This window comes from Serinus canaria, chromosome 2 (genome assembly GCF_022539315.1).
Source record: "Serinus canaria isolate serCan28SL12 chromosome 2, serCan2020, whole genome shotgun sequence".
NCBI classification, from domain to species: domain Eukaryota; kingdom Metazoa; phylum Chordata; class Aves; order Passeriformes; family Fringillidae; genus Serinus; species Serinus canaria.
In genome coordinates, this window is record NC_066315.1 from 61877778 (window position 1) to 61949866 (window position 72089).

The 72089-nt window shown below is 41.3% G+C and overlaps 1 protein-coding gene across 3 annotated transcripts; it reads right to left on the reverse strand.

The window, feature by feature from the left end:
• Nucleotides 1-3788: 3788 nt before the first annotated feature.
• Nucleotides 3789-58388, reverse strand: RNF144B (ring finger protein 144B). 3 transcript variants are annotated; one of them, XM_018918294.3, is made up of 8 exons: nucleotides 58212-58388; nucleotides 40662-40851; nucleotides 26783-26887; nucleotides 18688-18748; nucleotides 13854-14058; nucleotides 12576-12720; nucleotides 10776-10865; nucleotides 3789-10579 (listed from the first exon to the last, which is right to left on the reverse strand). In XM_018918294.3, exons 2-8 carry the CDS (start codon nucleotides 40824-40826, stop codon nucleotides 10439-10441), a joined length of 912 nt encoding a protein of 303 aa, XP_018773839.1. In that variant the 5' UTR covers nucleotides 40827-40851; nucleotides 58212-58388; the 3' UTR covers nucleotides 3789-10438. The 3 variants fall into 3 exon arrangements, with proteins under 3 accessions (XP_018773839.1, XP_009092147.1, XP_050826834.1); XM_009093899.4 differs by having other exon boundaries at nucleotides 57940-58370; XM_050970877.1 differs by lacking the exon at nucleotides 58212-58388 and adding an exon at nucleotides 57815-57958.
• Nucleotides 58389-72089: the final 13701 nt, after the last annotated feature.

The following is a 72089-nucleotide window of genomic DNA, read 5'->3' on the forward strand; positions in this document are numbered from 1 at the left end:
ACCACTGGCACCACAACACTGCTCACTCCAGCTGACTTTGGTAGCAGACATGCCACAAGGCTTCTCCAGCTGAAAGATCATCAGGAGCATTGTCCCTTCCAGGCAACGTATAGGTCAGAAAAACTGAACACAGAGTAGCAGAAAACAGATTAATTCCCCTCTCCTGGAAATGCTGAGAGCAGAACAATAGAGCTTAGTCAAGCTTCAGTATCCCAGGGAGTCAGACACGAATCCATTGATCTTTCCCATGGCATATCTCACTGTATGCTCTGACTGGGAATCCCAGGGAGACCAGGAAGAAAAACCTCCAAATGGGAGCAGGTAAAGTTAAAAAAAAACCCTCAAAGCTTTCTGAAGAGACATTCTGCTGAGCAAGGCTCAAGGTCCTGAAGTACCTCCTCAGCTATCCAGAGCTCTGCTTCTGGGCACTTCCACAGGGCACTCCCTGGAATCCTCTTCCTAGGGTGTGACCCACAGGCCCCCATCCCACAAAATGGTTAGGGTTGAAAGGGTCCTTGAGATCATCTAGTTCCAACCCCTCGCCACAGGCAGGGACAACTTTTAGCAGACCAAGTTGCTCAAAGTCTTATCCAGCCCAGTCTTGAACACTGCCAAGAACAGAGCATCACAACTTCTCTGGGCAACCCAACCAAGCAATAGGATGTTCAGACACACTCACTGGGTCAATCCAACAGCTGCCAGAGGAGCTTTCCCACTAGCTGGGGTGCCTAGGATGAGCAGGAGCTGCTAGAAGCAGAAGCAGCAGTCTCCCAGTCTCTGGGAACCACACACACTAGCACAGGCATCTACACCCATCGGGGCTTAAATACAAATTTTTTAGCCAAGAGACAGGAAAGCACAATTACCTAGTAATTGGCCAGTCCTCCAGGTCTCTCAAAGTCTGAGTTCTTGACACTGGCATAGATCTCAAAAAGGTGAGACTGTGAAATTACCAACTGTGCTTGATAACAGATTATACTAAGAAAGGGTCAGCATCAGGAAGGATCTTTCATTTCTTCCCTTCATGACACTACTAAGGAAAAAGACATGGGTTGCTCTTGCTCAGAGCCTTCACCCTTTTGCAGACACTTTTTATAACCCTATTTGGAGAAATCAGATATTCTGCCATTTTCCCCTTTTGGATAAAACACAAACACATCTTCAAGCGGCTATAGACACAGAACTTGCTTAAGAGTTCTGACACAGATATTCCTGCATCCTGCTGAATTTTAAACCACACCTATTGTTGGGTGTACTGCTCTCTAGCTCAGCTAGAGCTCAGATTAGGGAAAGGAATGACAAAAAAAAGGATTTAGATTTTTTTATATTGACTATCACAGTGCTATCATCCTACTGCAAAAGCGCCTTACCTTGTTGGAGAGTTCTCATGGGCAGCTCCTCACAGCACTGACTCCATCTTCACAGCACAGCCAGCACTCTCCTCATCCACCTGACCCACTCTTTTATATCACTTATCCTTATTGGCCACAGCTGTGTCCTGTTAAGGGCAGGCCTGTTCCTAATCTTTGCTAATTAGCACAGCTGCAATCACTCAGGGGCGAGATTACCTTCTGCACTACCTTTATTTTCTTACATTCTATCCCCCCACATCACAGTACAGATTTGAAGCCTTGAGTTTGCCCACTGTACACCTGTGAGGCTCAGCATGGCAGTGGCTGCAGACATGGCTCACTACAGAGGTGTTAACAAGGGTTCTCTGGGCAGACAAGCTCAGCACGAGACGTCCCATGCAAGAAGTAACCCATGGCTCTAAGTGGAAAGTGTTTCCTCTGAGAAACATATAATTTTGTGGGTAGTATGGGATGTTGGTTTAGTTTTATTTTTGTGGTAGATTGCTTTGGGGTTTTGGATTTTTTTGGTGTTTTTTATGCATGGAAAGCTCTGTAGAAAGACAAGTCTTTTCGTTCTAATTTTCTGTGATTTCTGGTTTCCAAAAACTAAGAAGTTTTCAGACCAGAAAAGTTGTAGAATTTGAAAGAGAAAGAGCTGCCAGGTAGGTACCAGGATCAAAGGACATTGGGAAAGGTATTTGCAAGGGCAATCCTTCCAAGAGGCAGACCGTTGCTGCTTATAGAGGAGGAAGGATTCCCAGGAGTCACGGGCCCCACAGGAAAATGTGACAGAATGATGATGGGGTGGGTGGCACCACCCACAGGGTCACCCCAGAGCAAAAATGGGAGACCAGGAAGGATGTTTTAAGAGGGTGATGTGGGTTGTGTTTGTCAAAATGGAAGGATGGATCATACTGTGGGTAGTGTAGAAGTGGGTGTGGGTAAATGGATAGATGTGCACACACAGAGGTTAAGAAGGTAAATGACATCTTATGTAATCTCAAAAAACATGTAGAGTTTAAAACTGAGGGATGTGGTTACAAATAACTCTGAAATAAAAAGCTATTGAAAAAAACTAGTTTTCATGACAAGTGCAGGAGCTGGGAGGGGAAATTGCACCTTGAAGCTGGAATCAAATCAAAATTGAATCCATTGAGTTTGTTTTTATTTTCCTGGCCAGAAGATGTTTGGGTTGCTTAGACTAGTCTGATTTGGAATTTTAAATATTGGAAATTCAGAAATGTGTATCTTTTTTCTTGGAAAAGATTTGTTGGTCTTTTCTTCAAAGTTGCCAGGTGAGGAGCTGGCAGCTCACTCGTCTACCAGGTGGGAAGCCGGGCAGTTTGCCCACCACTGGCAGCTGGTAGGCTGGCAGGGTACCAGGCACACTGGCTGCCAGCAGCTGGTGTCCATCACAAGTCTGACAGAATGGACACATTCCCATCAGAAAGCTGGTTCCTCAGCAATCACCAAGATCCTCTGAAGGAAAAGTGCTGTGCTGAAAACCTTCAGTCTGCTGCCAAGTCATCACCTTTGTTAATGTGTGGACTGGTAAGTTGCTCCTGCTTTGTAGCACAAGACCAAAGCCTTGAACACACACACACATTTGGGGAAAAAAAAAATTAAAAAATTTCGCTGTGTTTAAATGGAATGTCATCTGTGCTGAATTTATTCTAAGCAAACTAGTGGGGTAAAAAAATGTACATTCATCACCAAAATTTGAGATGTAAGTGACAATGGTGATATTCTTCTCAACCTTCATGCTGAAAACATATTCTCTGAGGCAAAACTATCAAGACCTTTCAGACAGTGTATTGAGGTGAAAAGCCCCATGGATGATACATGGGGTTTTCAAGGATGTGTCAGCCAGTTGGAAAATCCTACCTTCAGATGCTGAGTAATTGTAGCTAAGCTAGAAATATTTAACAGTAAACATTGCCTTTGTGGGTGATGCTCAGAACCACAGCTGTGAATGTGTCTTGTAAGCACTGCAGGATGTGGGAGTGTGAGGAAACCTATGAGGAGCATGGATGTCTGAAAGTGCACGGCAGGATGCAGCCTTCCACCAGGTCCTTTGGAAACTCGGAGCAGGAGACCCCGTTCTGCTGCAGGGACCGGCAGGACTGAGGGAGCAAGTGAAGAGAAAGGGGGCTCTGAAGCAGCAGACTTTGCTTTGTTCAGCCTGCCACAGATCCCACATCCACTTCCTGGGGTAGCCCCAGCTCCTGGTAGCTCCCAAGTCAGAGTCTCCACCAGACTTTTCAGGGGAGCAGATCTTTAGTAATCCTGCATCCCACCTATGCAGAGCAAACACCACTGCTGTCTGCACGCCACTGCAGCAGCTCCCAGGGCTAATTCAGAGACTGCCCCACTCTCTTTAAAAGGATTTTAATGTCGATTAGTCTTGAGAAAGTAAATAACAGTCCAGACTCTTGATTCAAGCTTTTTCACCTTCTTTTATCCTCAAAATTTCCATTAAGCATCTCTGATGTATTGAAATTATTTCCATAAATTTTCTATGTTATCTTTTTAAAGGCAGTTGAAGATTACAACAAAATGAGATAATGTCTTTACACTGATTTTTTTAATGTTGCACATATTGCATTTTATAACATCAGAAGAAAAAAAAAACCAAAGTAAACCTTAAAGACAGAAAATAAATATAATTTTTATGAATATATGCAGAGAGAGTGCAAAAAATTGCATCTGTAAAACATTTAAATGCTGAATCATACCACAAAAAAAAAATTTTACAAAAGCACTTATTTCTTTATACGGCAGCTTTCTTCTTATAAACACAAAAATATTTTAACAAATCTTACAAAGATCAAACCCTTTCGCCCTTCACCAGAAGAAAAGTGGTGAAGAAAGTGTGCTACCCAGAGGAAAAGAAAAAACCCAAAAAACCTGATAAACAGAATGTAAAATCTGCGAGGGGCAGGACAGGGGTCTGTGGCCACTGCTGGTTCACACCATGCACACAAACACACCTGGTGTCACACTTTGACACCTCCATGTACACACATTTAAAACACAGGCTTTTTTCAGAATTAAGCAATGCTGAGGCAGACACAAGAGCTCTCACACAGCAACTCTTGGTGATGGCATCCTGTGACACCAATACCAGCATATGGAATAGTTCTGCTTCTCTTCATCACTAGGGAAAAGTCAATGATCAGACCAGCTGAGCTCCAAATAGCTCATGTGAACTGAAGCTTCTGTGAAACTGGACCAGGCCAGCAGTGAGAGACTTGGAAAATGAACACATTTTCTCTGGGTTCTGGGGTGTTTTGGAAGTGGGCAGGTAGCTATGGAAAAGGGCAAGCTTGAGACAGGGCCCCTGATGAAGATCTGGGATACACTCAAACAAGGTGATACAGCCCAGGATAACACATGCCATAGAGCTGGTGACACTGGAAGCCTCACCTGGCCAAGTCCCTTGTGCACGACATCCACCACATCCTGCATGGGCCCCAGGAAGCCAAAAAGCTCAGGCACCTTGTTGAAATTTAAGCAACTCACTGCACACATGCTGCAGCATCACACATTCAATCTGTCTGGGATCTCCTGGCATGTCACCACCAGAAGCTGCAGCTTCTGTCTGGACATCCAGAAGGCATAAGCAAATTACTGACATCCTTAATTTTCATCCAAGAAAAGATAAGGTTTCTTGGGAAGAAGGGAGAAGAATAAGGTTGTGTCCTCAAAAGAGCTGGTGGACCTTGTCAATCAGTATAGTCTTTTATAGCTCAGATTGTGATGGTCAATAAAATTCATTGCTAGGAAATTTACCTTTCCTAACAATAGAGATTTACTTGATTCAAAGAACTAACTTGAGGGATCATAAAAAAACCTCTGTATAACTACAAAATAGTAGGAAACATTTACTGTGGACTGAACCATATCACACAAATTTACTTAGCAGGTGCACCATGACCTCTACGGGAAGCAGAAGAGAAAAGTCTTCCAGTAGGAGTGCAATTAAAATAAATATTATATGATAAAGGCAATGATACTTCATCCTTAGTATTTTATAATTACTAATTATAAATTATATTTGCATTGGATACATTATAATAATAAATTATAAGACCACATTGGTTATGAGAAACTTGAGTGTCATGACACAAGACAGACCTTTGGGCTTCCTGTTCAGCAACATCATTCAGCTCTCACTTCATTACTTTGCTAACTAGAGTACAAATTAAAATGAGACTGAAGTTCTCCAGAGCCTTAGCAGTTAAGTTAACCTTCCAGAAGGCTTCAGAAGAACCAACTCTTGCTGTTCCAGGAAAGGTAAATTTTCACATCTTTATTTCGAGCCATGTAAATTATGATCTCATCCTACACACTCATGTGTGAGAGATGTCTGACAACTGTTTTACAACTAGCACACTGTTCAACTGCCTCAGCCTATTTATAAGATTATCTTCCTGGGTAAGTATACCCTAGAAAGCCTCCAGAGAGTTTGAATCCTTAAATTATGAATCTATACAAGAGAAGTATTTTTGATTGATACAATAAAAATATGTCTACAGGATGTAGGGGGTTTGGGTTTTTTCCCCCAGAACATTTCCAAAGAAGTCTGCTTAACAATAGAAGTATCTCTTTTGTGAAGCTCAAAAGCTGCTTGACTCCCTTATCTATGAGTTCTAACAAAGCAGCCATTATTTAGGTGTTACATGAGAACTTCTTAACTCTCAATAAGTTTTTCTAAACAAGCCAAGTCTGGAATTTCTAACTTTGGTCAGGTAATTCAGCATCAAATATCTTTTTAAAACCTGGGAGAAAATGGCTGGAAGATTTTTATCCTCATACAAAGAAATCTACTAGGTTTGCTCTAAGACTCTTTGGCCTGAAATACAGGAAGGAAAATAAGATCATAAAAGGAATTATGAGAAAGAATGACTGGGAGAAGGAGATTACAGTGCAAAACAGATTTCAAATTTTTAAAGCAGCAGACACAACCACCCATTGTGGTACCAAAAAATGGAGTGGCCAAAAGTTGTGGAAATGCAGTTGTACCTGCCCACTTGTACTTATTTCCTCATGCAAATATAGAGGCAATATCCAGTTTCTCTTAGTTCATTCAAGTAAACTTTCGGCACATTTTAAACATATCTTTGGACTTCATGCTGTGTTACTGGACAGACAACAAGACGTAGCATTTGGCATTATTAAAGCACTGAGAAACATTCATTATTGTTACCCCTTGTGCCCTTCTTTGGGGTGAGCAACCCCATGCACCAAAAATAAACCATCACTTACTGAAGGGCAGCACTGAGCACCCACTATAGCTCTGAAATAAATACTGCAGAGATGCACTTATGCTGTAGCATGACAAGTATCTTCTTTTTATTAAGAGATGGATTTGGGAGCAAGTATCATCATGCTCATTTTAACACAAGGACATGGAATTCTGAATGGGATCTTCAGCTGTATTTGACACAGATCCAGTGACTGATGGGAAATGATGTGGTATGTGTCCATGGAGATTTGTGGCCAGATGCAGTACAAATCCAGATTTCCAGCACTGGTCTCTTAAGTTTAGGAACTGACCTTTAAATACCTAGAGACATTTGTCATAAGGTCTGAATGCTCCTGGTTCAGAAGGAATGGAGTACTTTCCACTTCTGTTCTCCAAGAGACATCTGTGAATGCTCTCAATGTAACATTAAAGGCCCAAAACCCCCAAGGTGTCTCTCAGTGGTTAAAGGTCCAAGAACAAACCGGTGATGAGTCCAGGGTGGGCAATTGTTCCTGTGTAGTACCCGCACTGCCACAGCCCTGGGCTCTTCCCTGGCTGCTGCCCCCACACCAGCCACCTGCCACAAGGGCAAGAAGAGAGATGGGAGGAGCAGTGAAGCCTGGTAGCTGGTGATGTGCACCAACTACATCACACAGAGGGAGCTCAGGAGAGTGGATTTACAGATACCTTGATTAAGAAGAGTCAGATGTAGTCAGAGTCCTGTCTTTTTTCGTTCTCCCTAAATATTACTAGTACTGTTTGTCATGCTTTCAATAAATCTTTTATAAAGTGACTTTAATGTTTCTTACAAAATTAAAAAACAAACCAAAGCAACACAAAAGCAAAAGCCAACACTGTAAAAAGATTCCTGCTAAAATGTTTCCCTGGAAACTCTGTGAGCATAGCCAGTTGGTGCAAAATAGCTGCCTTCTGGAAAACAAAGCATCAGGGCTTTCCTGCTCCTAGCACTCCAGCACAGGTAATGCTTGACTTGGCCAGGCCAGGGTCTACTTAATGCACATGCTCAAGTATTCCCATGCAATTTGAAAAGCCAGGATACATGGAGCACTGGACACGGCCTTTTTAAAAAAATCATTGTTGCAAAGCTTTCATTTTAAGCTCTGAAGGTGTCTAGAGCGTCTTTCTTGGTCCATTTGTAGCATCTACACAGCCAAAGGAAGTGGCACCTATAGCTCGTGTTCTCCTTATCCAGTTTTTGTGTAAAGACCTCCAGCAAAAGCCTGGGCTACCAATCTACATCTAGATTTCTTAGATGTCTGGACTGGCACTGAGACTGCCAGGCTGTGTTAGCTCCTGCATGATTAATTTATACCAGTTTTGGTATGCCCACCAGGCACTGGTGCAAGACAGCTGCCTTCAGCTGCCTTTCTTTAGCAGAGGGAGAACCTGACAGTTTCATTAACACAACAGTATTAATGAAAAAAAGATCCTCCACCCTCATTCCAATAGGCATTTTAGCAAAAACAGGCCAGCAGAAGGAGGGAGAGGACAAGGAAAGAAACCAGACTAGCAAAGGATGCATCAGTCATGGGCAAGATCACAAAACATGAAAAACGCTCAAATTTTGACATGCAAAGGATCTTGGTACATTGCAATGCTGGTTACGGTTAAAGAGACTGTACAGCTCCTACATATTTGTCCTTGAGGCTTTGTTAAAGTAAGACTTGCAACTTCAAGTTCATAAATAAAATGGAAAATGACAGTAGTGCCATAAAAACATAGGTAGAAAAATAGTGCAAAGCCAAGGGCTGGACACTTTAATCTGTCACAAGTACCCCAAAGCACTACCATTAGTGCTCTTCAAGAAAACACATACAGAAAACATTCTTTATTTATTATAAATGGCAGTTGCCTGCATTGCACTCTGTATTTAGAATGTACTGTCTACCGTTCTGCTTCCCTTCAAAGCTGAGGATGAAGAATAAATACAGCCTTTCACACTGGCGAGCACTGCCTGCCCTCCAGCCACGACTGGTAGCAAAGTGAGACAGTATTTATAAAAGAAATCAATTAAAAAGTAAAACAGACAGTATCGTTTAAGGCCTCTGTCCTTGCTAGTCTGCTCAACAGACTACACTTTCTCAAAAGAAAAAAACTGCCACTTTTGTTACAGTAACCAGAGAGCGAAGTTAAACAGAAAAAAAGGTCACATTTACAGCTGCCAAGAAGGCGAAGTTCCTGAGGCTCGGCCAAGCAGCACACACAGCCAGCACTCACAGCACCCTCGCAGGACTCCCGGCTGACCCGCGCTCCCAGAGGGGCAGCCGGGCAGAGTGCGAGCCCGATACCGCTCTGGGGCTGAGCATCTCTTCAAACCCTGCAGCCCTTGTGGAAAGGGGTTTGGAATTACAACCAATTATACAGTGCAAACTTGAATCTGTTCCCACAGATATAGAATACACAGACGGGAGTTCAGAACAAAAGCGCCACTGGCCCCGGTTGTGAGGAGCACCATCCATTAAGGAAATAAACTCCAGGGAGTAGAGTCTGATCTCAGCTACTCCTGACTAAAGAGCTGCAGTAATTCCAGCTCTTCAGTGAGCTTTCAGCGAACTTATACAGGTGTAAATGATAACAGGGTTTGAATTGGTTTGGTGTTGAGGCACCAAATTAAAACGAAGCACTTATTAAATGACCGCCTTCCAGATTTAGAGTAACTAAAAAATATCAGTAACAGAGTTTGTTACCCTTGAGCAGGACGAAAGAAATACCCACCAATGGACGGAGGTCACATTTACACAGCATTTCTCAAGTATTCACTTCAGCAGGTCCATAAGGTTTTGAAGGAGGGCTTGGCTTAGCCTGGTTTCAGTAACTTTTTAACAGGGTTCTTGCTGCCACCCCATGTAAACTGCTGTAAAAAAATATACTGTCTGCCCGTATGTACTTGGTATATCTGCACCCATGCTGCCACTCTGCACACACACCCAACCAGGATCCCAATGCTCTGCACAAAATGGAAACTGTATCACAGTCTTTCTTACAATATTCCCTTCACTGTGAGTTTTCTGCACCCATGGTACTGACAAAAGGCATGCCCAATGGTAGGGAAATATGCATATTCCTAGTATTTCATGGTAGATATGTCATGTTTCATGTGAAAAAAAATGGCAGCTTTCTCAAGGTCCAGTCTCTCAAAAGAGAGCCCTATCTTAGAAAGAGTTTTGTTGGTTTCTTTACTTCTGTAGTTGAGATCAATGGCAAAAATAAAATAGATTTCAATGCTGAAAGAAATGCCATGGCAGCCAATTGACAAGAAACTACCAAACATATGCTGAAAGAAATGCCATGGCAGCAAATTGACAAGAAACTACCAAACATATTTGCTTAATGGTTTGTTACATTTAACTGGACACAAGCTATTAGACAGAAGAACCTAATCAGGCTTTTCCCTCTCCCTCTTTCACAAAAGACCCAAAACTTTCTGAGAAATCTGAATGACACCAAGAACCAACAGCAAGCACGACAGTAATGACTGAATCTGCAAAGACAGAGTAATGCAGCAGGATCAAGTCATGTGCAGCTGATGGAAAATGGGAATGTTCTATCAGTCTTGAATGGCATATCATATTTAGGGTATGAAGGACTGAATGGTGTCCTGTTTTCCTCTTCTGGAAGCAAAAACCTACACTGTATGTACTGCACAATAATCTGGACTTGTTAGTTATAGAGTAGCCTGTGAAGAATAGGCACTTATCCCAAGAACTGGCAAAAAAAAAAGGGGGCATTATTTGGTAGGTATGGCACCAAAACAGAACCACTGTGCTTCCTCACATACATATGCTGTACAGATGGAGACTCAAAGAGACACAGAGTTTTAGGTTGTCGGCAGGCTGGGTTTTTTCTTTTTGCTCCGGCAAGATTTGCAAATGCAACAGATGATGCATGGAGATGCCACAAGCAGCAAGGGGGAGGTCACCAACGCTATGATACCTAGTCCAACGAGGATCCCCACAACCTGGAAGACAGGGTGGTGAAAAAGACATATTTAGATAGCAAGGAAAATAAAATATGCATGTGCATGCATAAACATAGCATAGGTCACCAAAAAAAGATGAAAATATGAAAATAATCATCTTGTTTCTTCTCTGAAGGCTAAAATCTCTTTGCTTCATGCATGCATGAGAGCTCTGCCCAGCTGGCTAGGAACACACCTGTGTTCTGTTCCACATCACTGAAGCCCGTGAGTGGCCCAGCTTGTTTCTGCAAGGGCCTCTGTCGTAATGCCGTAAGAAAATATCATTCTGAAAAACAAAAGGAGAAGCTGTAAGAGCAGGTTACAGAACTGCAGGGAGAAGTTCAAGGCCAGAGTGGAAACACAACCTTTCTGGCACTGCTTTGAAATTGCCAGCTGCCAGCAGACAAGTTCACCTGTCTTCCAAATAATCACCTAGAGTAACTTCTTGCAGCTTCAGAAATTAGCATATGTTTGGCACCTGAGCTATCATACAGCATCTTTCCTCCTCCACTTTTAAAAAGTATAAGCACATGAGTTTCACCTAATTGCACAAGTACCTAGTCTATAATTTGGTGATGATAAAGGGAACTGAAAACAACAGGCATTTCTGAAACCTAGCAATGTGAGGGATCAACTTCCTGAAGTATTTTAACTTCTGTTCTCCTGCTGTACCTACTTCACAGTAATTCTCTTCTAAGACTTAACAGGAAAATATAAAATGTACAAAAATCCTGTTTAATTTCTCTTTTACCAATAATACTTATTAAACTACTCATTCTTTTCTTCAGAACTTGACTCATGCCCTGCATTACCCTCCCTAAACCACTGTGCTGTAACCTGATGCTGCTTCCCCTTTCATTTTTCAGCTCCGCTCTCTGGCTTTGCAGGAACTACCTTCATCTATGCCTGGAGCTCCTGTAACCCCCACACATTCAGAGAAACTACATTTGAACCAAACAACTACAGTTGCTTTCTCTCTTTCTCCCTTTGAACTGACAAAAACTCAATAAGGGCACATCTGTGGAGTCTGCAAGAATGTGACACTCTTCTGGTTCAGCACAGTGTTAAGCAATCACCGTGTACTCCATGTACTCTGAGGCAAGCCCTAAGACTCATGTTGAAAAAGCACATTCACCCCCACAGAAAGGGGACATAACACTAAGGGAAACCTGTTTAGCGTGCTGAGTAAAGGATGAAGACTGAGGAAGTCTCATTGTTTGCTGGCTGCAGAGTACAAAAAGACAAGAAAAGCCACACAGTACATAACATTTTATTTCAAGTGCTGTTAGAGTCCTTTCCACGCTCCCACAGCTGTTACTGATGACTGTGCCAAAAGGGCAAGCTGCCATGTATACAAGTGCATTACTTCCAGGACTCTTCATGCTGCTAGGATAATTGAAGTCCACACAAGTTGAGACTGGTTTGCAACCTTTGAGAAGTAATTAGCAACATGCACTTCACAATCTGTGTTCATGACTGAACATTTTTATCCTCAAGCCTAATAGCCAATCATTCTCTTCAGCAAGCACGACACTAGAGATGGACTAGTAAAGGAGACCTAGTCCTCCCTAGCCACCATACCATGGAACAAACCCCTTCACCCAGTACCATACATTTTTTAGACAGGCTGTGTCTTTTGCTGTTGAAACAGGTGGAAGACATCTATCTCCCTCACTCTCAACAAAACTCTTTTTAGGAAGAGGGAATCCAAGCAAAGTATTGCTGGGACGAACCTCCAGAAACCAAAAGTGTTAGTCCCATTTCCCTCAAAGAACGAACGTGGGACCCACAGACATGGCCAAAACCCTTTATGGAAGAAATAAAAAACTATATTGATATAAATAAAAAGACTGAGTGAAAGAAGAGAAAGCAGCTGAGTCAGAAGCTGAATTGAGCCAAGAAATTCGCTAGGACAGCAATGAACTAACAAAGAGGGCCTCAGACTAACCCTTATCCCCATTATTCTTTATCCTGGTGTTTTTTCTGCAGCACTTACATCCAAGTTCTGTAGACAATACCAGCAAAACGTGTGCTTGCAGTTCTTGCACATCATCTGAGCACAGCCCTCGTTTCGCTCGATATAAATTCGACAAACTGGGCACTGCTTAATTGATGCATCTGTCTCTGCTCCAATAAGGAATCTAGAAGAGTAAGGAAACATTAAAGTGAGATGTGAACATAACTGTTGGTATGCAGGTCCACGGCCTGATTTGTATTGTGCTCATTTTGCAGAGCATCTAATGTTGTTGTCCTAGGTGTCCTCAGTGTGTGAAGCCTCTTATATTCAGTACAATACATTGAAACCTACTCACTACTGGGCATAAGACTATTAATGTCACATAAAAAACCAACAGTATATAAAACCAACACTCACTACACCCACAATTAATCACCCATAGCATTAAAACTCAGCACTTTGTTAGAGAGACCTTACACAATTCATTTAACAGGACTGGATTATGCAACTCATAATCCTTGTCTGAATCCTCCTTGTCTGAATAAAATAGGCTTAAACTCCACCACAGCCAGAGATCACACCTAGAGAAGAAAAATCACAGCAAGAGCTTTTTGGCAACTCCTCTTCCATGGAGCATTTAGCAAGCAGAATGACCTAGGTTTTAAGTTTTTCATTTATTGAAAAAAGATGATAGAAAACTTTGAAAACATGACTCAACATAACCTGATTCTGAAAACAAAGACAGACAACCAAAGACATGACAATTTAAACACAAAAGCATCGCTTCTATAAATTAACGACTTTTACAACCTGATCTGCAGGTTGTTTGCAGTTAAGGAAAATGAGCATAAACAAGGCTTCTCACTCCAAGTGAAATTTACACTGTGCAGGAGTTTAAGTTTTTCTATTCAGAGATTCTGTAAATCTTAAGCTGGGGTGATTTCTTAATCATAGTATAAGCAAAATTTGGATCCTGCAATATTGGTATATTGGATTTTTTGTACGGGCACAGGTCATAATTTTAGTTCATGAACAAACTTTAGGCAGATTTAAAGTCCTGGAAGGCTTCACCTTTTAGAAGTGTCAGTTGCAACCCAAGTTTGACAAGTACACAGATAATATTAAGTATTAAAAAATAAAATGTAGCATTTAAAGTAATATTTAGACCGGAATTGTATTTAGGAAACACCAGGAGAGATGGAGAGTCTCCAAGCTGAAGCTGTGGACCTAGAAAGAAGCTGCTCCATGAACCGAATGTGAGGCCCTGTGATGAAAAGAACCAAAACATGGCATGACCATCATGGATTCCCATCTTACCCCTGCTCGGTTGGCACTGGAGTAGTTGGGTTTTCCTGGCACAGGTGCTGCCCGTGCCACGGCTCCTTGCAGGAGGAGCAGAAGGTCAGGTGGCAGGTGGGGCACTCCACTGGCACCGGCGCTCCCGACTCGCTCGGTGCGATGTGGCACACTGTTTGGCAGTCAGCTGTGGGGCACCACGTTCTCTGGGGGTCCAGGTGGACTTCTGAAATGCAACAGGGAGAGAAATAAAACTCTTTATGCAGTCCCCTTCTTGTTCCAGTGACGTGTGTCTAGGTATACAGCACCCAATTCTGCACAAGGGTGGGGAAGCCAAAGTGCTCCACACCCATGCCCGTGGGCATTTGGGGCCGCTCTTCTTTAGGCAGGTCTGCATTTGTCCTCTGCTAAGCAGTTGCACTGAAAGCATTGCAACAATAGAAATACACTACACAAAATGGGTTTCTTGCCTTTTATAGCATGGTTCAAAATAGGAACCTAGCTGCTGCTTGCAGAGAGGCACGTGTCTTTTGTAGCACTAGGCCACTCCATGTCTTTGACATGTGCAAGCCAGGCAGTAACTTCCATGTAAACAGCAGAAGGACTGTAATTACATTAATGTCAAGTCAATTTCCATGCCTTATTTACTCTCCTCTATCTACAAACTGCAGTTAATATTCACTGTATCACATCATTACTATTTGTCTGGGATCAGATTATTACAGGAGTCAAGATTCAGGGTGTAGACACTGAGTTACAGTCATCACCACAAGGCAGACAATGATAGATGTTAATCCTCTCTCTCACTTCCCAATCTTTATTCAAGGAATTTACGACAAAAACCCAGCTGAGACACATTCACTATTGGTCATTTGCTACTCAATTCCATGAGATGCAGCTGAACATTTACACCCTGCAGAGCCTCCCCAGAAAAGGGCTGTCATGCCTGCAGGAGCTACCTTGCCCCTCCTCCTTCCCTGGGAGCTCTCTGGTACGACCACTGAAAACAAATAGATGGAGAGGATGTCTCTGAAGTCAATGGAAATCCTGACTGTGAGATGGCAAAAAGGCATTACAAGGCACCTCCAGCAGATAAAATTACTTGTCCCACTTGAAACTAAAAGCTGCACAAGGCCCTCATATATATGTTCTCTGGCAAATTTTGCTGAAAGCACATATGGATGTTCATCTTCTCTGCTGGCTGCAGGACACACAGCTACACAGTGCTCTGACCTCAGGTAATTTCTGAATCTGTGTCAGAGAGCTCCAACAGTTGTAGAGAATTTCTATTTCCATGCAAAGGCTGTCACCTATAATTTAGGCAGTGACAGGAAAACACCAGTACTATCTACCTTCAGCCATTTCATGGATCTAGTTGCATTCTTTTCTCTTACTGTCTTGCACACACTTTCTTTGCCTCCCAAAACAAACCTTTTGCTTTCTACTGAATGAAAGCAAAAACAAATTAGTTCTCAGCTTCATTAGTAGGGAGAAGAGAGCCACAGCAAATCAAGTAACTTTTCATATTTGCATACTTTTAAAAGGTTATGTTCTGGCTGAGGAATTTTTACTTTGGGTGTCTCTTAAAAGAAACCCTGAATTGGGAAAGACTATGGCCTGGTACTTGCTATTGCATTTAATCCTTCACGCAATAGGTTCTGCATGTTTTCTGTTGAAATTTCAGCTTTGGAAACCTAAATTCCCCTATCCTGTGTTTGGGTGAAAGACAGAATGTCTGCTTCTGACATCACTGGGAGGAGGGGAGTTGGGTTGTAAACCTGTTTTTTACAAATTTATTGCAGCAAGATGTAATGCAAGAGATGAAAGTCCCTCCTCTCCCACTTCCTCCATCTTACAAAGAACCTACAGATGGTGTTTTGCAATCCACACTGTCTCACTGTTTGGTTTGCTATGGAGCACAAGTGAAACCAGAAAAAACTAAAAAGGCACAGCCAAAAAAGGGAAAGAGGCTATCATCCTGCTCTGGCACATTGCTCCATTCCTTGGTTAGGGCCATTTCTCTCCCAAGTTTTTCCCCTGCTACCCTGCAGCCAGTTCAGCCGCAGCTCCCTCAACTCTCAGGAGGAAAGCCTTCCCAAGCAGTGCCAGTTTTGGGCAGGGATCTGGCCAGTTTTCATAAAACTTGCAAGCAAGCAGGTGAGATGTAGGTGGCAGACAGGGGAAATGCAGCTCCCTGGAGAAAATTATTTCTAGCTCAGAAGAGGTACTCACTGAAAGGATAAGACTATGACTGTGTTTCACAGAAATCTCCATTTAAAACAGACTCCTTTTGAGTCAGGCATAAAATGGGGATTCTCTACATCTACCACTCAGCCCACTGACAAACATAATGCATGTGCCCTTACCATTTACCATTCCTCTATTTCTTTACTTCTGTTGACTACATCAACGCCATCCTAAACAGACATAGAGCAAATCCCGTTTTTCTAACAAATATGCTTCACAGAAACTCTGTGAGAAGTTACAGATATGTAAAAAAATCTTGTTTTTAAAAACACATTTGCATTCTAAGAACACCAAACCCACAAGAAAATAGCCTATTATCAGTGCATCTATTATTAAATTTAACAATTGTCTATAGATACACCATTCTATACCAATTCCTTCTCACTACGTTTCCACACAATATTATTGGCCCATTAAAAAAAGAAAGCAATGAAAATGAGAAGTAAGAACATTCTATTAACATAGCTAGCACAGACTGGGGATGAGGAAAATAGCTGTTGGATGTGTAAGTCCTTCTTGGAGTGTTCCAAATTTTCCTCAAAATTAATCTCACAATGGAAAATGTCTGGAAGGGCTCTACCAATCACTTGAAGATCAGGAAGGAGTCTCTGGACAGATTCTGGGTGAGAATTCACCCCCAGCAGATGCCACCAGTGAGGTCTATTGCTAGTTTCAGAAAAAGAGTGTCAGACCAGGGCAGGCAGGCTTTGCCAGGTAAGGCTCAGAACTGAGACTGGGGCAGAAGCTAATAAACCAAGTCCCACTGATGAGTGCAGAGAGGTCAGCCTTGGAGACAGCATTAAATCCAGGATAGGCAAAAGGTCTTGGCTAAGGCTGGGATTAGTGCTGCGTGTCCAGGTCAGAGCTTTAGCTAGCAGAAATCGTTGTTCCCAGACATTAGTAAGCTGGATTTATTGCTGGGGCCAAAAGGCAAGGCAAAAGGGCTATGCCTAAGTCTGCTGCTTGGACACCAGTTTTATCATAAAGGAGTCAGGACAGATCTTAAAATCATAATGAAGAGAGATAGCAGAGGTGGAAGAGGATTTGTCAGACTTAGGCAAGAAAGAAAAGGAAAGGAGGATTTAAAAAACAAACAAATTTCAGGCTTCTCTGCGTGGGAGGCAGTAAAAAAAAAAGTAATAGTGAGTTGGACAAAAGATCATGAGTTCAGCTTTGGCTAGTTATAGAGGAAGAGATACCAGGAAACCAATAGTTTCAGAGTCTTCAGTAAAAAAAAGTTTTACATAAAACAGATTAATGTATTGCAAGAAAGCCCCTTTTTCCTAACCCTTTAATATGGTGATTTAACAAGCTCTGATTTCCATGGTCTAGGACTGCAGACAAGCCACTGAATGGATTATGAACTGGAGAGACTTCGTAAGAAATTAAGAATAAACAAGAAGGTGGTAAAACAGGAGAAAGAAATAAAAAAAAACCCCAAGGTTTGGGATTTTTTTCTCTTTTTTTTTTTTTTTTGACCTGAGTGCCTGAATATCATATCTACAATCTGCATTGCCCATAAACTCTGGGGCATATTTGAGAATTATACAGTTTTTCTACTTTGTGGTCATTCACAAGGATTCATGTCAGATGAGATTCTGTAAAAACATATATACTCTTCTACCTGACCAATTTTTCAAGTGCATTACTTGCCTAATTTTTATAGACCTCTGCATTGTCTGACACAATCCACTGCATCTAAGCAGGCATGCAGAGCAAGAATATGAATACAGTCTTTCAAGGAAAGTTTGAGAACAGGCAGAGTGGGGCAGTGTCTTGGACCTCTCTGCACGCTACCATGCACTGAGTCCCTTGAAAAACACTGCACCTTCCAGCTGAAACTTTGAAGCTGGTGACAGTGTTTAAAACCAGGAAGGGGATCTCATCTTTCTGACTAGCAAGTTTCTTCTTCAGCCTTGTCAAGGAACCATCTCTTGATGCAGAAGAGTGACCTCTGGGCACAGGAAATCATGGCCTCAGTGAGACCCTCAGTTTTAAACTTCTTTAAAAAGTATGCCTTCCTCAGGAATGAGGGGACTACTATTCCTTGGGAAGAAAAACTCTCCTAGATGAACACACATGAGGCTTCTATGTAAACAAAGCTATTTTGCAGGGATGCTTGCAAAAATTCACATTGCATTTCAGAGTATGTGTCCCCCAGAAGCTCTGAAGATCCCTATGGATGTGTAAAAGGTCTGTGTGCCCTGGCCAGCACCAACCTCTAGCACCCTGACAAGTTCTACCAGTACAACTACCTCAAGGACCCAAGATGAACATGCCATCTGAAGAACAATGGAGCCCAAGGCACACAGTCTGAGAGTGTTGCCCACAAGCTTGAGTAGAAGTCTGGCAATTCAATAAGATGCTGCTTTTTTGAGTAGAAGTCTGGTAATTCATTAAGATGCTGCTTTTTTGATTCTGCAAAACAGGATTTTGAATTTGTCTGTGGAGCACTGTGAGACCTAGTGACTGCTCCTGAACTATTTCAAAGCAAAGACATCTTCTCTGTCTCTTCCTTAACTCACTCCACAGGCTCTGGCTCTGCCATATATAACCGTGCTGCCTCCACTGACAAAAGAGAAGATAATAGAGACAAAAAGCTTCACACCTCGTTCAAACTTCAACCTCTTGTATAACTCAAACTGGTCCACAGGAACCAAACAGGCAATCTGAAAAGAGAAATACACAAAAGAAGCATTAGAATTACAAACTTTAAAAAGTGAGTAAGTGTTGTAATAGGACACGAAATGAATGATACACACAAGCTGAAACATCTAAGGTAAAAAGAGCATAGTTTATTTTCAAATTCCAATATTTATAGACTTTCAAAAGTGACTATGGATTGGAGGATGAAATTGCCACTGCCCCAGCCACACTGGTCAAACTAACAGTTCATCAAATTTTTCTTCTTCCCGAAAGGAATGCAAAACAATCATTATTTACATGAAAAGTGTGTGAGAAACTCTATTACAAAAATAAAAACATCAGAAAGCTTAGAAGAACTTAGAAGAACAGGGAGACAAATAAGCGCTATATTCTAAACAGCTGCTTTCCTGAGCTGGGTCTCAAATTCACCTTTTTGTTCCTGCTTGCTTTCAGCACCACTCTTCCACACCCTGACTTCTTCTCCAAAACTTAAAAAAGTAGTTCTTAACCTCCCCTATTTCAGCCACACAACCCAGTAGTTCAGCCCATGTCTTTCTTTCCATGCACACGAAAACCTTCTCTATGGATTCCATATTTACTTCGGGCTTCCCAGTTTTATTTCATGTTGGTTTAGTGCAACAAAGGGTGACGTGTTGCCAGCCCTGGAGACTGCAGCATGCTGTTCATGCACAAGAATACAGCTCAAATGAATGGTTCTTCATTCACATCTCCCAGTGTTAATGGCAGGGGCCACTTAGCTCTCAGGAACTGAAAGGCAACCTGGTTTCCATTTTTTATAAATTTCATGGGGTTTGGGCCAAGACAGCTAATGCCATTGCTGTTGGAATTTGCCGTAGACACGGAGCAGCCTATTGGGAACTCGACTGAAGTTAACAAATGTAGCTGGCATAGACAAACAGGATTTGCTGATACATTTTACACATTACCCTAATTAAACTAGCAGCCTAAAAGGCTAAATGCTCTAATCTCCAATTAACAGTCTACGTAAGAAGACCAAGTGCCCTATTTAAAACTAATAAGCAAACCTGCATACAGGATATGGAGGAGTTTAAAAGGAACTTCATGGCACTTCAGGAGTCACATGTTTGTCAGATTCAGAATGTGGGACCATTACCTTTATCTGATCACTTTGAAATATTGTACCAGCACTGGAAATATTTTTCTCTTTTACTGAAAATAAACCTAGACTAATATAAGACCTGGGACCTGATCATTTGAAGCACTTGTGAGACAGTGTAGAACTGACAGCTTCAAAATGACAGGCTTTCAAATCTCACATCCAGTGTCCAACCACAGTCCTTCAGATTATTGTAAGGGCAAAATTTGCCCTCAGTGAGGTGGACACTGGCCCTTGCTGTCCTCCTCAGTTATAGGGTATAGCACCCATGAGAAGAAATATGACAAAATCCAGTATATATTCAATATCATGCTATGAATACATTTTTTCACAGACAGAAAAAAAATTGTATTATAAAATAAAAAATTGCTTTATTAATATCTCAAATCATTTGGACTTGATTGTATACAACTGTATTTTGTAGCAGATACTTGGCTCATTTATTTAACTGAAGCCAGAGGAATACAAAAATTAATCCAAATTGTGTCAAGATTTAATGATTTAAAGATTCATATGGCTGTAATTAATTAATATTTCAGATTATTATGACTGTAAGACACAGAAATTTTTCTGGGAAACTCTTCACCTGTTCATCAGAAGTCAGCTGAAACACTCTTGGAAAACACAAAAAAAAAAATCAAATGGGTAAAAAGAGTAAAGTTTAGCAATTTCAGCAATGACACATCATTTCAGTTTTGCCCACTCCTCCCCAGGGCAGCTTCACATATAAATAGTTTGGAAAATGAAAAGAGTCATCTGCATTTCTCTAGCTGGGTGAGCACTGGCAACTACTTTACATTTTCCTTCATTACAACTAAATTAAAACAGCGAGTCTCAATGCTGTAAGAGCCACTTGAGTGAATTGTTTAGTTGGCTGGGGTCCTTCTGTACTTGCTTTTACTTCTAACAAACAGTTTTTTTCAAGAGCAGTTCTATTGAGCCCAGAATTTCCCATGTATTAAAAATCAGCCTTTTTTATTACAGTGGGAGCAGAGTTATGCATCTTAACACAGATTTCAATAGGAAGCAGAGGCAGTGCTGAAAGCTTCCCATTCTCCTGGGGAAAACTTGAGCTTACCATGCCAGCTTTCCCCACTGGCTTCACTCAGCTCCACTTTTTTTCCTACATATCCTCTTCACAGCTCAGCTTCCCCCTCCCTGTGTGCAGCTCTGGGTGTTGAACACATGTAGCCCATCACCTGGGCCACTGACATGGAAGGACCAGGTCCTGATGGCACCCACCCACAGGTCAGCCTGAGAGGTGCTGAGCCAAAGCCTCTCACAGATTTAGTATCTTTAGGCATGAGGAAAACAATGCACAAATTCCTGCTGCCTGAATTCAGTGCCATGTGAAAGCTGTATGTGCAAACTTAATTGAAAAAAAAACCCAAACCAACATGGATATCAGGTCCCTATAAAAAAAACAGCAAATCCTTTCCTCAGGGAACTTTTAATCTTATTTATACCTAATCAAGAAGGACAGTAGTAAGTACAATAAGGGGATTAGGTGTTTATCTCCTTCTACTTGGCATCAGTCAAAATGTTGATTTCCAGACATGTTCTCAAGCCCCACCTGGGTGTCTGTCCATCCCAAACACCTCCTCTCCTGCACAATAATACATGTCTCTGGGCTGGTCAGGGCATGGAAATCTGGGGAGGCAGCAAACCAGCAACCCAGCAGATGGCAAAGAGACAAAAGAGGAAGACCATGAGCATACCAGAAAACAGGCTTTTCTTATCCTATGGTATGAAATTATTCCACGTTAATTATTATAATAATTATTCCCAAATTATTTTAGGAAGAAATTCTAGAGGACAGTTTGGTGAACTTGTCTTTCTCTCTTTTTTTTTTTTTTTTTTTTTTAATACTGGGGGGTTAATAAAAAAAAAAATACAGGCAAGAACACTCCTCTCCTGAAAATATCTTGACTTGAGACATATCAGGCTGTTAGGAGTCAAAGTAAGTTTTCTTATTTCCCATACCCTGTAAGCAATATCTGCAGTTCAAATCCTCTTGCTACACAGCACAAGAACGCACAAGAGATATTGCTAAGAACAGGAGCATTCACCTGAAGTAAAAATATTGATGGACAAAAGCAAAATTCTGAAAGCTTACTACCACAAAGGGCTCCAGCTGGATCCTTGTCAAGCATCCAAAAAGATCATGTCATGAAATGTGTCACAATAACCAGGGTCCCTGCTACTACATGAGACAAAAGAGCAAAGAAAGGAAATTGAAATGGTTCACAATAATTTGGTTCAGTGTACATAGCAGCAAACTTTTCCAGGCAGTGCAGTAACCAGGACCCAAGGAAGAACAACTCCCCTGTTTTTAAATACTGGCTACCACAGTGGAAAGGGAAAATCACTACTCCACCTATTCTCAGACTTTCAAGGGACATGCAAGGAGGCAATCAAGCAAATTGAATAGATCTTACTTCCTTTCACACCCATATGAATCAAACTTTGATAATGCCAAGGGAGGGAAGTTCAGCAGGAGAAAAGTTTCTCCCTTTCTCACTTTACCAGACAGGCAGCAAGGGCAGATCCTACAGTGGCAGAAGAATTTGCAAAGGGTGGCAGTGCCCACCTCTGCCAAAGCCCCACTCACAGAGGCACTGTCTTCTCTTGCAAGCAGTGTAAAATGGTTCCAACAGGGGCTCTGGTTTGCTTTTGAAAGGGGTATGGGAGCTCAGTCTCTATGCTGTTAGCAATTACACCCACAACTTTCTTTGTCAAGCTACCATGCTCACTAGAGTCATAATGAAATACTGAATTATTCATGTTCTCCATTAAAGAGCACTTCTCTTATTTAATGACAAATAAAAACAAAATTAAGGCTCTCTCACTTGCTCCCCTAGGTTTTACTTAAAAACACAAGTAAATAAGAAGAACAAAAATTTTTATTTTGACCCTGAAAAAGATAGGTCAGCCTGCAGCATTTTCTCACATTCCTTCTCATTTTACCATTTCAATCTCTTCTGCAGCAAAACATAAACCAATTTTGAAATTAAAAATAAAACTGATATTTTAGACCAAGTCCCAGGGGGATTTTGTGTTTGGCTAGGTATGGAATAGGAGGCAATTAAGAATTCTAAGATCTGGGTTACTGTCCTATTTCAGCATCACTTTACAGAGTGCTGACAGCCCTCTGTCAGGTTGGCACTGGTGTGGATCACAGATTTACACAGACAGAGGGACAATGAGCAGAACCTGTGCTGCGTGCAAAGGGATAATTCTGGACAAACTTAAGAACCCAAATCAGTGCCTTCTTTACTGACTGCTGCACAGTTTTAATCCAAATCAGATTTTGCATACATGGATCACTGCATTGATGTTCTAAACCCCAGAACAATACAGGAATCAGAAAGAAGCAAAGCACAATGCCCTAGATATTATCCAAGTGAGTATTACAGTAGAAATCCCTGTATGCAGTAGAGATTTACCCTGATTCATAGCTTACACTGGTGACTGGATTCACACCAAGCAAAATAATTTCAAACCATGATAAATTACCCCTTATTTAGATTAGGGATATTAACTGGTCCAATTAAATCAATGGAGCAAGTTCCCAAGAGAGACAGGAATATTCTAGACAGAAGTCTGCACGTTTAAAGAGAACTACATTAACATAAGATGTTCCTTCTACCTTCTGCTTCCAGGAAGGAATCCAAGTAATCTTTGTTTATTGTGCCACTGGAGCTTGAAAGGGCAAACATTTTGTTTAACAAGATTGTTTTTGAACTTCCCCTGTTCTGTGTAACCAGCTATTTAAAAGAGAGTCTGTAGCCAAAACCATTGCCTTACCACCACCACCCCTCAATTATTTCTGCTACAAGACAGCTACAAGCAGCTGCTATCTAGATGTAACAGGTCAAGGTGTGACCTAGGATTGCACTTGATTTCAAGCACTTCAGTGGAACAGCTCCTTCTGTTTAAATGCACTACTGAGAAATAAACCAGTTTCAACTAGATTTTGTTGAAGGAAAAAGAAACCCAAGCCAGAGGGGTTTCAGAAAACATATTTCAAAGTACTGAAAAGTACAATTTTCTAGTTCAAATGACTTTTCACTTTGTGCATTTCAAGAACAAAAAACCTGGAACTTTTTTTTCTGAGGTCCAGAGGGACCTGAGAAAGTAAAGCCTGAATTCCCAACATCTCCTATACTCTATGAATAAGCAGTTTATCCCCCAAGCACTGATTAAATATTCAACTGTTTTAGAGAAACACATTCCTGCTACTCACACTTGCTCATTTCTTCATGAGACATACAAGAAAAACTTCTATTCTATGTTTAAATTGTTAACCAGAGTTTTTCCTTCCCTCCATCCCCCAAAAGCAACTGAAGAAGAGCACATATCAGAAGCAAGGCAAGAGCTTTGAAAAGGCTCTAGTAATTTAGCACCAAACTAGACAAACTCTTCAGAATTTCTCAGTAAACTGAGAAAATAAACAGGACTAAATTCTGATTTGTATAAATGAAGACAGGTCACTGGACAGTGCTGAAGGAATGTTACACAGCTTGAGTAAGGACCTTGAGAGGGAGAAGAAGATGAACTTCCAAAGCTATTCTGTGTTCATAGCCCTACTGTGTTATATATGCTTATAAGCTTTGTTATTAATTGTTCAGTTTCCTTATTGAAGAAAGCTCAATCCAAAATGCACTGAAGCCAATGAAGAGGCTTTCCTTCACTTCAAATTATCCCCAAATTCACCTTTATCTCCCTTTTGCAGGCTTTGGCAAAAGGCATTTAATAAAGCAAACAAAACAACTGCTTTAGCTAACATAGTGAGATGCATTTAGCCCAAAGTATAGGACCCAATTTAGCAACACATCCGTGACAAAGACAGTTTGAACTGTTATTTTTTCTCAAAACTGTAACAGTTCCTGATGAACTGCAGTCACAGCATAGTCTGAAACTAACATGACATGAAAAATACACCTTTTCAAAACACTGATGCTATCTCAGATGAGAAAAAAAAGGACCTTTTATTTCTGTTTGTCCCCACAGTACAGGCAACGTGTCATGCCTCACACCATGTTCTGGTGAGGAACCTCGTCCTGCCAGAAGCCAGAGGAAAAAAATCCCAACCCCCCCCGGAGGTGAGAACCCTCCTACTTTTACACTAGGAGTTTGAGAGTGTAAGGAATAAACTGTAACTCCAAATAGTACTTCCATGCCAAACAAGAGCCCTAGTTAAGCACATTCTGTATCATCTGATAAGGTTCTGCTTTTTTAAGAAATAGCTTTAAAAGGCCACATTTTTACCAAGAACAGCCTTTATTTATAGAGGGGGGAAAAAAAAGGAATAGAGAGTGTTCATACATAAATCTGTAGTTTCCACACTGTTGTTTTAGATTGTGAATGGAGACAGTTTATTCTTTATTTCATTACTGGTTTTCTGGGTGGTTTTTTTTCCTTAAAGAAACAGGTATTTGGTAAAATACGTAAGCAGTGATTTTGAAGAGGCTTTCCCCAACCAGGCTGGGGATTTGTTAGCTATTCAAGCAGAAGGCTTGTGTTTCAAGCCCATTGCCAAAAGGAGTGTCAGAACATTCAGTCATCCACGGGACACTAATGCACATTCGGGCTGTTTAGTTATTTTGCTGCCAGCCCAAAAAAACACCCAAGGATTAGGCCAGTGGTCCATTATGAAATGCCCCTGGAGTCTCCTTTACTAAGGGAAAATACATACTTCTTAATTCCTATAGCATTATAACCCTGGTTGAACAGAGCAGAACTCTTCCTGTCATTCAGTAATTTTCCTTTAAAAATACATTTTTAATAAAGGCTAGATGACTCCAATCTGGTGCAATGGGTGGAAGGACATTGCTACATCCTCTCTGTATCTTTGCAGAAAGAGGAGAAAGGGAAACAGCTGGCTGCTTTTCACAATAGCTGGATTCAGCCAAAAAAAAGGCTCCACCATATGCCTGTACGCCATAACAAACAGAGCTGAATGTCCCATGACCTGATCCAACTAATCACAACATTTCTAATGTATGCTGGAGAGCAGATCCAGAATTTTTTCTGGAGAAAAAGCAATTTTTAGTATTGGGACTCACACATTCACTGATAGCATTTGAATAGGATTATATACTTCTGCCATAGTTACGGCATCTGTGTGCATAGAGCTCAAGAGAATCCAGAAGACAAACTTCTCCATTTCAAGGATGGAGATCTAATTCTCCTTGATTTTACTCCTCAAATGATGAGAGAATGTGCAAATCTAATCAAAATCCCTTAGCCATCTTATTTTTCTGGGTTGGGGTTTTTTTTGTCCTACTTGTATTGTCAGGCCCAGCAGGGACATTCCTGCCTCACAAAGCAGGCAAGCAAGCATCCCTTGGGTGTATCCCAAGAGACACCTTCCATATCTCTTAAGACCTACTTCTACCTGGTGTTGTGCAGGTACCTTTCTCTCCATATAATTATAGAGCCCTACATGATTAGACTGGACTGCAAATTGGTTGTTGCAAGATCAACATTCACAAGGAAATTCTGGCCTCACACAATCAATCTGAGTTCTTGCTCTTAAGAAAGATGCAAGAATTTCAGTGTTTGCAGTCAAATCAAATCTGACTGAACTGACAGTCTAATGGAGGCTCAGCAATTCTGGGCTACAGGGTATTCTGGTTAAGTCACCTGCATGGGTAATTCAGAGGCTGTCCAGATGCCAAGGGAATTTCTCCCCCAAGGCACAGAGGGAGGGAAAAAGGAGCAAAACCCTTGAAAAACATCTGTTTGTTTCTCTCACCTCTTGTCAGTCAGGCCTCTTGCCAAAAGCTCATTAAAAGTAAGTAGAGGGAGGAAAAATTGTATGATTATGTTTATTATTATGCAGATAAAGAAATTTGGGGGATATATGTTTAAAAAAAAAAAGGGAGAGAGAAAGAAGTATGAGAAGTATAGATACCTCTGCTTCTTGTAGGGTCCCATGGTTCAAGCATACCATGTCTGGACATGTGATAGGGGAACCACAACCTTCTTGAATTGCCAGCTCCATGTACTGTTTTAGACACTAGAAACAAGTAAAGAAAAGAAAAAAAAATGTTAGAGCCCACATGTTGGTAACAACCAGATGTCAGAGATGCTGTGCAGTTTCCACCTTCACCACTTTAATTGGCTGTCCTGAAGCTCCATCACACAGCAAACATCAATTACTATAAGCGTGAATGCTACAAGTCATTACATTGGAAAGAATGCAACAAAGAACAATTAATTATGCATGACTTCATCTGCCAAGCATTGCATTTACCTAAGTCAGCAAGTCAGACCTTTCAGCCCTAACAACCCCTATGCTCTGCTAAACTGGGATTAGAAAATTTGGCAGAGGAGAGTATCTTTTATCCTAATTGAACAGGCTTTGTGCCTTTGTTTTTCCTCCTGTGTTCTTAGTTCAGACTCTCATCCAGAGAAGAGAACTCATTTACAAGAAAGAACTCATTTACAACTGTTCTCAGCTGCACAAAAGAGGAAAGGGGTTTAGCACCTGTTTGGGAGGTTATAATGTGCCCTAGAAGATGTGCAGCTACCAGTTCTTCCTCCTCCTCAAACCCACCCCCCCCAACCCGCCCCCACCATAGAGCAAACAATTTCCATAATTTATCACAATTTATCATCAACCTCTACTCTATCCAAAGTCTATTTCCAGCAGGGAGGCCGCTTTATGAGTGTTTCCAAATTGTTCCATTACAAAAACAGCAGGCTTCCCCTCCAAGTTCAAAAAGCCCTCTATTCTCCTCATACTTTATCTGGTATGCCAGTTTCAAACACATTCAATCTGCCTTTATAAGACATATTATAGAGTCTTCAGAAAAATCATGGCACAAAACTCATGCAATGGACCAAAGAACAGTGCTGGAATTGTTCCTCCAAATTGCAAAAACAAGTAAGTAAGGTCACTTCTACATAAAAAAAAAACCCAACAAAGTCTCCTCAAAATAATGGCAAAGCATACAATAAATTTCAAGTCAGCATTAACAGAACAACAAAGCATGGACTTCTGACAGATTTTAGTATCAGCTTGCACAGTTTACTGTAAATGAAAATAAATATAGTTATGAAAAGTAGGACTAATGTAGTTTTTTCCCTACAGTTTTATATTTCATGCCCACATTACAACCTCCTCCCCAGTACTGCTGATTTCTTCATTATTGCCCCATCAATTTTCAAGAAATATATCAAAGTGAAATAGGGTTTTGAGACCTCTGTCTCTGCCAACTTTTGGAAGAGGCACTGAGTTCAAACAGACAAACTTTGCTGGGAGTGAAGGCAAAACCATTACTTTTTTTTCTCCACTATAAATAAAATAGCCACACAGAGGCAGAAGAGGCCAGAAGCCCCTTTTCTCCTCTTACCCAGAGCTGATCCCTCTGCGTGTTTTCCCCAGCAGCTCCTCAGCAAGGACCAGTACTAGCACCTATTGATGCCAACCTACTTCTGCAGCAACATCAGCACTTTTCACAGTGTCTATAGCTCACTGCCAATATTATTTCCCCATCTGCTAAGAGAAAAATTATCTTCTTCCCCTTCCAGTCACTCTTTCCCCACAAACAGTGTTTTCCTAACACCACCTATTCCTAAGGCACAAAAAGCTTGAGCCCAGCATGCAGGCAGCATCAGTGCCCCAGAGGATCTGGGAAAAGGAACCAGGGAGAAAGTGGTGGCTGTGATAAAGCAAAAGAACAAGGGAGAGAAAAGAAAAAGGGACAAGAGGGGAAGGAAATAAGGAACAGGAAGAGAAACATGTGGAAGAAGTTCTCTCTAGCAGCGATCCCTGCTAGGATATCCAGATGCCCCTCAGTAATCCTAGTCTCCCTAGGAAAGTAGAAACCTAGGAAAAGTCTCACCTAGTCTCACCTAGGAAAGTGGACAGAGGCAGATGCAAAAAAGTAAACATGAAACAAACTTACAATGCCACAGGCATTTCTTGCTTGGATAAATTTCTATCTCCTACATCTGAGGAACCTTTTTAGTATCTCTAACTTCCTCTCCAACATTGACAGTTGTGATCTTCCCTCCATCTGGCTCCTTTCTGCTTCAGATTTCATGTACGTGTGGCTAATAGGTGAGCGATGGGGAAATCACAGCCCTTCTGAGTATGGCAGCCTCAGACTCTTCAAAAACACTGTTTTATTTTTTATAGGCATGTAACATTCAAATCTGTGTTAGTCTGGACTATTCTGAGAAGGCCTTGCATATTGTGCTTGGATTAAAGAAATTTCCTCATTTGTATTTTTTATTGGAAACTGATTCCCTCTCAACCATCAGGACAATTAGGACCCTTACAAATGGAAATGAGATTTCCTTATTATTCTGTCTGACTCTCTACTGAAATCTCCACATCCATGTTTTGTTGAATTCTGATGAGCTATAGAGATTTTAGCTCAAGCAAGTAGAGTCATCTTAACTTACTGGCATTTTAAATTAACTTACTTTTGATTTGCAAATATTTGAAGTGTATTCTCTTAGAAGAACGTTGGGATATAACCTAACTGGTAAGCTTTAAATGTGTATCTCATTAAGAACTAATGTATTCAGATCCAGCATGCACCCCTATAAGAAAGCAGCAGAGCAGGTTGTAAGGAATTGATGGTGCAAGTAGTGTGTGGGAGGTGAGGGAGATACAGGTGAAAAGCAAAAAAGAAATCATGTCAGTTACTGAAGGCAGTACTAGCTCCCTAGGGATTATCAACCCAGATTTAACTAGGAGTCATTCTTTTATTATTCCCACAGCAGTCTCCATGCCCTGTCCCATCTTCTTGCCCACTGCTCCCAAAGGCATCCAGGCACAGAGCTTTTACAAAGTCAGTTTACCCACGGGATCAAAGCACCCCCCAGCACTGCAGCTCCCTTACAGAGCAGTGAGCAGTGAACAGAAGCACGCATGGAACCACAGTGGTGCCTGGGAGTGGACTCCTGGTGACACTGGAGCTGCCAGGGCTGTGCCCACATCTGCCACCGTGGGCTGGGAAGTGGCAGCAGTGACATAGGGAAAGCCCAAAAAAAGCATGCCCAGAGCCCAGGGTGGCTCCCAGAGCTGTTAGTGATGCAGATGGAGGCTGTGAGTGACCTTGTCCTGCAGCTCCATATTCATTAAGCACTGAGCATTGCCCACATGCTTCAGCACATATCACAGGAGAAATGGGGCAGCAAGTACTCACTCCCTACACAGATTTTCTCCCTGGTTTGTACCTGTACACAACCTCCTCCACAAATAATGTAAACAGAAAATTCTGCCCTCAGAGTCCCTTCCCCAAAGGCTGCACAGGCTGCAGTGTGTTGAGCGCACTTCTTAAATCCGTGGGCAGAACCTCCTTACATCTCACTTCATCTCCTCATGGGAGACCTGATTACTTTCTGGATCAAGTCTCAGGGCAGCATTTGGTGAAGGGCAAATGTTTCCTTCCCACCAAAGCATTTAGGCTGCCTTAATTCCTCACCAAGCATGAGAGAGCAACCTCTTACTTTTGCTAAGATCCTGGCTTCTGTCTCCTCTGTGGTGCCGCCTGATATTCAGTAATTTGTTTTGACAGCATGGTACAGAGGATTTGTATTCTGGGGGCAGCTCAGGTCAGGTGGTTACAGAGGGAGGACAAAGCCTGAGAAGTTACTGCAGGCCCAGCAGCAGCCCAGAGGCTTGTTCTTAATTTAGACTCTCAGGACAGAAGCTCAGAGCACTGACAATTATGTCAGAGTACAAGGATGGGCATGAAGCTCTTAAGGAGCTTCGATCCATAGTATAGATTTTGCAATCATTTTCCATATGCAGCATCTAAGTCATTAGGGGTACCAAGACAGGAGAACAGAGGTTTCTGAGGATTGCTAATGATCTGGATTCTTCTCTTCTACCCCACTGCTTGGTTGCAGGTGAACATTAGTGTCCAACCAACTTCTGTGGTTCTTTTAGAACTTGCTGTGTTTTCAGCTTGGAGAGATTATGTAATTGGGCTGTGCAGTGCCATGGATCTTCAAGTATTTCCCAGAAAATCTCCCTGTTAAATCATTTTTATAGATATGAAATCTTTGGTCATGACTTTCTGTGCTTGGAGAAAGTGCTTTGGGTGCAATACAAGAAGGGCTTAAAGTTGCTGGGAAACTTGAAGGAAGCATTTAATATTTATTGCTGAACGGATAGGCTTTTTACCAAAGTATGTACATAAATGAAGATGTGAATTTCTTGTTCCCTCTTAGCACCAAAGAAGAAACATTGGAAAATCACTAAAATTTTAAAACATGCCTTCATCTTGCAGAGAAACTGTTTTCAGAGGGGTTTTACCATTATTTACAGCTCAGTTACTAATTTAGCTGCTTACTTGAGAAGCGGCAACTAAGAGTATCTGAAAAGATGCAAGCCAAAAACGTGATGAAAAGATGTTTCCATGTCCGTATAATGAATCATGACTGACCTTCTCAGCAGCGTGTCCTCCCACACTTTAGAGAATACATTATTACAGACATAAAATGTCAATATTTTTTGGGCATTTTGTCTACAAAAATCAGCAGTGTCTCAGGAAAACTGTATACACCACATATGCTGCTTAATTACTCTTCAAAGTGAAGGGAAAATCAAGATGCTCTGCCTTCTGTGATACAAAGCATTTCCTGAAAGGGTCTTAATCTTGACATCCTAGAAATCATGAGATCTCAACACCCTGGGCAACACTCTCCCACCAGTCTCCTGCAGTATGGTGACTTGAGCACAGAGAACAGTCAGTGGCTGGAGTGGCCTCAACACAGGATCTGTGGCTTAAGGTGGCATTAATGCCATCCTCTTACTTTCCATGGCCAGAGCCAGCAAAGTTTCCATGAATGTGTCACATAGCCAAGGCAGAACTGTTGAGACAACAAACTAAAAATTGACCAAGGTCTTGCTGAACTGGTTAGAATCCTGCTGACTCCAGATCACACACTGGAGGTTTGATTCCATTATGTTCACCCCTCAAATAAAAAGCAGACACCAACACAAGTGGTTTCAATTCCCATACCTGCAAGTGTGCTCTAATCAGTTAACTCAGATTTTCCCCACTGAGCAACTATATCATGTACATATCTGTGCTCTGGGAAACATTAAAAAAATCCTGAGGCATTCAAGCAAGAGAGATCAATTCAAATGTGATAATATAATTCCACCAGTAAAACTCAGTACACCTAACAGAAAGTTTTGTTGCTGATATAGCTTGGAGAAGCATGTTTTGCTCCTGCAGGACTACTGACAACTTCAGTCAAAAGAGGACTACAAGGGTTTTTTTGTCTGCCTGAGATTCATAATGTATAATGACTTTTTTTTTCAATAATTTGCTGTCTAAGCGTTTTGGGGCAAGATTTTTTCCTCTTATGCTGGTTTTGTTTTTCAGGCCATTACCTTCCTCTATTTAATAAAATAAGATCAATATCCAGTTACCTATGTCACAAAATGTTACTCATGAAGGTTTTTTGGTGGTTTTTTGTTTTGTTTTGTTTTTTTCTTTTTTGTTTTGGGTTTTTTTGTACCTTGCAAGACTTATAGGAAAGATTATGATTTAAGCAAATTCTTACAATTCCCCAAGTACATATTCCCCTCCTGGAGCTAAAGGTCTGTTAAAAGAGTACATTGAAACATGACTGAGTCATCTTTAAAAATACACTGAAAAGCCTAATCAAGAAATGCATGAACTAGTAATGTAAAAGATTCCTTCTTCAATAATAAACAGAAGTGCTTTCTATGGTCAGCTTTGAGCCTAAGAATGAAAATTCTGTTCAGGCTATAAATGGATTTTTCATTTCAACACTTCTGCATGCTGCTCTAACTTTTTTTTTTTTTTTCCCAAAAGTATATTGTACAGAGGCTATTTTTAATGTACTTACCAAGAAAAATATGTCTGTTTGGTTATATATTTACTCTGCAAAGGGATCATAACAGTTCTGCATTTTAACATAAAAATGAGTTCAAAGTGTAACTTCAGTGTTAGGTTGCTAGGTAATGATATGACAAAGGCACTATATCCCTTTTACTGTGAAATCTTAAGTTTCTATTCAAATCCACTTTCAGATAATTTAAGTATCAAAGACAAAAGATGGATCTCAATCATTCCTACATACTGCTTTTCAAGTACCTGGACATGTTCCATTACCTTGCTCCTCTCTGACCCGCCTGCAGCTGTTCAGATCCCAAAATGCAGCCTCATTAGTTTGGATACAAAAGCATAAAAGAAACCCCATATGTAATATGACAAAGCTGAACAGGTATCTTTATTAAGAATCATGGAGGGAGGGCTAGAAAGAAAAAAAAACCAGAAAACACTGGCTTATTTTCCTGTCAAATGCCACTGATACTGCTGCCAGCCACTGTGCAGCAGTTGCTACAGGACAAGTAAGGGCATTTTTCTTTAACTCAATGTAATTCAAAAGGTAAAGAACAGATCTACAGTATTTCCCAGACAGTACTAGGCCATGATCTACATTAAATGTGAAAATGCACAACATGATTGAAGGCATCTTGCCAAAACAAGGTCTTTCTCCTAACATGTAACTTGAAGACAATTTCCATTCCAAAGAAAAAAAAGAAGAATAACTCAGGGGTCCCTCTTAAAATCCACAGGAATTATTTACAATGTCAAATCTGTCTTCCAGAGATCTTCTCCAAAACTGTTTGTTTGGGGTTTGGGCTTTGTTTAGCCTAGGCTTTTTTACAAACTCCAGGTTTGGGGGCAGAAATACTGTACATGGAGAGAATACTTCACTTTTCAGTTGACATTCCAGAGTGCCTCATGATTCAGAACAGATGAACAGATAGACATTCAGTTTTTATTTCAGTTCTGGGCCATGGTTATGTACTTTTTATTCAGTGAGACATAACATTCATTTGTTTCTTATACTTTAGAAATGTTACCTGTTCTTTAGTGAGTACTCAATCTAGTATTACTAATTTTGGTGAGACAGTTCATGTCAGAAATGTAAATTTAACCACCTTCTTCTACCCAGTATCTAATCAAACATGTACTAAGGTAAATGTACCCCCCTAGACAGTACTCATAGTGTTTATGGCAGATCTATATAATGTTTATTAATATGTTCATCATTGCTGTGACATCTGCACTTCCACATGTTCCATCACCAAAATGGATCAGTCACTTTCAATGTGTGGTACTCAAACTCCTCAAGTATCTCTCAAATGGTCTTAAAACTAGATGATACAAGTGTATTGGCCATTAGCTTGGAGCATTTGCACTTTGCTTGGAAAAAAAAGTGAGACTCTTCCAATTAAAGTTTTTAGACAAAAATAGAAATCTCTTCATTTGCTACAGATAAACTAATGATAGGCACAGTTTAAAGCGAGAAGCAAAATTCCAGTGAAATATTGCCCAATCTCTATTTTAACTGCTAAGGATCAGGTACAGTGATAAATGAACAGATAGAAGATCAAATGTATAGAAGATCAAGCCACATAAGAATCTTATCAAGAAAGATGCTTGAGAGAAAGTGCAAAAATGCCCCTGTAGCTTCAAAGAACATACAGTCAGTTCATGGCTCAGTATGAGGGAAGGAATAACATCATTAACAAGAATTTAATTTTGTCATGACCAAGTGAAAACACCAAGCAAACATGACAGTGGACCAGAACATAACTGCCTCCTCTTGGTCCACAAGCCTATTTTTTATGGGATCCTTCAAATGTACCTGAGAAATATACTGTCATCAGCTTTGTCTCAAAATATCTACCAGTGATGCCGAATTCTGCTCAGAAACACAGTATGAAACCATGAGGCCCAAGACATCCTAGCAGCCTTCCATGAAAAGCAGGAAAGGTTCCTGTTAATTGTTTCCATGAAGTGGTACCACCAAACAGAAAAGGACCAGAGAAACTCACCCTTCAAAAAATGGAACTAGCTGCAAATATAATTTCTCTTGCCAAAAATCCATGTCAGGCCAAACCTGGTCTGACCAACAGCTACAAAACAGACATGAGCATGAGGCTTATGTCACAGTCTGGCTCAGTTACTGTGGCACTTCAAGGCATTGACAAGTTACTTCACATCCATTTCTTCATTGGTTAAATGGAGATAACACCAACTGCTTCGATGCAATGCTGTCATTAAAAATTATTTCCCTCTTCCTCCCATCTTCCCTTGGCCACCATCCAAAGGCTGCCACCTCTACTGACTTCAGAAACATGCAGTCCCTCTTCCTGAATAGTAGTATCCCTCAAAAGTCAATGGGTACATCTGTACTCTTTTGATAACCCAACTCTGCCTTTGGTGTTACTCTGCAGAGAATTACATACAAGAAGTTCTTAAACGATCAAAATTACTACAGAAGTGCTCTGTGTTTCAGTGCCAATATTACCAGGTGTAGGAATTCTCTTTTTTAAAACTTGAAAAAAAAATTATTCTGAAACGTTTCAAATGTCGAGCAGGGAAAAAAAGAATCCCAAATGTCAACACTTCCAAATGGAAAACAACCTGAGATGAGCTTTATATAAAGTAAGTGGGGCATTGCAGCAAAAGGTATATTTAGGAAGAGGAGAAGGTAGTGAGTGTTCTGGTGCAGTTGTGAGAAGGTGTCTCATAGGATGGGGAGAAAAAGAGAACAAACCCCTTCTTGAAAATGAGGACAAAGAAACAGAAGTGATACTAAAACCCAGGGTTGGCTAGATGATGGCAAATCCAAATATTCCCTTACTCATAAGTTTTACTAGATATTATTTCAGTGGGTTATTGATACACAGTTGTTTCACTTAGCAGGTATGCCATTCTTTTTGCCATCTACCTCCTCCTTGTCCTTGATCTACTTGATCTCTGCTCTCTGACTCTTCTGACTGTGTTTTTTGCCAAGACCCCAAGACATTAGTTTTTCCAGTTTCCCAGTGCTCCCTTCCACAAACAATCTGACACTTCACAGCGCTAAGGGCCAAATGTCACTGTTCAGCCACCCAAAGGAGGCAGGACAATGCACAGTTGTTCTTGAACAGATTAAGGAAAGCAGAGGAGCCTTAGAGCCTCCTGTTGATGAAGTACCAACACAGAAACTCCTATTTCTCTAACAGTTTCTTCTTCTCCTCTAGTAAAAGCAGCCATCAGCAGCCTCTTTCTGAGGCTGAAGCCCCACCAGGGCCCAGGCAGGTGGCTGTCCACAGCACCACACCACCCACAGCAGCAAAGGAGTCTTTTGAGCCCATGCCCAGCCCTAGCCTTGCTGTCACACATAGCTGCAGCAGAAAATCTTGTTCTCCAATTGCCTTTGGAACACCGCCTACTTGTAGAAGCACAAGAAAGCACAGAAGCTACCTGGGCTTGCATGCTGACTCCTGCTTCTCCTAAAGCTGCATTGAAGTTTAATCTCATTTGGACTGCATTGTGTGCATGAAAATAACAAACAGGTAGATCATCATGGTATTTGTTTTGCACGTTTTGTAACCCAGTTGCCTCACACATTTCTCAGAAGTACAAGACTCAACAAAGAATTTGCTTGGGAAAAAAAAAAGGGTGAATCATGATAGCTCTGCATAAACCTGTGCCAACAACACAGAATAACATACGTGAAGGCATCTTCTGTTTTCAGTTTGTTACACAGTGTCTTTGACATCTCAAACCCTGTGCCAGTAAATAACACACAAGACAGATGGACATAAGCTGCTGCTTGACATAAATAGCAGCAATCCCATTTATTGCTCACCTGGCTCTCACTGGGGCCCTGAAATGCTTAAGAGGAGGCTAAGAAAAGAGCAAAGACAAAACCAGAAAGAATTGGTGTGCAGGGTAAAGCCAACACTGTTTATTTTTACTGATCCCTAAGACCACGTTTCTGCAACAGTAGGGCACTGGTTCCCTCCTGTCACCACTGCCACCAGGGAAATCTTAACCCACCTGCTAAAACCTGACCTCCAAGACTGCTTACAGGCTACAGACTCACACTGAGTCTTTCATAGGGCCCTTGGTACTTCCAGTGTTACTGCCAGTCCTGCACTCCTCTCTAGCCCTTCCAAAGAGTAGAGTGTGCTGTGCCAGACACCAGGGCAATTCTAGCCCAGGGGATGTGAGATGCATGTGATCCCAGCACTCACTGTCTCTCCCTGCTGCTTTCCCAGTTTCAGCCATGTTTTGAAAAGGCAGGAGTCTCCTAGATGCAGACTTTCCAGACTGTCTAATGAGCACCAAAGCTCGGGCAGCACTCAGTGCTCTGTGCAAAGGTAGAGTGGGGAGGGTGGCCCATCCATTCCTGGCACTGCCCACCAGAGCACTCCTGACTCTTACCTGAGTGAGGCACTCTCTGGGCAAAGAACGAAGGAAAAGAGCAAACATTTAGGAACTTTTATTAGAAATAAGTATAATATTCAAAGTATTATTCTGTAAGTGAATCAATCAAGAAGTAATTAATATCAAGAATTAATATTAGCTTGCTTTGGACCCAGATGCACTGAAGTGCTGTAAAATACTGTATTTTTTAACACTGTAATGGTGTGGACAGACACAGTGTATTATTATTTCCCATACATATGTGAGCAGCATGACCACCATGGGGGCAAAAACATGAGCAGCTGCACATCCAAGGAAGAGAAAATTGCAACAAAAGGTAAACCTAAGGGCCTGCTGATAAGAAGGACATCCCCCCCAAATATACAAGAATGAGTGGGAAGACAAGGAACAAGATGAGCAGTATCAGAAACAGATGAGACCCACCCCCCCCCCTTGGGAAAGGGATAAGTAAAGGTAACAAAGGAACCATAAAATCGTGGAGCTTGAGCAGTTCAGATATTGCTGAATATCAATATGTAAAAGTGTGCACCACAGCATGGCACACTGCAAAGACTTTACAGATAGAGGAAATGAACTGAATAATGTCAAGTTCAGTCCTCTAAAACTTTCACAAATATCTCACATCTCTTCCCAACCCTCTTCAGAGATCAGTCTTTCATTCAAAACTAATATATAATGAACTAATATAAAATGAACACAATGAAACCAAGTCATTAGGTACACTACACTACAGCCATTTCCAAATTCTTGGCATGTGTAAATGTGTGCTTTATCTCACACTGCAGTGGAATCTTATGCAACACATGTTGAATCCAAGGCTCATGCCTCTTCAGACCTGACTGAATTAAGATGGCAAGTATGTTCTGCAAGCCATCTGCTTTTTCTGCTGAGAACAAAGAGAGTAAAAATGTTTACAGTTATTTGAAAAACTCCTGCCCTACTAGCTACATTTCACCAAAATGCAAACATACACATTCTAAAACACAGTTTAGTTACTTTGGCTAGAACACAGCTTTTATGGGGTATTTTGTTTACTGCAAGAGTTTCTAAGCTGAAAAAAAAATAGCTGTACACAATTCTAAGTTGTTTGAATGCCTTGGTTTTACAGTCTACAAATGGAAAGGAAATATAACCTTGCCCCCACAAATATCTAAAAAGTAACAATTTCCAATTATTTCCACAGCCACAAATACTGTGAAAAATAATCATCATTGCAGCATCACCATTACAGTTACGAAGGAAAAAAAACTGTAACATGTAACAGAACAAAAAATTAACAAAAACAATGGTTTCAGCTTATTGGAGTAGAACCTATTATTTTCATGTCAAGCCCTTTTCTATTTCAAGTTCAATACAACTCCTGGATATATGAAATTACCCTGAGTGACAGAAGAATAAGCTATACAAGCTAAGAGCATTGCTAACTGAAAAACTGCAAAACTGATTGGTGCTCAACCCCAGAGCTCACAGTGGATATTCTTACCCCAAAATCTTTCTCAAGTGTAGTGTGAAGGTATCTAGATGTCCTGGAAGGGTGAGAGGAAATTTAGGGCATGGCACACCAGTAGAGTTGCTGCAGGCTGTGCCCCAAGCAATCCCCCATGCAAGTCCCGGCACTCCATGTCAAGCTGCTCCTGACACTGCTTTTTGGAGGCTGCCCAAAAGTGCAACTCATATGGCCTCCCAGAAACTGCTCTGGCTTCAAGACAGAGAGTCATGTAGCCAGGTTAAAAGTTTCCAGAGCCCTCTTTGTTACAGGATGCAAGATCTACATGTCTGGGCATGCATCAGCCCAGACACATCCATCGGGAGGACACGGGGACACAGACAACAGTCAGACAAACGCTGGACTTGGGAGCATAAACACAAGTGAGACACATTATGCCCAGTGAAATAAATAGAGCGTGTCTAAAGGCTTCTCCCAGCTGCAATCGGGCTCACCCATGGCTGGCTCTTGGTTCAAACTCAGCAAAGAGACTGCACCTTCCTTGACACTGTCACAGCACTGGAGCACCATGCTCACAGGAGACTCTTCCCGGAGCTGGCCAGGGAAGGAGTGCATGGATGCGATGGCAGCTGTGGTACCGACAGGGGACATGTGGGCACAGCAACACCCCCAGCCATCCCTGACCTCTCCCTTTGGCCAGTGTCCTGTTGGAGAGCAGAGTCCAGCTCTGCCTGGCACAGTCCTCAGCAGCCCATGCTTCCCCTAAGGGTTACTCTACCCAGCTAGCACTGAGATTCATATACCATTAACAATACTAAAGCAGAGACAATGAGTTCTTGGGATAGGAGTGGGACCACTGTAAAACCATCAACTTCTCCAATTTTCTGGGTTTGTTTTATTTAAAACAGTATTTTCATATCTACCTTTTAGGTTACGTGTTCTTCAGACTTTTGTTACAAACTAAAATACAGAAATGTTTCATAAAACTTAGTATGGAAAACAAACTTCATAAAGTTCAGGTTGAAATGCATATTAATCAATCTTATCATAGTTTCTTGAAATACAAAGCTAGATTCTCATCCTGTTTAAGCTACCCTGAATTCAGTGTAAGTGAAAATATTCTCACCCTAGCTGGCTTCACAAATATTCAATTTCTTCATTTCAAACAATCAAGGGTAAAACTTATACATACTTGCTTGATGTTTATCCACAATTTCTTTAAACATAAAACCAAGTACATTTATTCTAGAGTTAAAAAAAACCCCAAACCAATACCCATCCCCTTGCAAAAAACAAAATAAAACAAAACAAAACAAGCAAACAAACTAAAAGCAAACAACAAAAAGCAGCACACCAACATCCTCCAGTGACTTCTGACCTGTTTTCAGGTCAGGTACAGTAGTTACCATTAGTGAGGTACATCAAAGTCACTACCACCAGAGAAACAAGGTCCATTTTCCCCATGGTTACAAAGAGACCAGAAGAGTACTACTATCTGTAGGGCTTTTATCAGCTCATTCAACTTCTCCCCCTATCATTTCCACCAGCTTTATTTGATCTGAATTTGCAGGCCAAAAAGTCCTTACTGACTACTATAGGCAATGCATGACCTGAGCAAAATCTCTGCAGCACAGAGGCAGGAGGTTCAAAAGGCCATTTTTGTTTAGGTTTTCTGATTGCCCTTAAAAGTTACACGTAAGACTTTAAAGGCCCCTGAGAACTCAGAAAAGGATAGTAGGGAAACAAAAGCTCACAGCTATCCTATGATATTTCAAGGTTTTGCTTCAGAAAAAAGAAAATACTGAGATTGCATACAACTATGCATGTTCTCCAGCACTCTTAAACTGCATCTTATTTCCTTTTATTTATGCTTTTTTGCTAGTGCTTGCTATGGGAACATATATTAGTTACAAATTATCAAAAGTAAGGTGACATGAGAAATCTTTTAAATAAGGCAAGACAGGCTAACACCAAATGCTCTTTAGAAAAGCATCCTATGTCAGCATGGATGCAACATATGCTTCTTGTGCAAGACCAGCAATCCCATCTCACAGTTCTGTCCATCTTCCATTACCCTGCTTCTGTAATGTGAAGGCACTGACAGATCTTACCGCTGTACAAAAGACGCAGTTGCATTCCTGAAGAGTGGTCATCTTATTCCGGGAATATTCACAGAGACATAGCTTGCACGTGAGGAGAGGCTCCAGAGCTAACTCTCCAGCTTCTGACTCATCAGCTGTCATGGTGTCAGGACAAGGCTTCTCAGCAGAGCCCATTCAGTCATTAATGGTGCAACTCAGCCTGAAAAGAGAAATCGGCAGCTGAAACTTTGTACAAGCCATGCAGTCACTTCCACTGCTTTGAAAATTTACATCTCAAACCCATGAAAGTACCTGAACACCCAAATGTACTACTCAACATCTTAGAGCCAGCCTCAACTTCATAAATTCAAAATTTACAAAGAGAGCACACCTCCTTAATAGACCTGAACTGGCTGGGTTCTCTGAGAACATTCACCTTGCTGGCACAAAGCACCTCAGTCCAGCTGCTTAAAACAAAACACACACAGATGGAGCATTACATGTACATATATATATATATATATATATATAAAATCAATCACTCTGCCTTTTAAAATGAGTTTCAGACTCATACTCCCACCCAAGAGGGATCCTTCAGTCTTCATTGCATCACACAGTTCCAGTGTCTCCACTCCCACTTTCTATTCCAGTTGGTGGCTTGGAAACTCCCCTAGGCAGTGCAAGACAGGAACAGAGTGCCACTTTCTAGGCAAGCACTTCAAACATTTAGTCTGTAATGCTGGTGGTGGGTACCATGAACTCCACCTTCTCTGTCATTGAGACAGTGAGCTGGCACTCTATTGCAAGAGGGATGGTGAAGGCATCTAAACCCAGGAAAGGACTTCAGCTTGCATGTGCTACTTCACACAGGACTGGAGCTTAAAACCAAATGAGTAAGCACATTTCATGCGCAGTCCTCTATTTTGCATTGCCTTAATGATACAAAAAGGAGCTTTTGTGCATCCTAATTTTGTTTATTCCTGGCATCCAGCTCTTCTATTTATTTCATATTTCTGAGGCATTTAACTGATGTTTGTGAACCAAGTGCACCAGCACTTTGACAGAGAGATGATCACCAGAGCCATGTTTTCACTACACGTCACAGCAGTGCTTGGGGATGAAATTTCTCTTCTTTAATGAGCAGCAGATGGAAATGCCATGTCTGCATGTAATGCTTTCTGGCCTAAGCATTTGAAAACACTGCACCATAATCATAAAAAATCTCAAGACCCTCATTCTTACTCAGTAACACTGAAAAAGGAATTAAAGAGAATATTCTTGTGCTTAAGCTGAAACAATGCAAAGCCTATTTGCAGATTTTACTAACCTCAGCACGAACAGTGGGGTTCACCACAGTATTTAAGGCACAGAAAAATCTAGCCACACCTCTAAGAAACTTGGCCCAACTTCCACAGATCTCCTTCTGAATACACTTTGCTGATGGCAAGACAACCTTCACACATATTTTACGAGCAGAGACCTAGCGGCCAGCTGTGCACAGCTGCTTGCAGCAGCACCAAGAGTACAGCTCTACTAAATCTGAAGAGCTGCATCACAAATGAAGGCTGCATGAACATGAAACCAATCAAAACCTATTGATGTGCCTGTCAGATCTGACATCTCATGAGGGAAATCAGAGACTTGAGCCCTTTGGTCCTCTTCTGCTGGCCTCCCCTGCAGCCCTGAGCACCCTGTGGGCAGGGCTGTCAGGTCACATTTGGCAGCACGTCCCTGCTGCCATTCAGTGGCTGCCAGAATGGCCAATGCAGCTGCAGACCATCAATGCATATGTGATGCACTGACTTGCAGTGCCTGCTGAATTCCTCCCTAGAGGGAGAATGATGGGGCTCATGGAGTTTGTGGAAGCTTTCCCTGCGGCTCCTACCTCATAACCTTACTCACAGCTGAGCCCATCCCCAGGCCTGTCCCCAAAGCCTCATGCCCTGTGCTCCCACAATCTGCAGGAAGACACTTTCTCTTCAAAAGTGAGGAAACAACAATAAATCTGGGCCAAAGAACACTTAACCCTTTCTAATTTTTACATTTGGTAGTTTCCTAAACTATCCTGTCAGAGAAGCCATCAGATTTGTACCTTGGAATGCCTTTCTTGTAAGCACACAGTTTCAAAAGATATAAGTATCATGGCCAAGATTCTGGCAACCAAACTTCTGACCACAAATCCAAAGCCAGCCCTATTTTTGTGGCTTGCTATCACTAGTTCATAACATACACTACTCCCACATTATTCTTGTTGCAGTCCTGGGGCCTGCTGCACTGATGCCCCTCTCAATTTGATCCATAGAGCTGCAGAGCTGGAGCTCCAGCATGGGCAGAAGCCATAGAAGGAAGTCTCCCTCTGAGTCAGGAACTGCAACAATCTTTTGTAATTACTGCAGCAGGGTGGGGGGGAACTCTGAGTCACTGGAAATGCTATGGCAGATCAAGAACTACCTGTTGTTTCAACCCACATGCTAGACATTATCTCAGTATTTAGGAGAATTGTAACACATTTACACTCAGGCTGTTTTTCAACAGCAGCTGCATCTGTACAGGTGAGCTACTCACCCTCACTCTGCAGGGATCTGAGATTTTCTTCATTTACACAGTAAAAGGCAGCAAAGCTAAAAGGACAGATGCACAAAAGAACAGGTAGGAATATTTCAAGATGTGTGAATGGATATAAAATGGATACAGCTGTTTCAAAAGTCAGTGTTCTTCTTATAACTAAAAGGGTTATGACCCTGCATGCAGGCAGCACTAAGGTAGCTGCAGGAAGATTCAGGTATATGATTGAGTTTTAGGGCTAGAGGCTAATTTTAGATGGCCTAAATCCAGCACTCAGTGTGACAGTGAGGAGCAGGCTCCTGACACACTACTCTGTGCTAGTAGCAACCTAATGCCACAGTGTGATGGCTGTAGGGACTCATTATGATATCCCATTGTTATTGATGATAACCCTTGTCCCTGAAGACTGTAGGTTAAACTCAGTTTTGCTCCTTGTCCCTCCACATATTCATCCTCCCCTCACACCAAGATGCCAGAGCACAGCTGAGGTTCTCCCTAAAACAGGCAGAGCACCCTGTGGAAAACTCCAGCAGACAGCACCAAGCACCAAGCAAGCCTGGCACAGCAGAGGATCCACACCCAGCCAGCCCAGGCTGGCTCAGCTCACTGCAGCCTCATTAACGCCATCAGAGTTCATCAAACGAAGCGAACAGGACCAGAGAATATGGAGACAGCTCCGTGTCCTGCCTGCTCAGCCCTTGAAAGAAACACCGTGGCTACCAGGAAGAGCACTCCTCCCACAGTCCCTGAGAGGCCAGCTGCAGCTCTCTGGGTCAGGCTGGCACAGGCAAAGCCATCCTGTTAGCGCCGAACACCTGCCTGTCAAAGGGACAGCAGACAGCAGACCTTTGGTCTGTTGACCCTGCTCCTTTTCCCAGAGCAACCCAGCCCACACTGGTCCTTCCATCTGCCCATGAGAATTGGGACCTCTGCTACTGCTGCCAAGGGACACATGCTAGGAGAAGAGCTCAGGGTTATAGAGGAGGGTAGCCCCATTCAACAGCAACTAGGCTCTGAGATCAGGTCTGCAGGGGAGGTTCCTTCTCATCAACATCAGATCAGATGGTGGTAACAGTATCGTCCTTCAGTTCCCAGCCTCTACTCCTGTTCTTCTCCAACACTTCAAAATGTGCTGTCCTCTCAAGCTTTCTAACTTTCTCCTCAACTTTATGAGCCCAGCAGAACTGACTCTTCCAGGTTCAACAGGGAAGCCATGAAGTTCCACCTCAGCTGCTCTGAATTCTTATGGCTTTCACTTTGCTACAATTGTACCACAGACTGTCATTACTTAATTACACATCCATCAGTCCTCTTTACAGAGGATTAAAATTCCTATTGTAATTACAAGCGAGTTGCCAATAGGTTAGATTGAAAATTAAGCATCTTGAGTGTATGTGTTGTGCACAGGAAGAGGGAGTCACTGAAAAATTAGTTAAGAACAAAAAGCAAAACATCTTTCCATATTTAGTTTATTTTAGTTCATATTTATGAATAAAAGTGATCAGAAATTGAAGTAAATTGAAAGTTTCTGAAAAAAAAACGGACACTCATATAAATACAACACATAGTTGTTAAGCACTAAAATCTTCCCTTTCATGCTTACAAACACAAGTGACCTGTTTAGGAAAGCATCCCAAACAAAGTAAGAAATGTGTCACTGAAACTGTAGTGCAGCACCTCAACTCTGCAAAAAAAACCTCCACTGAACAGCAGCACAGGCTCCATGAGACGTCATGGAATATGGACAAAAAATTCTTGAGGGAATTCTAATACAGAGAAATATACTGGTCTGAATCCTGCACCAGCGTGAATTACAGCAAGGAAGGGTCAAACTGGCCCTGGCATGCGTAAACACTCAGGAACTCGGAAGATCCATTTTTTTGTCTACTTCTATCAGCCACGAACACACATGCAGATAATACTCCTTTCGTACTGCACAGGATTTCCAGGAAATTTGACATCTTTCCTCAAATTGTATGCTGCTCAGCTCATAAGAACACTCATACTTCCCTGGCTGTGACCCTGACGGTGCTGATGGCACAGGACAAGGCAGGACCAGAAAGTCTGAACAGATGTGAACAACCTAGGGAGGGTCAGCCCTGTGGGGTGCAAAGTGCAGAGTCACCAGGACCACAGCTTGCCAAGTGCTCAGGCTTGTCAATGTTTCCATTTCACTCATCTGCCTGCGGACACTTTCGCTTTGTCTCTGGGAGGTGACAAAGCTTTGTGCTTTCTTGTCGCACTGGAACATCTCAACACTGCCCATAAGTAAGAAAACACTGGAGTGTGCTCAAAGCAGAAAGGGCTGAGAAGGGTAAGTATGAGCAGAAACACTAACACGAAAGGATGGAGCTCCTGAGTGAAATATGAAAACCAGAAGAAAAGCACTGGAGGAAGGAATGCAAAACTGGTCTGCCTTCAGGGCCTCCTGACATTAGTGTGTCTGATGTTTAACCTTGAAAATTACTTCCTAACAGCAAATATCTGTAATACCTGCTTCTAGACAGGTACCCATTGCAAATCCTGGCATTAGCATCCCGAAGTGGAAACTACTAACTCTCTGTGATGGGGATGAGAAAGCAGATGGGTGAGTGTCTGGGAGACAGCCAAGGTCAAGACACCCCAGGCTCCATAGAGGTATCAAAAATCTACAACCTACTGCTGAAATTTTCCCTATAAGCAGGAATTTTAAGGTAACATCCTTGTTACAGTCACACAGAGGCTCGCTTGAGCCTGCCCAGCTGCCTCAAACCATGACTACTACTGAAGAACAGAAGTTACTCTGTGTATGCGATAGAGAAAACAAGCCAGGCAGTCTCCTAAGCTACAACAACTGGACATTGCGATATGCCTGCAACAAAGTCACTGTATTTAGCTACAAAAAATGTGTCTGAAGGTAAGTTTCACCACTTAGAAACATCACACAGAATTCATTAGAGCCTCCTGCACTGAAGCTGGAAGAACATGAATGGAGTATGTTTAGCACCACAAGTTATGCTTTCATTTTTCACATGCTGCATCCAATTGCAAAAAACCAGAGCTCTTAGAGAAGCTACTTCAACTCCTGTGCTTACAAGCAATTTTGCTAAAGTTAGTCAAGCTGTATGCTTTTACCTGCAGCTAGAAGGAAGCCAAGAAATGCACAGGTATGAGACACAGTGCTCCAGGAAACATTAATGGAACAAAAAGGGTCCTTACTGTGTTTTCCCCTGTGGGCTGGCATGTCCATCCTGTGGGCAGGGGGAGACCTGAGAGGCCCCTCTGCCCCAGTACACCCATAAACCAGCACCCAGGCATGTGGACTTGCCTGAGTCCACATAAACACGGTGAGATTGAAAAAAGGGTTTAGGATACATGTGGGTCTAACACCTAGCACAGCACTTCTCTCTTTTACAATTAAAGAAAAAAAATAGCATCAAACAAACTCACAGCATGTGTGCTACACTCCTATTTAGTGTACCAGGTATTTACTAAACTCTTCTGGAGACACATTTGCAAGCACTGCAAGTAATTCTTTCTCATGCCCTAGAGATTTTTCAAGTAATCCACCCATTATGAAATTACTTCAATGCCATACAAAAACCTGGTTTGACATTGTTCGCTCAGGATTCTGCTGTTTCCTGTAACTAAGGCTCCCTCCTTAAAAAATAAAATAGAAAATGAAAACTACCTGAAAAACATGAGTGCTCAAAACCAATTCTAAAAATCAGGTCCTTGGGGAAAAAGAGTAATTACAGAAAGATTTAAAATATGTAACAAAGTGGTATTAAGATAATGGGGTCAAATTACAAGATAGAAACTGAGCTATGAAATTAGGACTTGTGAAGACAGCTGTCAGAAACCCCCATTTCTATCAATTTTAGTGAAATGCCATCACGACCAATTTTGGTTACAAGTCCTTAGCTGTCCCAACTCTCTCAAGACAATGTCATTCAAAATTTATTACTAAGACAGATTTTTTAAACTCAGCATCTCTGCTCAGAGTATTAGTCTAAGTCAAATGTACTAGAGCTTTTGTGGTCTTATACACAGACCACTAACCCACGGTGCATTAATTTCTCCTTGTGATATGCACTGCCTACACAGAGCTACCTATCCAGTCCATACAGAATTACTTATCAGGCAGTGATCCAGTTAGGCTGTAAAACATATGATTAAAGCCACAATTTAAAAAAGGCTTCATCTTCAAGAATGACTTTTAATCATATGTTTAAGTGCTCCTGTGTATCAAAGCCTGAATGTTCTGCTTTATTTAAATGAGGTTATTAAGAAGTTAAACAAGTACTTGGATTTTCTGAAGTCATGTTCTCAAAAAAATCAAACAGATCCACAAATAGAAGGTCTCATTTTAAATACATTCTTAATATATTCAAAATTACTGTATTACATCTGAGCCTTAAAATAGCAAGCAGTTGATTACATGCATGTACAAGGAGAACCCATTTCTGGATTACCATAATATGCTACCAAGCTGAAGCATTATAGAGAATAAAAGCATTTCAATATCTGTTCTCTTTGAGCGAGGCTTAAGAAAAGTCAGATGTATAATATTTCATGACAGCTTTCTACACTGTAAAATTTTTATTGTCAGAAAACTTGTTTAAAAGACAAGCAGCCTAAGTAAATGTGCTGGTACATGAGAACACACCAAAGGCAATTTCTCTCACTTGTTTTCATTGGAATGCCTGGGGAAAAAAAAAAAAAAAAAACAAAAAAAAAACCTTGAGCTGCTGTTCAAGAAGCAGTATCTATATGAAGTATTTTCATATCAAGCTAGCAACCAAAAAATAAATATATCAAATACTTTTAAAGGAATACAGTGAGTGGAAAGCCTCTTGCACAAAAAAAAAAAAAAAAAAGAAAAAAAGTTAAGGGACTGACTATAGTAATTCAGATCATGATCTGGATTTCTGCCAGAAATTTTTACACGAGCACTTTAGTATATTTAAAATACACATTGAAATATCACATACATCCAATCATTCCAAAACATTCTAATAAACCACAACACCACTAGGACACATGCACATCAGTCTCCACAAGGTTTTGAGAACACAGTTTTTGGATAACTTCTCCACTGTACTGCAATACTGTGAGGTATGAATAACTTTGAAAATTTAGAACACCAGTTCTTCACAGCAACTTCTTGAAACCCTATGTCAGTATGTCCTCAGGAAGGTGGGGTTTTTTTCAAGAAGACCATGAATATTAACTGAATACAGCCGAATTTATACTTTTTCTGAAACAGATGTGACTCAGCAGTTGTGGGAATCCTTTTTAGATTTCCTTGCAATACTGCTTGAGAACAGGCAAGAGGGAAAAAAGTGGGGTATTCCCCCTTCCACTCTTAAAAGCAGGAGAGTCCAAGAACAGGGAATCTACAAGATAAGGATGAAATAATGCTACTACTCACAGCTGCAGGGAGCTAGGAAAAGCACTTCTGGATCACTTAAAGACAAAAACATGTCAACTAAAAGAGAAATAACTCAGCCTGTTATTAAACTGAAAGCCATAATCAAAACATGGTATTTGACTCTTTCCAGTACTGACAGGAGCCTCACAATGGCAATGGAGTCCATGAGGATGGGAGCAAGCCATTCTGCATGGGATGAGGTCAAACCATATTGCAGAAACCATCACGTCCACTCAGTTCTGTGCTTGAAACTAGCACATATCAAAGTGCAGGACACAGCTCTATCAGAACTGGCAGGCTGGAAAACCACAGCTTCCTGCACCAGATCTCCTGGATGTGAGTGCTGGGCAGGCCCCTGGATTTCCATCTCAGGATGACCCAGATGTGCCTAAGCAGTGGCATGGTGCTGACTCCAGATGCAGGCTTATGGAGACCTCCTGGTCCTGCAGGAGGTCAACACCAGGATTCTCCTAAGGTTTTACGTTCATCCTGGTCACAGTGCTCAGTAAAGTTTATCAGCACAAAATGCAGTGAAACAAAATGCAGTCAGAGAAGAGAACTAGAATGGTTTTGGCATCAAACATTTCCAAATATTTCCAAAACATATTCAAACAACAAAATTATACCAAGTGGAATCCCAAGTACTGGTTACCAGGTCTGAGATTAAAATCTAAAGCTTTTCTAAATAACATCCTCTGTTCTTAATGACACTATGCAACATATGCTAATGCTAAGCTACAAGGAATTCCACCCAAACTAGTTTGGTGTACTTTACTTTTAACATCCTGTTGACAAGAGGTAATATACCACTATTAAATAAAAACACATTCTTCAAAATTACAAATGACAGATCTTTCTTTCAGACCACATGAAGGCTTTTGGTAACTGTGGCATTTACTAAGTAAAAGGAATTGACCTTTTGTGAGGTCAAATGGGTTGATAACTTGGCTAGCTGTCTTTGCTAAAACAGGAATAGAAAGTCAGATGTAACAATTTGCCTTTGACACAGAAAAAAATGTTTATTTTTGTTAATCAGATAACAAAACCTTGGGATATGCTAAATCCATGAGCTGGAATGTTTACAGTTTAGATAGGGTGTGTTCAGAAGACATTTGCAACACTAGCCTGTTTTAACAAAAGGATTTTTAGGAGATACTTGTAAACACACATTGTTAAAATGAAAGCAGTGGAAAAACAGCAGAAAACAGCTTCATGTGATTGTAGTTTGCACTCTTCTTATAACAAGAAAGTAACTGGACTCTCGGGGTCCACCGGCTGGAGACTGCCAAAGCTGTGTCGGGAGCAAGCAGTGTCCCAACTGCAGAGCAAGCAGGTCAAGGCAAACAGAGATCTGATACAAAGCCAGGCCTTCAAAGGGCCAGCAAGAAACTTACTGGTGTCAAGAGGAGAATGCAGAGTTTGCCAGAAGCCAAGGAACAACTCAATAGACAGAAACAATGAACCTGATCCTTCACTGAATTCTGCAAAATGTACTGAAAGCCATCTATTGGGAAAAAAAAAATTACCGCGTGTTTGTTTTTAGAAGGTTTTTGGACCTGAGAATTTTTCTTTCAGTGCTTGCAATAAGATGATACCTTTAATATCTCTCTCATGTAGTTTCGTTAAGCCACAGAAAGTGCAAACTTGCAAGAATATGGTCCTACAGACTTTTTTCATGGCAAGCATTGAAAAGTACTTTTAGCAACTTTAGATTTACATCAACAGAAATAACAGATTAAGTTGATTTTCCTCCTATAACGATTTTTGTGTGGCTGCTCAGTGAACAAAACTAATACATATAATATTTTAATCTGCCCCTATCTAATCTTACAGCCAAATACACAGCTGATTATTATACAATAAATATGCTATTTGAGGTAACCAAAATAAAAGAATTGAAACATTGAAAACTGCCCTTGATCCAAATGTACCTCAATGACTTAGAAAGCTTACCCAGTGGTAACTTTCAACTTTTAGCTACAAGGACAGACAGTCAGTGAATCAAAGACTGGAAGCCAAATCTGAGGATTAGACCTTGGGGAAGTCACTATCTCTAACATAAGCCTTTGCCATTAAGAAAACAACATGAACAGCTATTGACTATGCTGAACAATAGTAGAGGTTTGGACCCGGACATGAGGCTGTTTTGAAACTAAACACATTTACTGAAGTAACTATTACTACTGCTTTTCATGACTGGTAGTTAAACTAGTCAGAGTGTATCCCTAAACCACCCCTCTGCCAGCTCCTCAACAAGTCCTTCCAAAGGCAACTGGAGATGAGGAAAGGACAAGTTCCAGCTCTGGCCTGATCTGCAGAGGCAAAAAAGGATAAGTGAACACCAGTAACAGTCTCCTGACTTACCATCTCTCTCCTTGTCCTCTCAGTATTCACATTTCATCTCCCTCTTTCCCAGCCCACACATGGGAAAAGGTAAGAGCCCTGCATGGTGGGAGATAGATCCTGGGAAGAATTCTGCTGCAGAATTCTTCCCATATTGCCAGCTGCTCCAGTGTGGAGGAGCCCCACGTGCCCAGGCTTTGAATTTGGGACGCCTCTAACCTCTGATAGGCCTCACATACGCGCTACTGAACAGAAGATGCAAGTTATGCTGGAACAGCAAAAATACCTTCAACTACTGTTAGTCATACACTCTTGACTAGCTTTAACAGACATGTATTTTTAAAACAACTGTATATTCCCATTTATATAAATAAACACTTTTAACACACATTATCTATTTTGCTCTGCATTTTATTAACAGTGTAAGACAAATATGACATTTGCTTAAACCTGAGTAAAAAAGCTGTTTGGCTGACGACACTATCACACAACACAACATTGTCTCATTGCTGCCCTGCCCTCTCCCACCTTATTTTCCACATCTCCCTTCTGTCTCTGTGCTTCAGGCTCCAAGCATTCACAAGAAGCTTTCTGCCCGTACTGTGCCAAGCACAGGGAACACAGTAGTTTCTCAGGGGCTTGATGCAACTACTTAGAAATCCAGATGTTAGTATATGTAATGTAATGTCATATATACATGTAATATATATGACATGTAATAAACCAGAAGTGTCCATCAAATGCAGTAAGAGGTTTGCATTCATCACTCCCTCACTTCAATTCCAAATTTCAACATTCATTGCAGAAATAATTACAAGGTAGAACAGCAACCTGCAAACATACAAGATTTCAGCCTCAAGTGCCTCAGCCTCTGCTAACAACTGGCTAGTCTCTACACGATCTTAGCCTTGCAGTCCAAATCCTGCCAAGAGGAATGTTTCCAAAGGAGTGCTTTTCAATGGACCTGTGCATTATGTGTCCAAAGATAAGCAACTGGGAGCTTATCTTTGTAAGAAGCTGCCCCACCTCCCAAACTCTCAGAAAAATGAGTAAGTAGAACTGAAAAGGACTCATAGACTTGTTACATTATAGGATTACAGTTTTACAGAAAACTTTCTAGAAACTTTCTGCTAGCTATGACATTCCACCTATGACTATGACAACTAATGCCTATAGGCATTTTGTCCTCATTGTCGTGGAATTTGGAGAAAAGACAAGAATTTCTGGCTTTTTTCTATTCTTCACAAGTGCATGTTTCCTTAATTTGTTGGTCCATCCTCCCAAAATGTGATAAGCTAAGTCAACAAGGGGGTTGAAATTGCTCAAGTCACGCACATTTGCAACAAAAACATTGACCAACACTAAAAATACATGTCCTCATAGTAGTATTGTCTAAATGATGTACATGTATGTGGCTTCTACTTCACCCTCGGCAAAGGGCACGATTGCCTTTCCCACAGATTTTCTGTGGAAACTGAGATGAAGAATCTCCACCACTGAAACCATCAGGGCAACTGTGGAGAGGTCAAGAGGGTGCAAGATTGCATCTTCTCCATTGTGCAAAATTTCAGCAAGCAAGTTATTGCTGGCCCCGTGGATGTTATCTTAGCCCTAAAATGGGCAAACCCCATGGGGAAGAGTTCCAGTATCAGTGGTTGGCAGAGCGCCCGCTGCTCTGAAAAATGTTCCAGTGACTGCAATGGTAAACAGCCCACAGGATCAGCTCCATTTCCCCAATGACTACAGCTCTGGAACCCTCTTTTTTTTTTTTTTTTGAAGGGGGGGGGGGAAGACTGGCTTGTTTTCCTTCATCATATCCCCACCTCCATGAGAATGCTTCAAAAATTAATCACAGGCAAAACATATTAACTCTCCCATCTACTGCTCAGACATAACCAGTGCCAGCCTGTGTGTCACTGCTTCTACTTAATTCTGGAATTTTCTTTGCATGCAAAGGATTAGCCTGGATGCGAGTTGTCATGAAATGTGTTTTTCCTTCTATGTACATAGGGATTTGGAGCGTGCAATTTTGAACTATTTGCAGCTATATATACACACGTGCAAAGAAATCTCCCCTACGCCACAGCAACACACAGCACGTAAGAGTGTAAGCAGAGGCAGCCTCAAGGAATCAATTTAGTCCTCAAAAACAGATACAGCTCTTCTGTGCCCATGATTTTTCCTTTTTGCAAATATATAGAACATATAAATGTTTTCAAATCTGCAAGTTTCCTTCTTGTCTATCTGAAAATTTAACAGTTTGTATAACTAAAAATGAATATCATCAAAGCCTCTGTCAGCTACCCAGACTATGTCCACTCCTTGAGTAATGACTCACATCTTACACTTTCCATCCTCTCCTCATTTTTATAACAAAGCAAAAGGCAGAAAAGCTTGCAACAGACGCAAATACTGACAGCCTCAATTAAAGGGCAGAAGCATGAGCATGACAGTAAAATGGTAATTCTTCCTTCTAATAAAAAGTGATTCTGTATTCTGTCTCCTAACCAGCATCTGGACAAACTAGAGAAGTTGGTGCATAAGAACTAAATGGTTCAGCAAGTCCAAGAGCAAAGTGCTGCACCTGGGTCAGGGCAATCCCAGATATGGGTACAGAATGTGAGAAGAACTCACTGAGAGCTGCTCTGCCAAAAAGGGCTTGGTGGTTCTCGTGGATGAAAACCTGGATATGAGTCAACAGCATCAGTGCTTGCAGGCCAAAATGCCAACCACACCCTTGGCTGGACCAAAAGCAAAGTGGGCAGGAGATCAAGGGTGGGGATTCTGCCCCTCTACTCTGCTGAGACCCCCACCTGGAATTCTGAATCCAGCCCTGTGGTCCTCGGCACAGGAAACATATGGCCCTGTTTAGAGCACATACAGAAAAGGGCAACAAAGATGATCAGAGGGCTGGAACAACTCTCCTCTAAAGACAGGCTGAGAGAGCTGGGATTGTTCCACCTGGAGAGGGGAAGGCTCCAGGAACACATCAGTGTGGCATTCTAGTAGCTAAAGGGGGTCTATAGAAAATGAAAAGTAGTTTTTACACAGGCTGATAGCGATCTAAAAGTGGAATGGTTTTAAACTAGAAGAGGGGAGATTTACTAGAAAAGGGGAGATTTACATCAGGTGTTAGGAGTAAATTCTTTCCTCAGAGGGGTAGTGAAACACCAGAACAGACTGCCTAGAGAAGCTGTGGATGTCTCATCCTTGGAAGGCCAGGTTGGATAGGACTATGAACAACCCGGTCAAGTGGAAGGCGTCCCTGCCCATGGTAGGTAGGCTGGAACAAGAGGTCCCTTTCAACCCAAGCCATTTCATGACTCAATGCTCTCTTGTCTCTCCTTGCAACAAAAAGCATGTATAACAAGTACCCCTGACGGCTGTGTCTACAACAGGCTCGGGAAATACACAGGAAGAAACTCCATGCAGGGAATCTGCTCTAGTGTGCTTGGACCCAAAAGTCAGATTCACATGTCCCAAATCACTGTGCCTGGTGCTGGCTGGCTTTGGTACTCCAAAGAGATATTGACTCCAGAGAGATATTGACTCACTCAGAAGGAGCAAGGATGCTAAGTTAGCCCAAACTCAACCAAAGCTGGAACTGTGCTTGCAGGAACCAAGGACACTCAAAGCAGAAGGTAAACTGGTGACCTTTCTAACTACATATCATGGGTTTTCTCTTGTGGGCTGAGCAGATTCCCCTAAAAATATAGGAAAAAATCACCCAGATCTTGGGCAACTTATGACATTTTTTCATTATTATAATAGAATAAAAGAAACCAAAAATGAGAAACACATATGTCATTGTGCACAAGTACCAATACATACAAAGAGATCTAGGAAACTCAAAAAAAAAAGTGGTTTTTTACATAGCTGCATTTTTTATTTGAAAGTATATTTGCAATGCAATTAACCCAGTTATGCTCTGGAGCCTAAAAGTTTCTACTTGGCACCTCTGTCCCTCCTGGAAGACTAGGAGTTGGAAAAGTTCTACTTCAGCAGGAAGGGAAGGATACGGACCTTTGTAATTTGAGATACTCTGGTTTTTTTGGTGTTTTAGTATCTCCTAGCAGTGACCTACTTTATGAATCTAAAGCCCACTCAGTTCCCACTGAGCCGAAACCATTTAGAAGAGACACAGAACGATTACTGAACACTATTTTCTTACTGATCAGCACAAAGTTATTTGGCACAAGCATCTCTGTAAATGTTTATCCAAGACTAGGTAAATTTGCAGTGTATGATGGCCCTCAGACCTGTGCTTCTGTCAAGTGAGAAGGCTCATAGTCTAGCACTGCAGCTCAGCTATGCTTCAGCAGAAATACAGAATGCTAGAGGCTGAGCTTAGTATCAATGCTGTATTTCCCTTTGGATCTCTTCTTTCTTGTTCTGTTCAATGTTTCCCTTTGCAATCCAAAAGAAGATTAGTTTTCAAATGGAATGAATGTAAGGTCAAAGAAGACAATTTGTAAAGTGCATTATACTGGGCTGTGCTTTAGCATGGAGAAACCAGAGGAAGAGGAGGGAACTGTACCCAGCTCTGGGCAAGTACCAGAGGAAAAACACAGCTCCAGAATCACTTTCAGCCTCACGAAGATGAAGGCAAAGTCTGCTTTAGGATATGCAAGGAGGTCTGATGAACTCAGCTCACAGTGACACTGGCAGCCTGCCACAGTATTTTGTTCACGTGTGCCTGAGATATCCATGGGCCCAGAGCTGTAATTATGGTCTCAGATATCACAGTAGTACTAGCCCAGGAGATATTTATGGATCTGATATGTACAATCTATAGGCACTGTGGAGTTTCAGGCACATTCAAGAAAACTCCCCACTCCAGAAGAGGGACAGCAAGTCTATAGCAGTTCTTTTGAGCTACATCAAAGCAACACACTCTACTGGGTCTCACCACTGAAAGGTCTGAACAGGGTGAACTGCAGGGACAGAGCTCAAGCTCACACTACAGATGATATCAGAGGCATACTAATGAGCTGTGAACCAGGTTAAGCATTAGCACTGCTTGTTTCCCTACAGAGTGGCTGGCTGATTCTCAAGGTTGCATTTTAAACTCACAATAATAATATGGACAAGTACACACTTTCCTACACCAAAAGGGAAAGGTCAGACAACCATTTCCATACTATTTATTTCCACAAAGCTTCTGAAGCATTTAGAGAATAGAGTGCAATCCAAAAACCTAGCTAGAGAGAAAAAACTCCAGATTGCTTGCCATTTTTATTGCTAATTTTGCCCCCAAGCATATTATCCCACAAACAGAATCGCCAAAATATCACATCTGCGGGAAAGAAGCACACAACATCCAGCGAGGTGCATGCAGAATATCCCTCAGCATGGGGAGCAGAAACCATTCCAGGTTGCCAAATGCTAGTTCCACATGAAGCCTAGGGAGGTTTCAGTGTTCTTGTGTGAGCAGACAGGACTTTGTGGGAAATAGCCCCATCAGCCAGTAAGATGCATGGGAGAAGAAGAGTCTGACTGTCATCACACTTGCTTGGCTCTGGAGTAGCTCTGATTTAGTTTGAAAGAATACCTCCACTTTACTACAGCTTTAGACACTCTGCCAACACACACTTCTCAATCCATAATCTAAAGCATTACTTTCAGCAGCATAACTGGAGCCATGCAGCCTTATCAATGTGCAGTACTTTCTCCAAAATAGCTTATGTTCATCGATGGAAGTGTTTCAGCCACTTTCATGTTAAAGCAACAACCCACTCACATTCAGGCACAGACAAGTCCTATACAGGACAAGCATCAGGACAATCTGTTTGTTTTGAAAAATATTTAAGAACAGGATTTTGAAACTTCTATTTCCGTAAATATTGGAATCCCAAACCCAGTGCCTGCCCTTAACCGAGACCGCTTGCCCTTCAGGCTGAGGGCAGCCAAACGTATCAGATTGCTCTGCCTGCTCACAGGCAGTTGGAAAGCTGCATGGGGGTATTTCAGTCACAGCCTGTATCTCTGATAAAATTTACTTCTTTAAAGCATTCAGTGTCTATTGACCAAGAGGATTCGAAGCCACCCTGCAATGCTTTCTTTACTACAGCAATTCTAAATATTTTACAACTTACAGTGCTCTCTGAAGGAAGACATTTGATATTGCTGCATGCAGTTAGGAAGCAAAGTGCTTCTGTATTACAGAAAATACAGAGCTTTAAAATAAACTAGACTGAAATATCTTCATTACAAAAGCTGCTTTGCACTGAGATGCCTTACAATGAGAAAGCAGGGCAAACATTCCAGTAAATGCAGTTGTCTATTCTCAGTGTCAAAAAAAATTTAAATGCAAACTAGAAAACTGAAGTATGGTAGATTTTGTATGTGCTTACATAAACGACATAACCCTAAACCCTGATCAGATTAGAAGTGTACATTAACACGGATTAGAAGTTAACACATGTACAATACAGATTAACGTATTTTTTCCTTCCTGATACCAGCTGCAGGGAACTGTGGCAGAAGAAATGCCTTTAAACCAGGAGGAAGTATCAGCATTTTAAACTCAGGCTTCCTCCAGCTTAATCAGGTATTTTTTCAGTATGAAAGAAGTTCTTCTACTTAAACTAAAACATATGCCATTTTAGTAATTGCCTTTCACACAGATATATCCCAATTCTGCAGCATTTTTAAACACTTCACATAGCTATTTCTCCAAAAGTTGCACTGACAAAAGTCATTTCACCCTTTTGGGAAGTACTTGACATCTATTTGTTTTCAGGCTTTTAACAGTCAGGACACCAAGGTTTCCTTCTGCCTCAGCTCTAAGCACCACATAGTTTGATTTTAGCCAAACCACAAATAATATTTATTTTAGCTATTTAATCATTCTAGTCCTTACCTTAAAAAAAAAAAATTAGAAAAATAGCCTTTTCCTCTTCCATTAGAAGCAAATGCTGGCTTTCTGTTCTTGAGGGTATCCTCTGCTCTTAAGGAAAAGCAGACAGAAAGCTGCATCCAACATACCTTGAAAGGAGAGTAGCGCTCACTGCCAGCTGTGTGACTTTTCAGCGGCTGCACTCAGACTCGGGCATTCCCAAAGAACCACGATGCCACAGAGCCGCGGAGCTCGCGGTGAGGAGCGGAGCCGATCGCTCTCGCACGCCCTTCCTCGTCCCTGGCTGTCTGACAGCTGAACACTTTTAAATGCTGCAGCAGGGCTCGTCTCCCAGCCCCCGTGTCACTCCGAGAAATCATCCCCTCCCTGCTATTAAGTGCGTGCTGCCATTATATCTTACCGGCGCGCCAGAGCCCGCATGCAGTGGCTGTGGGAAAGCTGCATTTATTTGTACAGGAAGCTTGAGCGCAGCACTTCCTACTTCCCATCCGAGACCCAATTCAGCCGCAGGTGATCGCTGACACCCGGGCAGCTCCCTGCCAAGGCACACCCTCACCCTCTGCTTTGGGTCTCTGGGCAGCTTTCAACCACGGCTCCCACCCGAGCCCCGACAAGGTAAAACTGAGAGCAGCGAGGCTTCAGATGTGACACTCATCAAAGCCCTCCCAAATTAACCTGTTTGGGGAGAGCAGTTTGCATAGCAGCTGAAACCTCTCTGGCTTCTGCTTGTGAAAAATGTCATCTAAAAAAAAAGCGATTTCTTCACGTTGGAGGGGAAGTGAGCAAAAAATCTAAACTCAAAAGTGAAGTACCCGTGTAATTTCAGATCTGAGTGTTTAATGATGATGGTGCTCGTCCTACTCTGTCAATACTAAAATTACACTCTTGAAGCTGTCCCTGTGTGCAAGAGGGGTTGGGAATCCTGCAGTTCTGTGTCCCAGACCTAAGGGTGTGATTCACAGCAGCCAAGTAGCAGGAGAATATCTAATTGTGCCACATGACACCAAACCCTCAAGAACTTTTCCTGCTGTAGGAAATGCACCACACCCACAGATAAGAAATATAGATATATCAGAGTGCAGAGGGTGCAGAAAAACAGAAGGAAGTATAAATGTTAATCTACAATTTTCTTATGATGAAATAAATTTACTTTGTACTTCATGCAATCATTGCTGGCATTTTGCCTTCAGTACTTTCCTGTGAAAAATTATATATAGGCATTTCTTCCGGGGTGTATAAAAGCTCACAGCTGAGCTTTTAGTTATTTTCAGACAATTATACTGCATTAGATCAATTTAAGGGGAGAAAAAAAAAAGCTTGTGCAACTTTAATTCAGCCTCCTTGTTGAATTATTCCATTATATTACAGCTTTGCTTGAATTACCATCATATACTCTTTTCATCTCAGAATAAGCACAAACTTACAATATATCTATTTAATACTGGTTGTTATATATAATTTTAGACATAGTTATATGATATATATATAATTTATATAATTTTATCCGTACAATTTTTATATATTTTTATATATATATTTAGGGAGGGAGAGGATAATAACCAGAAAAAAAAATAGCTGTTCTAACTTGAGGGATCTTGTTTATCTTTATGGTATTCATCAACAGGGTTACTACAGGATTAGGCAAACTAGAGCCATGTCACATTTACTGCCACTTGAGCTAGGAGAGCATTTCCCAGTAGAAGCAGACATATATATGCTCAGCAGTGGCCAGTCCTAGACAAGACTCAAGAAACACTGAAGGCTCAGAGCTATTTTTTAGGCTCTAGAGCAGTACTGAAAATGTGGAATTCTTTGGAAAACTTTATGAGTAGAAAATTATTCACCTTCTGTGGTTAGATTTTTATCCTCCATATTCTGTTCTAGTATGAAATATCTTGAGCCTCTATCACTATTCTCTTCACTACCTTCCCTCTGCTTCCAGCTCCTATATTTTCCTCCTGCAGCTGCTCCCTTTGCTACTCTGCCTCCATCACACAAGAACTTGATAGGCCACAGATGAAGCTCAGCAGGAAAACTCTCCCTGTTCTCAGCCCCTGTGCTCAGCACCACAGCACATGAACAGCAAAAGGCAATTATCTCAAGGAGGAGAGTGGTGAGAGAGGGAGGATGAAGGAAATCAAGTCATTCATGCAGGTGTAGGAAAAATAGCAGGGTAGTAAATCCAGAAACAGAGCAGGGCAGCTGCCAATAGCAGAGTAGCAAAAGTAGCGTCTGGTTTGATCCTTACTCCTTGCTGGCACACAAAACAAAAACAAGCTTCACTGAAGGAGCCTCCATCAGTGAAGAGACAGAACTACAACAAAGATTAGCCATGTTCCCTTCAGATAAATGATGAGGCCAGCTTTTATCTTGGGGGGGATGTTCTTTTAAACTATGAAAACTAGATTTAGTACATTAAAATGCACAAAAACTCTGGAAACTTCAGCTACAAACATCCCATCGTATTTCTATCCCTTTTGCTGTCCCATTCCCAAACTGTCTCCATGAAAGTTATAATGTGATTGCATAAACGTGCAAAACTGCTTACAACAAAGCAGTTGTAAGCTTTAGACATCACAAAATTGGTGAGAAAAATTTCTCAAAACATTTAATTAACTGGAAAGACAGGCTAGTTCCAAGCACTCCACTTCTTGGGTATCAAATCCTAAACTGTGGGGCCCAGATTTACATGCCGAACAATCACTAACTGATGCTCTGTGGACAGCTGGCTATGCCTCTGCTTCCATCTTCTCTTCAGTATTTGCCCCTACTTTTGTGCTTCTCCAAGATCTCCACAGCAAAGGGGAGCGGAAGGTGACATGGCACAGTGCAGGAGCTCAGGCTATAAGGACTTGAGATGATCAATACTGATGATTCTTTCAATTGCCATCACCCAAAGACGTGAGCTGGACTTTTATGAGCTCTTCTGTCAAAATGATTTCTCTTCCAGCTGTACCTCAAGCCCAGGTATTTCACAGTTTCACAGAAGCACATCTTCTTGGCAAGCTAATTTTATGAAGTGTTATGAGTCATGCTAAAATTGCTACCCAGCTCAAATCCCTGAATCTCTTAACCAAGATTGATTGGCTGCCTTTCTGAGCCAGCAAATAGAAAAGAAGTTCACATTGTCACACAATTCCAGACAAGGCACAAGCTAAGTTTTCCCCATTTGCCTTCTTCTTGGACAGCTGTGATATAAAGCACAAAATTGAAAGGGTCCAATTAATTTTTTGGACACAGTTAACTGATGCTTTTATACCTCCAGACTGGGGAAATAGCTGAGCCTTTGAGATGTCAAAATGCAGTATCACTGGAAACTTTTAGTTGAGTTACTAGCCAAAATAAGAATAAAGGCTAGCACAGTTAATTATTAACATGGCTGTGTCATCCTTGCAGTGACTTGAAATACTTCAGAAATGACTAAGCCACTCTTCATTAACTGAACATGCTAATTAATTTTTGACATAGATGGGTAAAAAAGTAATAGCGTGACCAAAGAAAAGATCACTGACATCCCACAAACAAAATACCATTAACAGCAAGTGAAAACACTGAGTTAGTGTATAACTAATGGTTTCATTGTAATTCTACATAAGGAAAACAGAACTAGTTTATGAGGGGAAAAAAATAAAATTTCACTATCCTGTTTCGCAATTTTCAACTAAAAAAAAAAATCACCTGAAAAACAATTGCTATCCATAGGTGTAATATAAAAACAGGTTTTATAACATGCTTTTTAAAATCAGAGCCTGACTAAAAAAATTAGTCCTAGTCAATTTTAGTGTACATGCAAATAATCCATTTCGCTATGGAAAAAGAAAGTATTTGTAGATGTAAGAGAGACGGTTTCACAACAAAAATAGATACTAATGAGTAACATAACCAATGCTGAAAACAAAACAGGAAGGGGTTTTGCACAGGGAACATACATATATTATCTGAAGTTGAAAGTGTGACGCCCGTGATGTCATGGACTATTAATAGTTGTCTTCAATGGGAACTATTTTAAAGGGGAATTACACCATAAAAAGTCATTTGTGATACCTTCATAAACCAAATGTTTTAAAAAGAAATCTCTACTCCATATATGTATTTATACAATCACACTTCTAGAAATCAGATGTCAGTGCAGACAAATACAGAGCTATGTAATATTTTGCATGCAGACAAGCTCTAATCAGCATAGCTACAAGAAAATCAGGACCACATCTTTTCCTGTTTAAATAACCTATTGTTCTACAATTCTGACTTGGTATGCAAGTCACTCACTGACAAACCAGGCTTGAAATCTTAATTAATCCCTTTAGCTAAAACATAAAACTTTATTATAAGGAGTTTTCTATTAGAGTGAAATAAATCAAGTTAAATTGTTTTGAAATAATAGTAGGTGCAATGTAAAGAGCTCTTAATTTTACAGCGAAAAAGGGAGTGGGATGGCACACTGTCAACTGAACATTTATGATTATGATCTCAAAATGAGTGGATTTGTCTCAGACACAAAGAAGAGTGGTAGGTGACTTACACTCATCCTGTTCCTACAAACAAAGCAAAATGCAATATCCATTAGAACTTGCTGGCATAGTGGATCATCTCCAAACAAAATCATATGGCTTCCATAAGTTCTATATTTCTTCTCCATCCTTATTTTTTCCTGTGTTTATACTTTAAAGTATCTTTTGGTATTTGATCCATATAGAACTGTGCTAGAGGGGAAAAAATAAAATAAGGCAGAAAACCATGAGAAGTCAGCCTGCTACCCCAGTGGGTGGGTTTCAGGTGCTTAGAAATTTCAGCTTAATAATCCAGGCCGATGGCTTTGACAGTGTATTACTGGAATTCCAGTGCAACTTGTCTCCTTGGGACCTGGAAGCATCAAAAGAGACAAAGTGTATTTGCCCCCATAGCAACACCTGTTGGTGGCAGAGATCTATAGGCAATATCATCAGGAGTGGGCATTTTGCCACTGGCACCAAACAGCTCTGCAAAAGTTCTACAGAATTTTTTGCTTAGGCTAAATCCATCCTGCTCACTAAGTGCATGAAGAACCAGCCTGCAAGAAGAAAACAAGCTAAGCTATGAGCCTGTCTTATAAATAAGACACTGATGAGCTGCCAGGGAACAGCAGACATCCAGCCCAGGGGCAGCCAGAGCAGCACCCTCAGCCCAGGGCACATCCTCAGCCACCTCCTTGCACTCGGGATGCAGGGAAGAGGCAGGCTACTGTCACAATCCCCCTTGACCTTCTCCTGTGACATGAGGCGTGCCAGCCACCCTCTCACAAGGCGGCTGTGTCCCTCCCCAGCCACACTGTGGCCATCAATGTGGTGACAGCACTGCTTCTGGAGACACTGCAGCAAGGGTCATGGGACACCTCTCCGGCCCAGAGGCCACCCTGTGCAAGCTGGACAGCACATGTAGCCCCCTCCCCCCCAAAACAGCACCACCTCATGAACTGATGATAAAAAATAAAATGGAACCAAACAGCTTGCTTTGGTCTTATATTCATGTGTTACACATACAGAAGTGGAGTTGCTCAGTTCTTATGGGCATCAGGTAACAGGTGAGACTCCAGCTGTGAAAAGAGTAATTTATAAAGCAGCATTGAAGGAACCATACTAAATACACATGAAAGAGGAGGCACTGAAGTTGTCCTCTTCTCCTGCCTTCTCTTAAAGTTAGCAGACATTTTCAACAAGAGTATATAAAGATTGAATGGCAATAACCTTAGACTCAGATAAATTAATTTATTTTCTATTAACAGTGCTTATAGCTAACTTCAGAGCATGCCACAGACCTTCAATCATGCACAGATTTTTTTTTTTTCCTCTTTTGATTGTGTGCCCAAATGACACATTCTGTTGACTTTTAACAAAGCATTTTGGTAATGTACCTGGAATTGCAATGATTTCAGACATCAGAATCACCATCAGTTTAAAAACTGAGAGGGGAAAACCATCCTGGCAGTCAGCACAGGAAGCTTCCTCTGTAACAGAGGAGGTCATCAACCTGTCCTTGTCATGAGATAAAAATGTGCACTGCTTTCATGTCTCTGATTCTACTGCGTTTTCTGTCCTACCTCAAGCTCTTGATTGCTTTTTTTGGAAATAGTAAGAGACAGCTTTATTCCTTCCAACCCAAGCCAGTCTCCTAAGTGATGGCTTTGCCTTAGTCTGATGAGACTCTATCTACAGGTACATAAGACAGGTAGAATTTGGAGGAGAGGGTGGCAGGGGGCACCTAATAATACATTTCAGCCCAGACCTTGTTGATTTAACTAATCTCTGAAGACAAGGATGGGCAGGTCAGAGATGAGACAGAGCTGAGGCACCTAATTTTATGGCTATAAAAGCCAACAAAAGGACTTTCACTGACATCTGGCAGGAAGCACCAAGGTGAGGAGCTAATATATACCTTTGAGTCACAACTTTCTTTAGTATTTAAGTATGACACACAGAGCCTTTGGTTTATTTAGGGTGAGAAATAATTTCCAAGAGGGGTTGGAGAGGGGTTATTCCAATGGACTGCCTATGCAGGGAAATAATGGAGCTGAAGCATACCAATAGGGGAAAACCAAGAACTTGCCCTTCTCTCCTAGCATCCCTCTCCTTACTCAACTTCCAGGAAGGGTCTCCATGCCATTCCACTCCCCTTTTACAGTCTCCTTTCCCCACCAGAATTTACATCTCACCCATTTATGATGAGACCAGATATGAAAAGGTTTGTCCAGATCCACTTTTCTCTCTATGGAATTCAATCACGTGATCAGGTAACACAGCTAATAGTTTCTAAGGATTTGAGCCTCTCAGTGCACCACAGCAGGGCAATGTTTTGAGTGATCCTATTTTCTCCCTGATACTTTAGGCTGGCCACCTTTGTAATGGCAGCATCCAACAAGGACACAGTACCACTTCCCAGATGAGAAGCAGCAAAGTGTTAAAACATGTGCAACTGTTTGCTGGCAGCATTCTTATCACATCACAGCTGTAGTAACAAAATCCAAGATTGCTTCACATTCTCATTAGGATAGTGATAAAACTTTTTTCTCTTGTCTGCTCAGAGCAGAGCAGACAGCAATTACAACAATCTCCTTGAAAGGACACCTTCAACATGCACCAGCTAGCAAGCAGTTGTTAAATTCAACAATTCCAAAATTAGGATAGTGGGAACTCAAAACCAAGCACGTGGCTTGCTTGTTGCAAGTGATGTAAGGATTTATTCAGTTGAACTGAAATAACTTGGGAAGTGTTTACTTAATGTTTATTTTTGAGTCTGTTAAAATTTAATTTAAATTTGTGTCTGTTACAATTTTTTGTTAATGTTTATTTTTGTGTCAACTGCCAGGTAACTTCATTAAAAATAGGTGCTTTTAACCTAGCAATTTGTTTAAGACGCTTAGAAAATTAGGGATACCCAGATGGGCAGAGAGAATCTCTAGGAAAAGAAACCCGAGTTTTACAAGACTGATCAGGGGCAGGAGGGCAAGAGGCATAACAAAACCTTTGGCTTTCCAAACACTGCTAAAATCCAAGAAAATAGTGTTTTCTGCTTCAGTACTATCTGCGGTCATTGAAGAAATTACAAGTGAGCTCATCTTTTTGTTAAGCTTGACTTCATCTTTGAAAAGCCCCTGGCTCCACTTAACTGCCCTATACTCATCAGGAAGAAATTTAAACAGATCAAGTATTTCCTCCAAGTTTTGATTTTATACGTGTATACATATTTTATACGTGTAAACATAGTCGGAGCAAAATGCATCAATAAATTTGTTCCCACAGAGAATTACTTTGCAGTATGAAATATAAACAAAGCTTTGAAGTGTGAACTCTGAATTTTTAGTTACCATGAGATCTGTCTTACAAGGTGAAGAAATTTGTTTAGTGACCTCTGACTGTGAGTAAATTTTTCTAAACTAATTTTTCTCTTACATTATCTTTACATATCTTTACTAATACTCTCTACATACTTGCAATTTATATATCTTGGGAAAAACACAGGGAATGGAAATGCTGCATTGTGGAAGAAGAGAAAGTGACATTAGACAAAAGGAGAAACAACTGGCCAACTTTCAAGGAAGAAGTCCTGACACCTCTCTCACTTACCAAATGTGGTGACCTACGAAAGCTAGGTCAGATCTCACCTGCAGAAGGCAGATGGGGAGAAATTTCCAGGACCTTGAAATCTGCCAAGGATGTGTGAGAGAACATGACGTTTAAGGAGGAACTCAAAGAGAAGTTCAGGGAAGGTTTTGTGGATGAGAGACTGGATGTGACCCAGCAATGTACACTTGCAGCCCAGAAAGCCAATTGTACACAGGGCTGTGTAACAGGAACCATGGCCAGCAGAGTGAGGGTGGGGATTCTCCCCCTCTCTGCTCTCATGAGACCCCACCTGCAGTGATGCCTGCCCCTCTCTGGTCCCACCCACAAGAAGGCCATGGACCTGCCGGAGTGAGTTCAGAGGAGGACCACAAAGATGATCAGAGGGCTGGAGCACACCTCCTACAACAACAGGCTGAGAGAACTGGGGTTGTTCAGCCTGGATAAGAGAAGGGTTCAGGGAGATGTTATAACACTTTCCAAGGACCTACATGAGAGCTAGGGAGAAACTTTGTTTTACAAAGGCAAGTAGTGACAGGTCAAGGGGGAGTGGCTTTAAACTGAGAGTCAGTTTAAATTAGATATTAGGAGCTGAGGGTGGTAAAACCCTGGAACACATTGCCTAGCAAGGTGGTGATGCCCCATTTTTGCAAGTGTTCTAGGTTAGGTTGGATGTGGCTCTGAGAGACCTCAGCCCGTTGAAGATATCCCTGCCCACTGCAAGGGAGTTGTACTAGACAGGTCCCTTCAGCCCAAAATGCTCCATAATTCTAACAGAGGCCAAAGGCAGGGAAACCATTTGACTCTCCTGATTATGAAATTAGCAGCATGAAGAGACTGAGCATAACACTCCCCAGTCTTTCTGGTATTGGTTCATGAATAGAGTACATTTGCTATACTGAAAAAAAAAGCAAGTGAAAGGGAAGAAGAATCACACACACAGAATATTTCAAACATTGCATGAAAAAACACTGAGACCTTTTAGTTTTGTATATCTGCACAGCTTTTTGAACAACATAAACAAAAAATGACAAACAGCACTTCCCAATAGCCTTGCAGAGAACAAACTCAGTGTCAGAATCCAGACACGTAGCATCCCCAGCACCCCTCCTGGTGATCACAAACATCCCACCAGTCTCTGGGTGTCCCAGAGAGCAAGCTGTCACAGGTTTCAGCTGAGAAAGCAGCACAAGGCACCTCTCTGGGCTGACAAAACTGGAACAAACAGGCTGCTTCCTACTGAGCAAACCTCAGAGTCATTATGCAGCACAACTTGGTAAGAACCAAGAAATTCCACCTGAGATCCTCTTGAAATACAGTGATCATCACACACACATCATGCCACAGGAACAGAGTTTACAACAATGGCTCCTCACCTTTGGATTAAAAACAGTATCAGATCATGATGTGAGATGTAGCACTCAAACTTGTATGTGGAAACCAAATTTGGACAGCAGGAGAACATAGCTTATTCCAGCTATGGATTTATTCCTGATAATACTGGTTTAAGGATTTGACGAATTTCTGGCAGTTCTGTTAAATTGTTTATTTAAGGATAATTGTTTCTCTTTCCCCAAGGAAAATGACAGGAAACATGAATCAAGACTGCTCAAAAACTAAAATAACAACTTCCTTTGTCCTTATTGACAACATTTTTTGGTTTTGTGGCCTGAGTGGGTATTTGTGAGTGTGTTTACTGCATGAAATCTTTTTCCAATGAATCATTATTTTGATGCAATATTTTACATAAAGCCAACAGATGATCTTCTGTGTGATTTTTTTTTGTTGTCAATAGGACTAGGAAGGAGAGGAGAGAACTGAAAAACACATAGGAAGAATAAATAAAATTAATGTTTTACAGGAAATCAGATGTTCTCTGGATGTTCTGCTGCAGTTAATTTCCACTAAACACAGCAGAGTATGACGGGAATGGAGATAGTGACGGTGAAGGAAAAATTCCAATAATGTGCTTTCATTCTTTGATTGTCTTTCCAGGAAACAGAGAAGTTGCTTCAGCCTTCTTCAAATGGCAACGAGTGCGCAATAAATTTTTTATCTCTTAGTGATAACCCAAATGTCCAACACTCCACATACCAAGATGTTTTGAGTTTCAATACTATTATGGGCCACGAGGCCCATCCATCATTCTGTCTAGACCACACAAACTCTGTTATTGGCACTGTATGAAGGTTTAAGATTCTCTCACATTAAAGCATCCATAAACTGATGATCAAGATGCCTGCTCTCTATGCCATCCGTTGCCAAACAACTTTATTTTTTCTACATTAAAAAGAAATCCAAAAAGCTTATTAATTTAAAATAATGAACACTTGTACAAGTGTTTCCAGCATGTTGCTGAAAAACAGTCAGTGAGTACATTATTTTCCTCACTCAGAAGGCATTTCAAACCATGGTTTTCCTCAGGAATGGAGGTTTACTAATTTGGCAAATTTTATGCTCCAGACTTGTATGTGAAGAAATGGTTGAGCAGCAAAACTGACAAAGCCTGGTTTCTAAGGATTTGTGTGCCTTAAGACTACTAAAACAATAACCCTAGTTCCCTGGAATCGCTTCCAAAGTGCCCCTGGAGCAGTCATAAACTGCACTGCCCCACATGCACACTGATTAGTGAGCCTTATATGTGATGCTGGTTTTTTGACTGAATGTACCAGAAAATGTGCAACAGGGGAGTCCTGCCTGCCTTTTTACATCGATGGGTCAGAAAGTTGTCAAGTGTATCAGCAGACAAATAATGTAATCCACATGAGCTCTATTTCCCTAAGAAATTCAGTTAAGCAGGAGACTTAAATCAGCTCAAACCTTTAAGGATTAGACTGACCATTTCACAAAATGACAGCAGAAGTCAGGGCACTTTACTGGGTACCCTCCAAACATGTGGCTATGTACAGCCCTTCAGTTTCATTATACACAGTAGGAAGTAAAGAGGAAATGCTTTCATTTGACATGCTGGTTTTGACCATTGGAAGTCAACTTCAGGAGTTTTGCAATAGGCTTTCCAGCTCTTCAACAAAAAACACCTGGAGCACAAATAAAAGGTTCAGAATTTTTTCTTCCTCTTTTCTATGCTTTGCCACAAACACCCTCTGACCTTGGAAAAGCACAGTAATTTTATCATCTGTAACACCACTTACTAACTTACTTGTATACAAAGTATACAACACATGCCTCAGCTGTCCTGTATGCTTTGCTACACACTGTAAAGTGTCTTGCATTCAAGGGCAAAGCTGTGATACACAAATTTTTAAAGGGAAATCTGGAGTGAATTAAAAGATGAAAAGTTAGTCCCTATAAAAGTAAGTTTTCTAGAGAACATCACAGATCTGATGAAGTATATTTGTTTGGAAGATAATAGTATTATTTGAATAATCATTTGTGTCTACATGTGTTTCCATCAATCCTGCCAAACTGAGGTAGAAGAGATAAATGCCATATACATTCTACCTGCCTAAATACTAGATGCTAATACAAAATAAATACAAAATGCTTGCAGAGGAACCAAGGGGCCACTGATACCTCTCATTTCTGAATGTCTTCCTGGATTCTTCCTCCCACCTTCCCACCATCTTCTCTTTGACTCATGCCCTTTCTATCTTGTTATCTCAGCCACACAAAATGTTTGGCAGACAGTTCCTAAAACTTCCTGCACTACCTGTCTGAAACCTGCCTGAATCTACTCTAAAAGTCTAAAACCTTTTCACCTTTTCTTCAGAATAGTTACTTCCATCAGTAAACAAAATCCCAAATAGGCCACTGTGAATATGGCACTAGCTCATGACGTTTTGTATCTGTAGAAATATATAACATGCTCCACTGTGCTTGATCTTGTTTTTGCCTTAAAGGCCTTCTTGTGAAGTGTGTTGAACAAACAATTTTTTCTTCTAGTATTTACATCTGGGTTCCTGTGCTACTGCAAATGTAATGTGCATGACCATGACATTTTAATGTTTGTCATTAATGTATGCACAGGATTATCAGAAGGCAACTCCTTCAGGTAACACCTATTTGACAATTCCTAACTGCTAACATTTCTACTTTTAAAAGTAATGATAAGAGGCTGTACTTTGTGAGACTGTGAAGTGGCCTGGTATCAATACTTTTTATGTTACAGATTTTCTGTACCCTACTTCAGACTGTGGTCCCCTGCAAGGCATCACCCAAAAAGACTGTCAGAAAGAGTTCACAGTCTGAGTTGCAGTCAGAGAGAACCAGAGGAAGTGTTGTGAAATAACACAAAAAACAAGGCAGGAAGAATGTGACAGGAAGAAGATACAAGATACCTTTGTACACAATTAAACCAGTCTGAACATTTGACATTTCTTCTTCAGCCTCCTTTCTTCCTCATCAAGAAAATAAACAGCTGTAATTCTTTACCAGCATTAACTAGTCATCACTGTTGGCTAGCCACTGCTACAAGTCATAGAGGAAGCATAGAAGCTAAGAGATGTTTCCCTTACGAATAATAAGGAAAGGTGCTTTTTTTTTATAGATGGGTCCACATAAAACATAATGACACAAGCAAGGCTGACATTGATGGCAGAAGACAAGGGAGTAGCAGTGAGTTGTGGAGGAGTAGAAAGGTAGAGAGGAGAAGCAGCAATCCTCCCTGCTGAAAGGTTGTGGGAGAGAGGGTTCTCAGCACGAGCTACAGGCCAGTGTAGGGACTGTACAAACAGCTGAACAGCCACAGCCAGCACCACAGGATGTTTGATGGTAACACCTAATGCCTGAAAAACACAACAAAACCACACATTTCCTTTCACTTGTTTCCAGAATCAGTCATTTTGTTCATAAAACCCCAACAAAGTCCCCAAAACAACAACAAATTTTTTAAAGCAGATTTTATCCATTGGCCAGAACACTTTTCCAGACTCAAGAGCCCCATCCCATGAAACACTCCAGCATCAGTTGATGTCAAACATTTTATCACAAAGCTGACAGTCCCTGCATGGCATTAAATGAACAATTCCTGGGAGATTTCCCCCCTTTTCTGCTTTTCCTAGTTCATCCACCAACCCCACCCCCACCACCACCTGCTCCCTCCCCCTCAAAAATCCTCACTGTTTCAGACAGGTCTGGGAAGAACCTGTTTTAGCAATCAGGAGGGTGCTCCAATTACTTCATCATGACACAAATATTGCCAACACCTCAGATGCGGAGGTGTTTCTGGCAGAGTCTGTGTTTTGCCATGTAGCCTTCCTCCACAATGGGAGTCACCTTAATAAAGGAAGACATTTTGCTGACATGCACAACTGGGAAGAACTTTCCCTGGCATTTGTAACTGGAGCCTCAGTAACTGATTGTCCTGAAAAATGATACAAGGAAACTATTCTAGGAGGGATTAGCTCTTAGTTAGGAGATAGAAACAAAGCAGAGTGTTTAAATGCCATGAAATCAAGGAGCGCTCCACAGACCACTCTGGAAGAACAGCTCTGTGTGGATCAGCTTCCTGAAAAACAGACATAGAGAAATGCAGAGACCAGGCTCTAGAATGCTTCTGTTTGTCTGTCTGTCACTGGGGTTGGCAGTAGCCAGGCAGACAGGTTAGTGATCCCCTGACTCAGCCTCCTTGCAGTCACACAAAGCTTTGCCTTTTCTCGGACACAAACTCCCAAGCCCTGCTGACAAAGTCAGCAAGGGATCAACTGTCCCAGTCCTTTTTCAAGGATTGGGACAGTTTCTGTTTTCCAAGTCTGTTTGAGCCATTTAATTATCATGAATGCTGTCTTTATCAAGTCTGCCTCCAGTCAAGTGGCAGATTCAATACTACTCAATACTGTCTGGCAGAGTAATTGAAACCCATGAAGTGTGTGCAGAACAGTACTCTGCTGCCCTGAGCTCAAATAACTCTTGAGCATTGCCTTGCCATGATTTTAGACACTGGGAAAGATTTTTGCCTTTGAGAAGCATCATGGGCTCCAGAGCTCCTCCTCCATATCCACCTCCACTTCCAAGTGAGAACAATTAATCTCTTTTGCTAGCCTGACCCAACTGAACAAGCTATCCACTTTAAATATATATATTTTTTTCAGTCCCTTCCCCCCCATTGACATCCACTACAAGAAAACAGTATTGGCATTGGCCCATTTGTGCTCCCTGCAGTTATTCAGCCTCTTCTGGGCCGTGCTACATTTGCAGACTTCCTCATGGGACAACTGCTCCAT

Excerpts from the sequence above, each read along its gene's own strand:
- RNF144B (XM_018918294.3), bottom strand. The coding sequence starts at position 40,826 with ATGGGCTCTGCTGAGAAGCCTTGTCCTGACACCATGACAGCTGATGAG. Across the intron at positions 26,888-40,661 it reads ACTGCGTCTTTTGTACAGCG|TGTCTAAAACAGTACATGGA; the intron begins GTAAGATCTGTC and ends ACTTGTTTCTAG. Across the intron at positions 18,749-26,782 it reads GGACCCTACAAGAAGCAGAG|ATTGCCTGTTTGGTTCCTGT; the intron begins GTATCTATACTT and ends TTCTCTTTTCAG.